At 42.2% G+C, this 71885-nt stretch overlaps 2 protein-coding genes across 5 annotated transcripts; one reads left to right on the plus strand and one right to left on the minus strand.

Moving 5' to 3' along the window:
• Window positions 1-1816: 1816 nt before the first annotated feature.
• On the minus strand, window positions 1817-31128 carry GPALPP1 (GPALPP motifs containing 1). 4 transcript variants are annotated; one of them, XM_030565562.1, is made up of 8 exons: window positions 30937-31128; window positions 24714-24846; window positions 22216-22311; window positions 11509-11617; window positions 4947-5078; window positions 4612-4776; window positions 4113-4211; window positions 1817-2149 (listed from the first exon to the last, which is right to left on the minus strand). In XM_030565562.1, the coding sequence occupies exons 1-8, from the start codon at window positions 31019-31021 to the stop codon at window positions 1934-1936; spliced, it is 1035 nt and encodes a 344-aa protein (XP_030421422.1). In that variant the 5' UTR covers window positions 31022-31128; the 3' UTR covers window positions 1817-1933. The 4 variants fall into 4 exon arrangements, with proteins under 4 accessions (XP_030421422.1, XP_030421414.1, XP_030421433.1 ...); XM_030565554.1 differs by having other exon boundaries at window positions 24714-24852; window positions 30937-31126; XM_030565573.1 differs by having other exon boundaries at window positions 24710-24846; window positions 30937-31123.
• Window positions 31129-31208: 80 nt separating this feature from the next.
• Window positions 31209-58488, plus strand: NUFIP1 (nuclear FMR1 interacting protein 1). Its single transcript, XM_030565540.1, has 10 exons — window positions 31209-31500; window positions 32297-32385; window positions 34639-34743; window positions 37362-37424; window positions 37756-37832; window positions 45452-45544; window positions 49135-49400; window positions 51121-51255; window positions 52934-53175; window positions 56360-58488. The coding sequence occupies exons 1-10, from the start codon at window positions 31323-31325 to the stop codon at window positions 56693-56695; spliced, it is 1584 nt and encodes a 527-aa protein (XP_030421400.1). The 5' UTR covers window positions 31209-31322; the 3' UTR covers window positions 56696-58488.
• Window positions 58489-71885: the final 13397 nt, after the last annotated feature.

The following is a 71885-nucleotide window of genomic DNA, read 5'->3' on the forward strand; positions in this document are numbered from 1 at the left end:
AGGCCCAGCAGTTTGGGGCTGGAGAGCTGAATGACAGGAGTAGAGCTGGGAGGCAGTCTGGGATGGTGTGTAAGAAGGTAACAGAAGAAGCCAATGCAAGAAGGGTAGGCTTTGGGGTAGGGGGAGCCCTGAGTTAGAGTATTCGAGGTAAAAAAGGCTGGCAGGGGTAGAGCACCTGTTTGTTGTAGTTGGACTCCCAGCAGGGGGAAAGCCAGGGGAGCTGGAACTCCGACAAGAGTGAGGAAAAAATACTGAGTTGAGCCCAGGTTAGGTGAAGGACCTTTTGTTTGCCAACTGGGACTCTGAGTATTCAGAAGGGGTTTGAACTGTGGGCTTGGCTGGATGGCTGAGCCATGGAAGACCCAGGCAGCCTGCAGGTGGTGGTGGAGCTGAGGATACTGGTGATTGACATTGAGGCAATGGGGCACTCCAAGGATGTGTGCCCTATAACATCCTGATTCAAAACCAACTGACATCAATGGGAGCCTTTCCTTGGACTTCAGATCAGACCCAGTATCTCAGAAACCAGCAGGAGGGGGAAAAAAAAAAAAAAAAGGAACTTTCAACACTGTTGTAAGGCCAGTTTTAAATCAGCATTTAGGTAATATAACTGACCCTAGGAACACCTCCGTGCCAGATGGCATGGAGCTCCCTAGTATGGAGCAATGAATCTCAGCTAGTCTGGCCAGCTCAGTGCACCTCACACACTAAATCCAATGGGGGCATTTCATGTCATCAGAAAACTAAGAACTCACTGGTCAATGTTCTGATGTATGTACAATTAACCTGCAAAGAATTATACTAATGTGCTGGAAATATGTAACTAAAAATGTCTACACTGCGCATATCAGGGGAAGTTGATACAGAGGTTTTTCCAGACAAAGGAAAGGGGCGGACACCTCAAACCAAGTGTGGCAACGGCAAGTGGGCCAGCCATTTGGATCGTAGACTGCAAGAAGATTATGTGCATTGTAAAAGTCACAGATTGGGGATGAGCCAGCAGAGGAAAGAAACTATCTGGGGATATATATTTCAAATATTTACTGGACTATATCCTTCACCACAGGAGACAAAGAAAATCAAGCACTTCAAGGTATGTAATTGATCCTCAGCCAGGACTAGCCAGCCATGCTGGAAGAATGACTATAGGGAGAACTGTTTTGAACAAAAAGGCTATAGTTTGTTGCATTTCAGTCTTGGAAGCGCATTTTTGCAACCATTTCTATCACTTAAACCTATGTCTAAGTTAATGAACTTTAAAATTTTCTATAAATCAACTCAGGGCTATGGTTGAAGGGAAGAGTGAGAGAAGCCCAGGTAAGTTAACCAGCTGCTGTGTACTGCCTTGTTAAAGGAGCAGCAAAATTGACAGTTTTGCAAGTGCTACAATAAGAGGGGACTGAGCACTGCAGAAAGATGTCTCTGGGGAGAACTTGGGTCTGAAAGGGCTGAGGAGGTCCCTCTGCAATGAGTCACTGGGTGGTGGACGCGCTGGGTGAGACCTACATGCTTGTAGGCTGGCTGTTGCTGTCTGGGCTGTGAGCCACAGCAACACAACACTCAACAAATCCAGAGTTGCAGGGCAGGTGGTCACTGAATGCTTTACTGGCCAGGGTAAATCCTAAAGGGTCACAATAACCACTTTTAAATTTATCCTTTTTGAAATATAGGTTGATCTAAAAATGTGGTTAACCAACTTATCCTGCAACAATTTTGAACTAAAAATCTTTTCTGATTTTTATACATTAGATTGTATAATTTTTTGTGCACATTTCCTAAATATTATATTTACATAAGAAATAATATCACATCAACATTCCTTTTTAAACAAAGAAATTTATTTTTCACACAAGTATTTACAGAACAATGTACTTTTTTTGGAAGTTGCTGAAGTTTAATAGATTTCTCCTGAAAGAAAAGTCATATCTTTGCATTATAAAAACATATTGCCTTTGCTATGTGAAAACCTGGTGTTTAACTCTCTGGATTTCTTTATTAGGGCTTTCTTTTGAACTTCATCAAATCGATTGACTTGGAGGTCCTGGTCTCGGTCAAATGGCCTTCTCTCTTGGGGTTTCTTATCTTCAGTTGCTTTGCTCTTTAAGTTTTTATGATGCATATCCATGAGAGATTCTGATCTTTTTGAGTCCTGGAAATAGGGGAAGAAGGAGGGTGAATATTGCAGAATGATGGTGAAATATGGCAAAAACAAACATGACTTAACCATCCTGACTCTTGACAGTTTATGAGGAATTCCAGAAAAACAAGTTGTTACTGGGCAACATGAAAGTAAATTAAATTCAAAGTAGATGAGTGCAGGGTAACTCAAATTAGAAACACTTTTATACACTCTTTTTTAAAATGGGGTTCTTACCTCTGAAACTGTCACTGTAGACTGATGAGTATGAAGTTACACGAAAAAAGGACTAAAGATTGGTTTTAATTCAGCAAAGTACTTTAGCATTTGATTAGTCCTATTGACTTCAGTGGACTAGTCACATGCTTGAAGTTAAGTACAGGCTTCGGTGCTTTGCTGAATTAGGGTCTTATGATTTTTCAAAACCTGATGCTGCTGTCATACAAGTCAATGGTAAAACTCCCATTGATTTTTAAACAGGAGCAACATCAGTCCCAAATAGGGGATGCAGCTCCATCTTCTGAAAGCAAAGTATATATGTCCTGCTATGGCTAGGCAGTTCTTGGACTCCCATCCCATTGCAAACCTGTGAAAAGGCCTGACACGAACTGGTCTAAGCAAATCTGCTTCTATCTTTAGTAGTATTAATGACATCTACATGAAGACAAGCTCTTCGTTAAATTCTATTTTCCTTATGCTTATTCCCCACTTGTAGTCACCGTCTTCTGTGATATCAAACTGTTGCTGTGGAAAATCATTAAATCACAGGCCAGATTAATTCCTGGTGTAATTCCACTGCCTTTAATAGAGTTACACCAGAGGATTGATAGTGCCAACTTATCACTGCAGATGCTAAAAAGAAACCATTTTAAGATATAAAGTACTTTCCAGGCAAGTGTCCTTGGTAGGAAATCAATGGGAGAAAGAAAAAGGAAGAAAAGCCACTTGAAAATGACCTAAGACTTGTGTCTATGCAGAACATTTTTCAAAACCTTTTAAGAGGCATCAGCTAACCTTGCATATACTATTACTGTGTAAGTTTCTCTCTGATAGAGGGGATAACAGAATGTAACTTAAAAGAACTGCATTTATGTAATGTCCACAACTGAACAAGGAGCAAGAAATACAGAGAAAATTCAAGACTGTAGACTAATAGCTCTGGATCTGCAAGCCCTATAAATCTAAAAAGATACATTACCTAATGAACTGCAAATAAATTATCAAGAGTGCCCCATAAACTCAATTCTTCTAATATAAACCAAGGTTGCTGTTCTTAGTTAATTGTTTTCTCTTAGGCGATTTTACTGTCTTCCAGCTGATGGTTGTAAACAAGGGAGAAAAGGAAGGGGCAGCTGTAGGACAGACAATAGCCCATGCTGTGAGACAGCAGTGGGTGGGGGAGGGAAGTGATTGTGAAGCTATGAGGCTCAGATTTTTAATTACCAATATTTGTCCATGAAAACCACAACTGCTTTTGCAGAAACTAAGGAATATTTCGGAATAAAAATGTTGCCCGAAAGGTAGACAATTATGGTATTGATCTCTTAGGCACATTAAGCCTCCTTTGGATGGTTCTGTATTTTAACCTTTCAATTAAACCTGTAATGCTGTTTTCTTCCAGGGATGCCTGTAATTCAGTGAAGTCTTTTACTGTTTGACTTGAAACTGTCTATTCCCAGCAACAGAAGTTCTACCATAGGAATTGTTTAAGTAAAACACAAACTGAAACTCATCTAAGAAAATGCATTTAAAAACCTACATACACTCTGACACTATTTTTCAGCAGCAGCAGGAGGGCCCAATCTTGCTCTTGTTGAAGTCAATAACAAATTCTCTAATGGCTGCAGGTTTGGGCCCCAGAAGAGAAGAATGTAGTGATATCACCATGGAAACCAACTGTGCTAGGTTTGAGAAACCAAAAGAGGTAAGAGTTAAAGGAAACCTAGAAGAAAAAGGATTTTGTGCTTATACTTACATTGTATGAAGACAGCTGCTCAGCCAGTCTCTTGTCTCTTGCAGATAATACAATTTCTTCATCACCTTTACTGGCTGACTTCTTTGCTTCTTGCATTTCCTGATGAATGGAAGCAGACTGCAATTATTAGCAGGCAGCATACTTGAAGTAAGGGACAAAGTCTATATTTATCTTGCTTAAATATTAGAGGAGCAGGTCAAGATAGAGCCTTTGTACCTCTTCCCCTCAACAATTTTTGTTCTGCTTGATAAGAAACAGCCTGGCCACACTGTAACCGGCTGTTCGTTAAATTGATACAGAACAATAGACTTCCCAGGCCATTGCAGACAGATGTAATGTTTAATGTAAGAAGGAAAATAACTACTTTAGATATGAAATTTCTGTGTTTGGGAACATGAGCACTTTTATTAGATTATCCCTGAATGGCAGAGGTGAACTCCTGAGAAGACTGATAACATATAGACTGTCTTCACGTTTATACGAATGAATAAATGCTCACTTGGGCTTTCCTCTCTCTGTCAGCTGGAGTATCTGTCCAAATTGACTTATCTCCTGATTTCTCATCTGTTCTTCTCTTGAAAGTTCTTGGGCCCAATCCAAAGCCTTTCAATTCTGGTGGAAGCTCAGTCATCCAAGACTCCCTTGAAACTTGCTTGGACCCATCCTTGAAGAAAAAAAATCATAGTGGGAAAGTTAATTGTGGATTCTTCTAGATAACGTTTTATTAAGTGCTACAGTCATTTAGCATCTTCAATACATACAGGTGAGCTTGCTAAAATTCATACAAATCTTTTTAGGCCAAGAAAACATGCACAGTCAAAATTATTAACTTACATCATCTGAAGAAGTAAGTTTTTCTTTCATTCGCTGAGCTCTGCGTTCAAAGTCTCTAGTTACACTGGATTCTACTGGTCCTTTTGCAGGCATTGGACCTATGACAGCGTCGTCTTCCTCGCTATCTGTTGCCTTCCAAAAATAAAATAAGACCTCTATCAACCATAACAGGTCACTATAGAAATATTCTTAGCTATAAACCCAACTGTCTTCTCAAATAGGCCTATGACCAATAATTTCTTTGAATTCATATTAAGGAACAGTTATATTATTCAAGCTTTTAAAAGCTGTCCAGTCCCAGCTCTAACTCCCATTGTCTTTAGAAATAATTTGGTTTCTGTTAATCTCTACACTTATGAAAATGTCATCAGTGGTGGTCAATAGAATTCTTGCCAGAGGCACTTAATAATGCACTTTTCTTGTTTAAGATGTGTAGAATAATCAGCATCAAGATATCTTTTGATATTTTACTCACTCTTGTCACTCCAGTGACAAACGATTAACATCAGAAACAAGTGAAGTGTACATGTACAACTCTGATATCACGGGCACCAATATATCCTCCATTACTGCCATCAACATTCTGAATGTATTGCCACAGATGTGGATAGCATTTTACATAGCAAGAAAAGAGCTTAGAATCTAAACTGATCATAGCAAGACTGGATGTTGGGAGGAGGACAACAGGAAAGGTGGGGGTGGAAAGAAGGAAGGAATAAACAGAATATAGTTATGGAACTGCTTCACTGGTACAGCACATGCTGTGCTAGTTCCTAGTTAAGGTTTGGTTTGTGTGTGGTGGTTTTTTTTTGTTAATTTCCTTTCAACATTGTTTAAAATCAAATTTATATTGAAGGAGTGTTGGGAAAGTCAGATCTGAAGAAGGCTGGATGGAGTACAGAATAAAAGGAGACATTCCAGGTGTAGAGTGCTGAATAGAGAAGGCACAAAAGTCCATCTAAGAGAAGTGGAAATGGAAGGACAAGTTCTGCGAAAGACTGCCAAGTGACTAGCGATGAGCTGTACTAAGTGGCAGAGTTGTGCAAAGCCTTGAAAATGAGAATAAAGAGTTTTAAGTATCAGAGGGGTAGCCGTGTTAGTCTGGATCTGTAAAAGCAGATGCTATGCTATGTACGTCGGCCAAACTGGACAGTCGCTACGGAAAAGGATAAACGGACACAAATCAGATATTGGGAATGGCAATATACAAAAACCTGTACGAGAACACTTCAACCTCCCTGCCACACTATAGCAGACCTTAAGGTGGCCATCCTGCAGCAAAAAAACTTCAGGACCAGACTTCAAGGAGAAACTGCTGAGCTTCAGTTCATCTGCAAATTTGACACCATCAGCTCAGGATTAAACAAAGACTGTGAATGGCTTGCCAACTACAAAACCAATTTCTCCTCCCTTGGTTTTCACACCTCAACTGCTAGAAGAGGGCCTCATCCTCCCTGATTAAACTAACCTCTATCTCTAGCTTGCCTGCATATATATACCTGCCCCTGGAAATTTCCACTACATGCATCTGACGAAGTGGGTATTCACCCACGAAAGCTCATGCTCCAAAACGTCTGTTAGTCTATAAGGTGCCACAGGACTCTTTGCTGCTAATAAAGAGTTTGACACTGACATAAAGGTGGGGCCTGTTAAGTGGAATAGATGCATTCAAGCGCCAGAGGAGAGTGGTGGCATCTGTTGGTAACCTACAAGACAACAACAGGGCTGGCACAGCCCAGACAAGCAAGCTTGAGTGGCAAACAAGCTGATGGTGGTAGGGAAGTACCAGAGCCACTGTGGGCAAGGCCAGCTCTTCCTGGAGGCAGGGGGTCACAACAAGATCAACAGTCCTAAGTACCTTGAGAACCATTCCAACGGACAAGGGTGTCCCTCCCCTACCCCCAGTCAGTAAGAAAAAACAGGGACCCAATCTGTATTTTGTAAGGGAAGATGTGGCAGGCTTTAGACACACCCTGAATGTTGGAGGAAGGCAAGAGAGTAAGATGACAATAGGGCTGTGGGCCCACAAAACTGACAACTGTGGAATTATCTAATAGGAAGAGGAGGGATTGATTTTGGGGGTGAGATGGTTTTGGCATGCTGAGTTTAAATTGACAGGTGGGCTTCCAAACAGTAGATGAGGCCACGGCAGAAAAGAGTGGAGAGGGGGGAAAAACCACCACCAGACTTCAGTGTAAAAGAAGTTACTCACCTTGTGCAGTAAGGATGGTTCTTCGAGATGTCACTATGGGTGCTCCATTGCAGAGGTGCTTGCTTCCCTGCACTGCTGATTGGAGAACTTCAGTAGTAGTGTCGATTTAGACAACAAATGCGGGTTAACCCCCCTCAGTTCCTTCTCTACTGCTGTGTCCTAGACAAGAACCCTGGAGAACAGGGAAGGAGGGTGGTTTGCGGAGCACCCATGGGGAACACACACTGAAGAACCATAATTACTGCACAAAATGAGTAACTTCTTTGATTAGCGTCCATATGGGTGCTCCACTGCAGGTAACTCCCGAGCACTCTCTTTATGGGCAGCTTGGGACTTCAAGGTCAGGTCAGTTACAGATGACTCTTCTGTGGAGCTGAAGATGGCATAGGAGGTGGAGTCTCTAGTGATCGCATAGTGTTCTGTGAAAGTGTGGACTGCTCATGTTGCTGCTCTATAGATGTCTAAGATAGAATATTCTTGAAGAAGGTGATGGCTGAGGAGATTGACCTTGTGGAGGGTGTGCAAATAGTATCTGGAGAGGTCATATTACAAGGTTGATAACTGTCTAATCCAGTTTGACATCCATGTGGAAAGTCTCTGGGCTGAGATAGTGGAGCCCTTGGATCTCTCTGCAACAGCAAGAAAAAGTCTAGAAGACATCCTGAAAACCTTCGTACTATCCAGGTAGAAGGCTAGGGCTCTTCTGAGGTCTAGCGTGTGTAATATAGCCTCCCTGTTATATCGGTGAGGTTTGGTATAAAAGGTTGGAAGTGGAATCAGTTGTTTCATGTGAAATGTGGAGGCTAACTCATATCAAAAAAATTAACTGTGATTAAAAAAATTAATTGCAATTAATCACACTATTAAGCAACAGAATACCAAGTGAAATTTATTAAATATTTTTGGCTGTTTTTCTAAATTTTCAAATATTGATTTTTATTACAACACAATACAGAGTGTACAGTATCAGAGGGGTAGCCGTGTTAGTCTATAAGGTGCCACAGGATTCTTTGCTGCTTTTACAGATCCAGACTAACAGACATTTTGGAGCATGAGCTTTCTGCATCTGACGAAGTGGGTATTCACCCACAAAAACTCATGCTCCAATATATCTGTTAGTCTATAAGGTGCCACAGGATTCTTTGCTGCTTTTAAAGTGTACAGTGTTCACTTTATTTTTGATTACTAATATTTTTACTCTAAAATGATAAATTTCAATTCACACCATACAACTACTGTAGTGCAATCTCTTAATTATGAAAGTGCAACTTACAAATATAGGTTTCAGAGTAGCAGCCGTGTTAGTCTGTATCCGCAAAAAGAACAGGAGTACTTGTGGCACCTTAGAGACTCAAAATTTATTTTGAGCATAAGCTTTCTTGGGCTACAGCCCACTTCTTCAGATGCAAATGTATTTTTTTTTTAAGTAATCGTATTTATTTTTTAATGCTATGTAAAACTTTAGAGCCTACAGGTCCACTCAGTCCTACTTCTTGTTCGGCCAGTCGCTAAGGCAAATAAGTTTGTTTACATTTACAGGACATAATGCTGCCTGCTTATTATAGACAATGTCACCTAAGTGTGAGTGCTTGTTCTCACTTTTGTAGCTGGCACTGCAAGGTATTTAAATGCCAGATATGTTAAAAATTCATATGCCCCTTCATGCTTTGGCCACAATTCCAGAGGACATGCTTCCATGCTGATGCTCGTTTAAAAAAATAATGCATTAATTAAACTTCTGACTGACCTCCTTGGGGAGAATTGTATGTCTCCTGTTCTGTTTTATCCACATTCTGCCATATATTTCATGTTACAGCAATCTTGGATGATAATCCAGCACATGTTCGTTTTAAAAATACTTTCACAGCAGATCTGACAAAACGCTAAGAAGGTATCAATGTGAGATTTCTAAATAGCTACAGCACTCGACTCAAGATTTATGAATCTCAAGTGCCTTCACACCTCGTCCCTCTCAGATATTGGGCGAATGCTTTCAGATGTCTTAAAGGAGCAACACTCTGATGTGGAAACTACAGAATCCGAACCACCAAAAAAGACAATCAATCTTCTGCTGGTGGCATCTGACTCAGATGATAATGAACATGCGTTAGTCCGCTCTGCTTCTGATCGTTATTAAGCAGAACCTGTCATCAGCATGGACATGTCCTCTGGAATGGTGGTTGAAGCATTAAGGGACACATGAATCTTTAGCACATCTGGCATGTAAGTATCTTGCAATGCTGGCTACAATAATAACATGCAAATACCTGTTCTTGCTTTCAGGTGACAGCGTAAACAAGACATGAGCAGCATTATCTCCTGCAAAGTGTAAACAAACTTGTTTGAGCAATTGCTTGGAGGAGGACTGAGTGGACTTTTAGGTTCTAAAGTTTTACATTGTTTTTGAATGCAGTTTTTTGTATATAATTCTACATTTGTAAATTCAACTTTCATGACAGATTGCACTACAGTATTTGTATTAGGTGAATTAAAATATACTATTTCTCGTTTTTAATAGTGCAAATATTTGTAATAAATGATCATGGTACACTTGATTCTGTGTTGTAATTGAAATCAATATTTGAAAATGTAGAAAACATCCAAAAATATTTAAATAAATGGTATTCTATTAGTGCAAGTTTTTAATTGCCTGACAATCCTAGTTATAAAACTAAACACATGGTACCAATTCTGGCATATCTTACACCTTCACTACCACTATATATTACCTTAGCAGGGAACTCTACTCTAAGTTACATCCCAGCAGGAGCTGGGCAGTCAGAGGAAGTAGTGAAAGAGGAAAGACACCAAGGGCAATGGGAAGGAGTAATGAAGAGCACAATTTTGAAAGAAATCTTAAATAGGGAAGAGAGTAAAGGGAAAGAAAAATGACCATTTCCCATCCTAAAGCGCACCATGATCTGACACAATTGAAGATAACATACAAAGGAGGAGGGGGGAGTGCTTGTGCCCAATTTTTAGTTCCTTATGATGGATAAAGGAAGCATGTAAAGGTAAGAGTGTCGTTTATTTTGTTTTTTTTTAAACATACAGTTCAGGCCTCATCTACCCTCCAAGACTACACCACTTGAAGAACCACTGTCAATCACAAAAGACAAGCAACTGAGAAAATGAGATTTTTAGACATTCTTTTTAAAACTCTGGGGTTGAAGTGTAATACAAAACGAACATTTTGGAGAAACTGTCATTGTTAAATATTCAACACCCCTGCTCCTTCAAAATAAGTGTGAGATCTCATACCAACTAGCCTAACAACTCTTTATATCCAGTATGAGACTCTTCTGAGCTCAGCACTAACTTACTTTTAGGATTTCTCTCCAGCCACCGCAGGAGTGCTGGGCTAGATGGTAGCTTGGGAAGCACCCCCAGATTACTGCCTCTGTTCCCAGTACAAGAGTGAAGGTCCCAGGTATGGGGTGGTTGGGAATTCACTATACCCCTCACTACGCAACTGTCGATGGGCATTGCCCGAGGCTTCCAGTAATGTTGTTTAGAATCCATCAAGACATGCTGACCATCTGACTGTCTCTTTCCCAAAGACAGGGAAGTGAATACCATCTACTTGGGATTTGTTGGCATTTTGAGTCCTGGGAAGGGAAGCTTGTTTGAACTCCACCACAGTACCCTCTATGGGAGAGGCTATCACACCAATAAAAAAGGGAGAAAGTGAGGGGACACTTGTTTGACTACAAGTCCATAGGCCAGACTTTTATTTAATTCAGTCTACACCCATCCTCCAGCAAAACCAAGAGAGAGCAGACTTTGTGGCAAAGAATAACAAGTTTGCCACAGTTACTTTAGAACACCTGCTGCTCGCACCCTCACCCCTCCTTTTCCCCGCACCTCACAACATTTCCTCTGCTTTGTCCTGTTCCTTGCCCACTCCCCATCTTCATGTTTGCTCCCAACTCACTTGTTAGATCATTAAACTTAGATTGTAAAATCTACAGGGCAGAGATTATTTCTTTTCTAAATTCCCTGAGGGGCCGAGCATGCTCAAGCACAATATAAATGAAAAGGTGGGCAGAGAAACTTACTTCTCTGCTGCATAACCCCTTTTCAGACAGAATTCTGCAGTTGCAGTTCAGAAGCTACTTGATTAGCACTGATTATTTATACTGCAGTGGCACCCAAAATGAGCTGGACACTTTCCACCTACAGAGCATGACAAATCCCTGCCCTATAGAGTTTACGGTCCAAAACAAGATCTACTGTATTAAAAAATTATTTCTATGGGCTTTGGATCAGGCCATCAGTTTGTTAGAATCCTTCAGATGCCACTGCACTATAAATACAAGATGGATCTGTGCCATGTCAGTTTTTACAAACCTGGGTATGGAATTCTGAAGAAATAGAAGATCCTATGGAACAGCTGTTATCTTCAGTATACTGTGTAGGTTTCCTAAAACCAGGGGGTAAAGCAGGACCTATAACAGGCCTCAAAGAAAAAGAAGAATTCTTATTTCCATTCCCTAATTTAAAAAAGAATCAGCATGAAAAGCACATTTAAGTAACAACTTTTTATTGTTTGCAGCAAGAATCAATATTTGAACAGTTCAATGAAGTGGTAAGGTTGAAAGTGTATTCTCTTGTAAGTCACATTTTCATTAATATTCATACATTTTCATCTTTTAATGCATTACATTTACAAAGGGGATATCATCAACTTGAAAAATCACACTTTCATCTCCACATTCCAGAAGATTTTTAAAATTATCACTTAAAAAAACCCAAACCACAAGTAGACACTGTCTCTATTAAATATGTTCCACCTGTTTATCAATATGATCTGCACATTTTGTGCAATCAAAAATACCTCATTAAAGTTTAAGACCAGAAGGTACCAGCAGAACACCAAGTCTGACCACCTGTATATTCACAGGCCAACAACATTACCCAGCACCACACACTAAACCCAACAACCCAAATTAGACCAGAGAATCATTAGACTATTATGTGCCACAGGCAGAGACTAGGAGGAACTGAGGTGCACCACTGCTTGAGGCCCCTTTTATGGCAGGGAAATGATTAAATGAGATATACCCAGATAATCCTATCAAGTGACTCATACCCACACTCTGCAAGGGAAGGCGAAAACCCCCAAGGTCACTGACAGTCTGACCTGGGGAAAATTCCTTCCTGACCCTGCATATGATGATCCGTTAAACCACAGGTGCTGACTTTTGTTTTTGCCCGAGGGGCTTCTGAAGGAAGAGAGAGAGAGAGAGAGAGAGAGAGAGAGAGAGAGTGTGTGTGTGTGTGTGGGGGGGCACTCTACCAGTTTCAGGGGGAGGCTATTTTCAGCATATTTATACATTTCTTTCATATTCTAGTTATTGAATGTGTCTATCATTGGTATCTTTACTATCTGAATGATTCAATTATTATGAACTACATAATTACATTATCATGAATTACAGTATATTAAGATGATTGCAATCACCTACAAGTCGTTTTCACTAACGTCCCAGTTTAAAGACATGTCTCACTGTAGCTTTCTGGATGAAACTGTCAGCAATCTTATTTACATCTAGGTTCCCAGGTATTATTGAGATGCACATTAAGGACAGTTACATTATTCAGTTATGTCTGTCCCACTGATGACTGGAGATAATTTTTAAGTCTTCTGAAGCAGGAGAATGAGCATTCCACAGTTCAGAATGATACAGGCACAGTGAGGAGGATTCTTATGAATTAGCAGTAATCTGGAAACAGTCATAACTTTATTCCCAGATCTGGACCTTAGCGTCCAAAATATGGGGGTTAGCATGAAAACCTCCAAGCTTAGCTACCAGCTTGGACCTGGTACTTGCTGCCACCACCCAAAAAATTAGAGTGTTTTGGGGCACTCTGGTCCCCCTGAAAAACCTTCCCTGGGGACCCCAAGACCCAAATCCCTTGAGTCTCACAACAAAGGGAAATAATCCTTTTTCCCTTCCCCCCTCCAGGTGCTCCTGGAGAGATACACAGACACAAGCTCTGTGAATCCAAACAGAGTGACTCCCCCTCTCTGTTCCCAGTCCTGGAACAAAAAGGACTTTCCTCTTCACCCAGAGGGAATGCAAAATCAGGCTAGCCACTTCAACACACACAGATCTCCCCTGATTTCTTCCTCCCACCAATTCCCTGGTGAGTACAGACTCAATTTCCCTGAAGTAAAGAAAAACTCCAACAGGTCTTAAAAGAAAGCTTTATATAAAAAAGAAAGAAAAAAATACAAATGGTCTCTCTGTATTAAGATGACGAATACAGGGTCAATTGCTTAAAAGAATATTGAATAAACAGCCTTATTCAAAAAGAATACAAATCAAAGCACTCCAGCACTTATATTCATGCAAATACCAAAGAAAAGAAACCATAGAACTTACTATCTGATCTCTTTGTCCTTACACTTAGAAACAAAAGATTAGAAAGCAGAACTACTTCTCCAAAGCTCAGAGAAAGCAGGCAGCCAGAAAACAAAGACCTCAGACACACAATTCCCTCCACCCAAAGTTGAAAAAATCCGGTTTCCTGATTGGTCCTCTGGTCAGGTGCTCCAGGTGAAAGAGACATTAACCCTTAGCTATCAGTTTATGACACAGGCACAGTGAGGAGGATTCTTATGAATTAGCAGTAATCTGGAAACACAGCGCTTCCAGAGTACAGCAAATGACTCCAAGATCTCTTTCTTGATTTAGGCACCATCATTTTGTATCTATTGTTGGGTTTCTATTTTGCTATGTGCATTACTTTGCATTTAACATTGAATTTCATCTGCCATTTTGTTACCAAATCACCCAGTTTTGTGAGATCCATTGTAACTCTTTGCAGTCTGTTTTGGACTTAATTATCTTGAATAATTTTGTATCATCTGCAAACTTTGCCACCTCACTGTTTACCCCATTTTGCAGATCATTTATAAATATGTTGAACAGCAGTGATCCCAGCCCAGCAAAAGCCCCTTGGGGGACACTACTATTTACTTCTCTCCATTCTGAAAATGGACCATTTATTCCCACCCTTTGTTTCCTATCTTTTAACTGGAGTGCCTGGGAATGCTTTCAGGATCATCTAACGATCCTTAATGACAAGCCTTTTGTTATCTTAATCACCCTGCCTCTGTTTATAAACAAACTGTCTGCCAAGGGCAGAAGTTATCAGCAGCACAGAACTCATCACATTCCACACTCAAGCTCTGACTCCTGGGTACTAAGCACCCACTATTTTTTCCGTAGGTGCTTGAGACCCTCAGAACCAGCCAGCCAAGCACGCGCGAGAGAGAAAATGCTCAGTGACACTTCAGAGTCCTGGCTCTTCCACATCCAATGTCCCATCTCCAGTTGTGGCCATGCCTGATGTTTCAAAGGAGATTAAAAAAATAATAAAAATAATACTTTAAAAAAAAAAAGCAAGCCAGAATACACTGGGGGAAAAATAATACCTTCCTGACTCCTGAAGACGGCTGGCTGAAACCCTGAATGAGAGATTTCAGGAACAGAGAAAATGAGCCCCAGGGCCACTGAATTATGCTCTTATTAAATCTGGTATAATCTAATCAATCAAGCCTTTCAGTAGTGATGCTATTGCCAAGACTTCAAGCAAAACAAACAAAATCTTACCAGACTCCAATAGTCAGAGGATTACACCTACTGACAAAAAGGAGACAGAACAAGGGGCATGTGTGTAAACAGGGGGCACCTGCAAGTTTCAGGGGCAATCCTCCCCCGAGAAACCAGTCTGCTGTAGCACGAGTGCCAGGAAGGGAATTCTACTGCGGTGCTGCCCCTAGCCAGAGAGCTCATCTTTCATTGCAGCCTCTGGCTTACAAGTGTCTGCTAAATGTGAAGCTCCACCCCCATCTAGCTGCTGGAAGAGAGAAGCAGCTTTTTGTCTTCTCTTCTGCTAAGTAAGTTAAGGCAGTGGCCACACAGGAAGGCCAGTAGCGCAGCTAGGGAGGGGAGCTGCGGCGCTTTTACTCACCAGGCAGTGCTCCGGGTGAGTAAAAGCACTGCAGCAAGTGGAGCCTTTTTTTAATTGCTCCACCTGGCTACGCTCCTGAGGAAGGCTATTTGGTATCACTGAAGTGTGAATTTAAAACAAATACATTTATACTGGTGGAAGAGTGCCTTTGTCAGTTATGCTTATGTTGCATGGGAAGGGGTGTACACCAAACAAAAGAAAGTCACTCTGGCTATGACACTGCAGCTGGAGTGTCAGTGTGGGTAGACAGACCTGTGCTTGCGCTGCCTAAGCTAGCATGCTAAATAGTGTGGATGTCGCCACACTGGCAGCGGCTTGGGCTAGCTGCCTGAGTCCGAGCCCGCCGAAGTCCTTAGTCCAAGCTTGGGTGGTTAGCCCTAGCTGCTGCCCACGCTACAGTGCCTGCACTGCAATTTTTAGCATGCTAGCTGAGGCAGAATTAGCATGCGTCTGTCTACCTGTGCTGGGAATCACACCCCAGCTGCAGTGGAGACGTTCCCTCATAGTCCAGAGTAGAGTATCTATGCTGGGGGTTATACCTGTATAACCCATAAAACTTCCCTACATAGACAAAGCCTAAGAGAGGGGCAAGCCTCAGCTACTCTACCCCCTCCCACCTTGTAGGCTGTTCCAAGGAGGGGGTAGGAAAATGGTTTTCAATACTCTACGTCTCACAGCCTCCATTTCTGTGGTGTCTTCTGCATGAATAACTCCACTGCTGCTCAGGACTTTCCTCAGCAGCACAGAACTGACAGGATTTTTGCTGGCTGCCCAGAAGATCTCTGAACAGCAAGTGTGAATCTGAGTGAAATCTTGTTAATATGCTCTCCTGTTTGGCACAGCTCTGATGTTTTTCTACGGACTGAGGCAGAAAACAGGGCTGCTGTTTACTTTTGGCACATATGCAGAAGATTATTTTTAGAAACATATGGGCAAGAAACAATATTTTTTAAAATGAAATTTTAAGTTACACAAAAAACGATGCACCGAGGACCCCATACTTGCCTGAGAGTTTCCCATTAGCCACTGGATTTTTCAAGCCATAACTAGTATTAGAGTTGAAAATGAACTCCCCCAATCCTATTTTTCTGAGGCTTAATTTCTTCAAAATTTGTACATTTGCGGCTAAAACATCTTGTTTGTTCTCAACTCTGATTTTAGGTTTTTCCAAAAATATTCACAAGTTGAATTTCTATATTAGAATATTGTCAGAGTGATACTATTTTCAAAACTGGTTTCAAAAGGTTCATCTATATTTTGTACTTGACTAACTCAAAAAAGGTGTTTTAAAAGCTGAAAATTGTCACATATACAGTGCTCAATTAAGAATATATGTTTTGACAAATTTGAAAGATGTGTCTGAGAAATAAAGATGTTTGAAAGGAGTGGGGATATATTATACAAGGCATAAACAGTATATCCTCACATACTTATGAGCCATTCATACACTGGGCTACCCATGCACTGAAATCAACATGAATCATTTTGTTTCAGTAATTATGGACTAGACTGAGCAGATTGTAATCTGACCAGAATACGGGGCACTGTGTTATTTTGTTGCCCCTGGAACAGCTCAGGAGGGAGACACTAATTAGGCATCACAATCTTCTTCCCACTCATCTGGGGTGGGAGTAAATGGCATCAGGTCTATACCAGTAACATCATGTGTTCCCCAATGTGCCAGCATAGTTACACTGGAGAGCGGTAGAAGAGAGACAAGGCTCTGCGTGGTCCCCGCCCTTTTCACACATTTGCTCAAGAAGGGGAGAGGGTAGCTCTGTAAAGCCTGTTTCTCTCGAAGTGCAAGGGGATCCCTTAATGCTCCTTTTCTCCCTTGTGCCAGCACACAAGCTGGGGCACAATCTGACCCCATATGTTCAGTTAATGCATGTTAGCCCTAACTGTGCTTTGTTTGACCCTTTAAGCAGAAAAAAATCCAGGAGGGGAGTGGATCAAAAGACTTTAAGACACTCCTAATACAGTATATCCCGCTTAATAGCAATCCTGATACTAGCAACTTTTGGTTACTAGAGACATTTTGCTGATAACCAATCCCATCCCATTAACATCAATGTTAATGGAATTTGAATATTTGCAACAGCATGGCGCTTATTAGTAACATTTTTTATTTTAAAGAAAGATTCTAACTGCACACAGGTTTGTAGGGCTGCAGTCAGGGAAGGAACTGCTGGGATGTGCTGTGCACACAGGCTTGTGGGGCTTGAACATGCTTCCCTGGCTGCAGGCCTGGAAAACTGTCTGTAGCTGGTGCTCAGTCCATCCCGGTACTTCCTTGTGGGACAGCAGCCTGGCAAATCAGCCTGTGCACAGGGACACACAGGAGGTAAGTGGCTGCGGGCTGGCACAGGAGGCTGTGGTCAGGGGAACAGTGGAGAGGGGAAATGCAGCACAGGTGTCGGAGCTGCATGGTCCCGCTCCCTGCACTCTCCAGGCTGTGCCCTGCTGGGGGTCTGCACTGTTGAAGGAAGGAAGTGCTGGGACATGCTGAGCCCCAACCCCTGGAGAGTGCAGGGAGAGGTATGGTGCAGCCCCATGGGTCCCCAGCATCTCGGATCCCCAGAGAAAGCCCCAGCATCCAGACTGCTGCTTCTGTCCCTGCTGCTGCCCTGCCTGCAGCCAGGCTTACAGGACTGCAGCCAGGAAAGGCATGTCCAAGCGCTTCTTTCCCTGGGTACTACCTTGAAAACCTGCCTTTCGCTTATTAGCACCTGACAGTAATACAGTACCAACCTTTTGCAGGCAACCGAGGGATTGCTAATAAGCGGAATTTACTCTATGTCAGAAAGTAGAAGTGAAAGGTGCACAGTTCTTTGCTCTCTAGTTCACCTTTAAATGGCTGCCTTTCCCCCCGTGGGCCCAATCCTGCTAGCCATGTTCACACGAGTAGTCTCGTCAACATCAAGAGGACCTACTGTGTAAAGCTTTCAGGATCTGACACTTTGGCTGTTTCATTAGAGATAATATTTGTATATGGCTGAAAGAATGTCTCCTGTCCAATGAAAAAAGTTTTCAGTATTATTTGTGCTGTGACAGTACCCCACCGTGCAGGGTGCTGGTTCACATTTACTTGAATCTGTACAATAAGAACTGGGAAAGGAAGTCACATTGAGTTATTGATGTGCACAACTAGATGGTCCTAAATAATCTAAAGATTTAAAAAACCCAAATTAATACATAATAAAATCAGCTTTCCCCAGCTGCTGCCCCACCTAGCCATTGTCTGGCTGACTTCCTTTATGTGTGACAGCACAAATCATTCTTTGAGGAGGGACATGAAGGATGAGAGGTGTCATAAATATAAAGGGAAGGGTAACAACCTTTATGTATGCTGTAACATAAATCCCTCCTGGCCAGAGGTATAGAATCACTTACCTGTAAGGGGTTAATCAGTTCAATTAACCTAGTTGGCACCTGACCAGAAGGACCAAAGGGGAAAGAAGTTACTTGTAAATGGGGGTGGGGGGGAGAGAGAAAAGGTTTTGTTTGTGCCCTCTTTGTTGGTTGATACAAAGAGAGAGACCAGGCAGGTAACCCAGCTCCTAAAAAGATCCTGAACTGATGCATCTAAAAATTACAGAAATTGTAATAACAAGGGAATGCATTAGATTATCCTCTGTTTTAGCTTGTGAATTTTCCCTATGCTAAGAGGGAGGTTTATTCCTGTTTTTGTTACTTTGAAGATGAGCCTAGAAGGCAATCCTTTGTGTTTTAAATCTTGTTATTTACTCTGTAAAGTTTTCTTCCATCCTGATTTTGGAGATGTGATTCTTTTACTTTTTTATTTAAATAAAATTATTTTAAGAACCTGATTGATTTTCAGTGTCCTAAAAATCAGGGATTTGATCTGTGCTCACTTTGTTAACCTACCAGTTGGTATATTATTCTCAAGCCCCTCCCTCCCCCCCCCCCAGAAAAGGGGGTGAAGTGGCTTGGGGGGGGATATTTTGGGGGCGATAGGGCTCCAAGTGACCCCTCTCTGAATGTTTGTGTAAATCACTTGGTGGTGGCAGCAATACCGTCCAAGGACAGGGAAAGGAATTTGCGCCTTGGGAAAGTTTTTAACCTAAGCTGGTGGAATATAAGCTTAGGGGGTCTTTCATGCGGGTCCCCAGACCTGTACCCCAGAATTCAGAGTGGGGAGGGAACCCTGACAGCAGCTAATGGCCTTTATAATGAAAGCAAGGTGCTGAGATACCATATGTTATCCTGAAATAATTATACCAGCTATTTATACTACTTTTAACTACACATTTGGAGAAGTTTTATTGCATTAAAGATGTGGCAGCTCTGGTATAACTGCCTGTCGGACACTCACCAAGCTGCTGTTTTGAGCCTATGTGCTTTTAAGCTTCCTGAGTCTAAGCAGAGTGCAGGTTCTGCCTTTGTGTCACTGGCCACATTCTGGATGTGCAGATCTTCCAGCTTACACCCCCTTCTGAAAGTTCAATTGCCTACGCCCTGTGTTTCGTGCTAGCTCCCCCAGTTTCTCCAGTATCATAAGCACAGCCTTTCCCAGAGTGCCAAATTTGTGGGAAATCTAGTTTATATTCACCTCTCTAGGGACATGATAGTTGAAGCACACAATGCGCAGGCTTTGAAAAAGTTCCCAAATCCGCCACTCTATACTACAGACAGACAAGACATATACATATCTAGACAAAACAATATAACACCCGCACACCATCCCTGCCTCAGTTTCCTCACCTCTCGAGCATTCTTTAGGATTTGGCTTAGTGTTTGTTTATGGAGTTTGGGATCCTTCCTCTCTCCCTGCTTTCCTGCACATGGCTTCTCCTCTGGAACATGGAATCTTTCTGGTCTCTTCTCCCTCTCTTTCCCCCAGCCAGCCTCCTTTGACCTTGGCTGGTCCCACAGTTAAAGGTCCCCTTTGCTACAAAAACAAGTTCTGTTTGTTCCCCTCTCCTGCTCAAGCTTCTCCTTGTGTCTGAATACCACCTGGTTTCTTTGGTTTCCTGTTAAGGGATTTTTCCACTCTTCAAACCTAGGCAGAGTTAGTTCTCACAGCTCAGATGCTGTCAGGTGCCACAGGTCTCAAAGCCAGGGCTGCCAAGCAGCAGCCTTATCTTCTGCGCCATTGAGCTACAAGAGTGGACAACAGAACTGCTGCTAATACTTCATCACAGAAGCTACACTCACTGACTCAGCATGGTGAGATGACTAACAGCTGACAGCCGACTGGACACCACCGCGTACAAGACTTCCTGTCCCAGGCCTCATCTGAGCAACTAGTCATTAGGCCTGTTGATGCCCAGACCTCTGAGACCAGGTCCCTGCTTCCTCACCTGGTTCCTGCTATCTACCATGCGTTGTTCCTGTTGTCAGCTTCCTTGCCCTGACCCAGTTGCAGACTCTGACTTTGACCCTTGGGGTGGCTTTTGACCGGTGGTGTGACCACAACCCTGACTCTGCTGCTAGCTCCAACCACTAGGTCACACAGCTCATGTTTTGGGCTCTGCCAAGCACCATCCTTAGCATACCCATTGTTCAGCCAGAGTTCAGTTGTTAAAGTTAATGATTTATTTTATTTGTTGTGCAATTTCTTCCAGACCTGTGTATTTCTGTGAATGAGAGAGATGTCATGGATCCTGGCAGCTCATGGTAGAACTACTACACATTGCAGCACTAAATGATACAATCTCATAACATTAACCAGAATTTATACACTGTACACTGCCAGAGCCCTGGGGTAGTGGCGGCAGGGCTCCAGCGGTGATTTAAAGAGCTCCGGGCTCCGACTGCTGCGGGGAGCCTGGACCCTTTAAATCGCTGGTCAAGCCCCACTGCCGCAGCTCCAAGGTAGCAGTGGCAGGGCTCCAGTGGTGATTTAAAGGGTCCGGGGCTCCCCACAGCAGCTGGAGCCCTGGGCCCTTTAAAGTGCGGCCCAAGCCCCGCTGCAGGAGCCCCGGTGTTACTGCGCTATATGCGAACCCGTTTTATATTGGGTCATGTTATATCAGGGTAGAGGTGTATACAGAAGTTCTCGCTCAATAAAAATTCTCAGATTTGAGACACACTTTCAACTACGGAATTCCTTGAAGACAATAATGCTACAATCAGAACTGTTCAGCAACAGACTGGCTCATCTTCCTAACAATGACATTATTTCTGACAGTTAAATATTGGATCATTCTATCTACTGACTCTTTACAGCACTGAGGAAGCAAACAGCACAGATGTCAAAAGCAAATCTGCAGGAAGTTTCTGCTGAACATTTTATCTACTAACATTCTCTTGAAAGTAGTGATTTTCATACAGAATATCATTTTGAATTACACTGAAAAGAGCTGAGATTGATGTGAAGATTAGGAGGCTGTCAGATGCAGTTAAATTCTGAACGGAAAATTAACAACTAGCTTTCTCCAATAGGTATTTTACAATTGTGTGTGGTTGAATGGGCTTTGTTTCTGACAAAGAGGCTATAAACAATGCTGATTTAATAAAATATGATTTTAACAAACATACTCCATTCAGCATTGTTTACATGAAGAAAACTAATGATCCCAACGTATTAACAGAACAACCACCGCATTAATATATGTCATATTATATTACATAGAAACAAATTAATGTCTCAGCCCTGCAATGAGTTCCATGCAGGTGGGCCCCTGCACCTGAGGAGTTCATAGAGTTTGGGCCTAAGGTAGTTATAGATATTAGACAATACCTATAAAATCTTCAGAATAAATATTGAAAAAACACAAGCGTATTCCAGACAACAGTTTGCCTGTCTAACACGCATACTCTTTTTGAGCTTTATCTTAGAAGGTGGGAGAAATTTGATATTCAGAATATGTTTAGACAGTTCATATACCAGTTTTCTCTTCTCTCCGACTTTCCAGAGGAATTCTGTACTCAAATTACAAAGGAACACTGCTATGTGGAAGAAGGAATTCTAATCACATAAAACTTAAGTATAACTAAGGTGTTCACTGATAAAACAATTATTTTCATTAAAATATTTAAAATATTTTTAAAATAAAATATTTTGTGGCTCTAATGAGAGGAGCCTGAACACTATTCTGCTTTAATTACCTCTCTGGAGAATCATCTTGCTTTTTAAATCCAGGAGGAAGAGCAGGTCCAAAAAAGCCATCATCATCGTCATCTTCCTGAGCTCTTTTCTGTTTTCTACAAATACAGTGATTTAGCTTAATAATTACTCTGACATAGATGGCAATTATCTGCATTTTAAAGGAAAAAAAATCAAAATGATTTCCAAAAGTCTTACATTATGTACTATCTTGCTGTTACCACGGAAACACAGCAAAAGAATCTGAAATAATTTGGAGCAATTAAATATTTATTAGCATAAGCCTCATTCTTACACTGCAGTGACATTTAAAAAAAATGTTATTGGTGCAGAAAGAGAAAATCAAATAGTACAACACAGTAATGCTTGTTTTGCATGCATAAAGTAATTTTAACATCAGCATATTTCCTGCTGCATTTCTACCATCATTCTATACATTTTGACTAGTACTTCTCCAAACTGAATTTTAGACTAACAATCAGTAAGTAAAACCATGGGGGAACAGTGAGGAGTATTTACACTAACGATCATTACATGGAAATAGTATTAATGCCCTCTAAGACGCCAATCCTGCAAACACTTACATGTTTTTAAACTTTTCACATTTGACTATTCCCATTAAATCTGAGAATGTGCAGTTCGCTGAGATTTGCTATTTAAAAAAAGAATACTTCTGCCCTTCAAATCAAAATAATCATATACCCACACTTATTAAGGGCTTGATCACGCACAGGAATCTTTACACTGACTTCAATGGGAGTCAGACTGGTCCCTACATACAGTATTATTTTACAGCTTTACTCTGCGCTGGTTAGGCCTCAACTGGAGTTTCCGCTTTACTCTGCGCTGGTTAGGCCTCAATTGGAGTATTGTGTCCAGTTCTGGGCACTGCATTTCAAGAAAGATGTGGAGAAATTGGAGAGGGTCCAGAGAAGAGCAACAAGAATGATTAAAGGTCTTGAGAACATGACCTATGAAGGAAGGCTGAAGGAATTGGGTTTGTTTAGTTTGGAAAAGAGAAGACTGAGAGGGGACATGATAGCAGTTTTCAGGTATCTAAAAGGGTGTCATCAGGAGGAGGAAGAAAACTTGTTCACCTTAGCCTCCAATGATAGAACAAGAAGCAATGGTCTTAAACTGCAGCAAGGGAGATTTAGGTTGGACATTAGGAAAAAGTTCCTAACTGTCAGGGTAGTTAAACACTGGAATAGATTGCCTAGGGAAGTTGTGGAATCTCCATCTCTGGAGATATATAAAAGAGTAGGTTAGATAAATGTCTATTAGGGATAGTCTAGACAGTATTTGGTCATGCCATGAGGGCAGGGGACTGGACTCAATGACCTCTCGAGGTCCCTTCCAGTCCTAGAGTCTATGAGTCTATTATGATGATAGGCATGTTACAAATACCTAAGTTAAATAGATAATCTAAAAAGGAGATAACTCTATTATCTGTTTATCTTAAACATTTTTAACATGAACGCTGTATCTAGGAGCCCAAACTAGTTCCCACTGAAGTCAGTAGAAAGACTCCTATTAACATGTCAGAGAATCAGAGTTGGAATGAGGCTTATGCTAACAAATTGTTCACTATGTCACTGGTAAGCTAATTTTCCCTGCGATCAACCACTTGATCTATAACTTTGATGTTATGACAATCTGAGTATTCTTACCATATACCTGTTCCTAAAACAGGTGCAGTATCTCCCATTACAGTAGTACGTTTATATTCATGTAGAGTCAAAGGCCACATTTTTCAAGACTTTATGCCTAAAGTTAGAAGTTTGGTTTAATTTTCAAAGATCCTAAGCACCTCTAGCTATTAACTTCAATAAGATTTGTGGGTGCTTAGAACTTCTAAAATTGAGCCACTTCTATTTAAATTCCTAAATATGGATATAGGAGTCTAAGTTTGAAAATTTTGGCCTTTTTCTTTTTTTAACCTCAAAATTTCATTTCTACCTCCAATATGCTTCTTAATATACATTTATATTAGGAAACACTAATTTCAAAATTCACAGTCCACCCAAAGTCTACTATAGATCCATTGCTTATTGCTAGTAAAGATATAGTTTACCAAAATACACTTCCATGAACAGGCCCACCACAGCAACTTTAATATAGTTATACTAACAAGTTGCCTATTATTTTCTGCAGGGAAACTTGCTGTACACACACAAATTAAAAGTACAGTCTAAAAGTTAAGTGACACGTCAACCTAGATACAAAATTAAAATGAAATGAACAATTTAGATTGCACTGAACAAGCCAGTCACAATCTAAAGGGAGACACAGATTAGACAGCCACTATTACCCTGGAAAGGATGAGAAGACAATGTTAGCAGACTTTATCTTGGTGTGGCATTTGCTTTCTTTAGTTCCATAGTATAGCCCCTTTCCAATTCTGCATCTGGGCTAATTCAGTCAACTCATTCTATGAAGTGGTCCAATTTCTCCTTATTTTACAAGTGTAAATACATGAATGACACACAAACAGACTGACTTGGGTACTGGATCAGAGTCCTGCTCCTCTTCAGAATCTCTATTTGCTTCTCTGAGCAGAGGAGGAGACTTGGAGCCTTCATCACTGTCATGCATTTCTGAGCTTTTTTTGTAGCCAGGAGGCAATACTGGACCTGCAACTAAACATCAAGATTTAGTGTGGATATTTTATTAAACACTTTAGAAGAACATTACCACTTTTAGTATCATCAAAATATTTCTCACTGGATTTAACTTTATTCAAACAGTCCTGTCTCTACATAAGAGTTAACAATGATTTAACAAAGGTCCTGACACAGCCGAGCACATAAGAATGATTTGCTGAATAAAGACTGATTTAAGCATGTGTTTTAAATGCTTTGTTGAATTATAGCTTAAATGAATAATTGATATCACAGGGTTGAATGACTCCGACACTACTGGGCTTTTTATAATTTCACAGTGCATTCCGAGGCATAAACTCCACAAGGCCTTTTGAAATTTCAAACACTGACTTTAAGGCAGACAGGAAGGGAAACTTATTTGGCTGGGAAGAGGTACAGTGAACTTTTACTACAGCCAAAGAACTAGAACAAAAAGAGAATCAGGTACAATGATGTCATATAAACGAAGGCTGGGAGAAAATTACATCTACAATTAAAGAGCTGTGATCTTTTAAATTATGCAAAATAAACCAGATCCATCTAGAAGCTCGACTTTTAGTAGGCAAATCTTAGACAAGAATGAGAAAGATTAATGGGGACATTACACAACTCATCATTTCTTCACATAACTAAAACACAAAACAAGAACAACATACAATTTACAAAGCAACCACTGATCTGCCTCTCATTTCAGCTTCTTGTTTACATGGAAAGGAAATGAACCAAGACAACAGACCTATGAATCCATTTCAATACTAGATATTTCTGGTGACTGCTGTCAGAGTTGCCCTCCCCCTCTCCCTCCCCCCCCCCAAAGTTATAAGAAATGATTTTGGAAGACACAGGAAAGAGGCCAAGGATTAATAAGCAATATATTATATTGACTACTGTCAATATGTTACCCATTTTGGTTTGTTTGATCAGTGTAACTGAATGCATGCCCATTTTTGATCGGTTATTTAAAAAAATATATATATATATAAGACCCTGATCCTGAAAGCACCTATGCACATTCTCAACTTTTCACAACTTAAATTCAGCAGCATTACACACGTGTAAAGTTAAATTTATGTATAAATGTTTGCAGGATCAGAACCTAAATGAGTAAAGTATCCTGCAGATGTGACAGGCAATTATAAATGGGGCTGCTAATGCTACTTATTATTAAGGGTGCCCAAAAGTTCCTATTATAAGACCCTGTTTTCAGAGACTTAACACTTTACCAAATATTAACCACTTGGGCTGAAGTTTTCCATGCCTGGTGTCTGTCTTGGGTTGAAATATTTGGAAAATTTCAGCCAAAATGGTTCAGCATTTTCTAAGAACAGGGCTAAGGAAAAATACATTGGCAGAATTTTTTAACATGGGAAAAACAATCTTTTCTTTTAACAGATCCTTTGAAGCAGGGACTTAATTTGGCAGGGATATGAACTTTGTGTCTATAAAAGGAACTTTACTTCTAGCATCTCCTAACTTTTGAATGCTTGACACTGAAACCTTAATAGTGCCCTTTTAATGTAGTTGTTTTGTGTATGTTACATGCAAAAGGAATAAGCAGGCATAATGAAGCCAAAAGAAAGGATTATTAAATATTTGCTGACATACTGCCTTATGAAAATTACACATAACCAAACTCTGCATGTGAAGTAGCAATTCCTATTCATGAATGTTGACACTAATATATGGTTGTCTTCACTCTTCTGATTTAAGGTATCAAATTAACCTTTTCTGATGGAATTACAAGCTTGAAAGTGCACAATTTTGTACGTCATTTTCTCTAAAGAAGGTAGATGCTAAAAAAGATGTCTAGAAATGAAAATGTCCGAGGAAAGGTGAAGGACAAGCTCACACATAAATTCAACTACCAAACAAGTAAAAAAAAAAAAAAAACATATTTGAAGAGTTGTTCAGATCAAGTCAAAAGAAAAGAAACATCAAGTATCAGTCAGACAAGAGCAAGGCCCAAGAAGGAACAGCTGGGAAGTGGTGGCAGCAGCGGCAGGGGTGGAATGCAGACATCCTTATCCCCTAGCAAGTTGCACCAGTTCCCCCATCAAATATCCTCCCATGCACCACAGAAGTCTCAGCAACTGCAGCCTCCACACAATCTCTCCGCTTACCCCAGTAATCCCAGCATGCACCAGCTTCCTGCCCCAACATCTTAATCCATCTTAGACACTTTCCAGCAACCCCACTTTCCTCCCCCACACCCCTCTGGGTATAGCTCCATGTCCTACTGTCACCACTGCTCAGGGAAGAGTGTGCTGGTCAGAAGCAGAACTCTGTTTACATAATAATTATTTGTAAATGTGCAAATTATTTAGATCATTTGTATGAAATGTCACAAAGCTACACAGAACTGGGCAGCCATGCTACATCTGCGGGAGAATTGTGTTAATAACAACTGAGTTTTAACATAGTTGAAAATATTAATGTTAATGAATGAAACTAGGTCCAACCTAGGCTTGAGAACTATTTTTAACAGGATGGATTGATTTCAATCAAGGTGCTTCAAATCATGCAATTAAATCATGATTTAAATAACCAAGTGGAAAGTCTCTATTTAAATCAGCAATTTTAATCAACTTTTCCAGTTGTACTTCAGTTATTTTCTAAAAAAAATAATTCACATTGGCTGATGTGACAATTAAAACATGTTGATTTACAACTAGATAGAACCTTTACATTTGGTAATTTTTTTTTTTGCTACCTAGGCAGGTACACTATAATTATATACATTATATACAGTAGCTTAATATTTTCAGATTCTTATTAATTGTACATTTTTAGTATATTAGAAAATAGTGTATGATATCTTGGTTATTTACTAGATAATTAACTTGCTCATGATTTGCTTGCTGCTGCATTAGGATATTAACTAGAATTTAATTAAACACACAAAACAGCATATCAAATGTATTTTTATTAAACAAAATAAGTCTAAAGTACAGTATATAACTTTTTGTGCCATATTATTAAATTTAACTTCAGAAGTTGGCTGTTCTCCCTCCTGATTATTTCTGTATATAGAAAAGCAACCTTTAACTCAAAAGATTTTGATAGAGGCTCATGGATTAAGCATACCATATATACAGTAACTCCTCACTTAACAAACTCCCACTTAATGTTGTTTTGAAGTTACATCACTGCTCCATTAGGGAACATACTCATTTAAAGTTGTGCAATGCTTCCTTATAACGTCGTTTGGCTGACTTAACAAGGGAGCACTGCACAAGTTCCTCTTCTCCGCCTCCTTCCCCTCCCTTTCAGCGCTTCTCCTCCCCCCCCCCCGCCAAACAGCTGTTTGGTGGCACTCAGGACTTTCTGGGAGAGACAGTGAGCGGGGAAGTTGCCCCCCCACCAGGTAAGGCCACCCAAAACGCAGGGGCTTTAGGGGCTGCAGGGCCCTGGGCTAAGGGGGCCCCAGGGCCCTGGCCTGCAGTTCTAAAGCCCCTTTCAGAATGCAGCCCTGCGAGCACCGGTTGGAGGACTCAGGAGGAGCAAGGGCAGCCACGCAGCCAGCGTCCAGAGAGAAGCGATGCTTTCTCCTTTAAAGCACCACTTCTCTCCGGTCAGCTTTGAAGGGGAAAGCACCGCTTCTCTCCGGATGCTGGTTGCGCAGCTGCCCCTGCTCCTCCTGAGTCCTTCAGCCCGTGGAGCAGGGACGGCCGGAGAGAAGCAGTATTATATACAGTACATAATGGCTTTTATCTGCCCCAAAAACATTTCCTTGGAACCTAACCCCCTGCATTTACATTAAATCTTATGGGTAAATTGGATTCGTTTAACATTATTTCACTTAAAGTTGCATTTTTCAGGAACATAACTTCAAAGTTAAGTGAGGAGTTACTGTACTTGATCATAAATAAGCCAATTCATTCATATGCCAACACCCTGATGGATAAGTAAAAATAGAAAATTTTTATGACTCATTCATAAACTGACCCTATAATTCAGGACTTGGCAAACTTTGGCTCCCAGGCCATCAGGATAAGCCGCTGGTGGGCTGAGATGGTTTGTTTACCTTGAGCGTCCACAGGCATGGAGGTAAACCTAAGTAAACAAAGTATCCTGGCGCACCAGCTGCTTACCCTGACGGGGCCAGGACAGCAACTGGTGGGGAAGGTGTTCTGGGGGAGGGGAGGAGAAACTGGGGGGTCAGGGGACTAACACCTGTGACCAACCCCCACGTGGCCCCACCTCTAGTCTGGGACCCCCACACTGTTGCCACTCCATCCCTTCCCACCTTATCTGGGGAGGGCCAGGGGAGGATGTCTCTGGCCTGGCTGGAGCTGCTGGGGCAGGCTGGGCAGCATGGCGGCAGCCTGCTTCAGGGGGACAAATCGGGCGGCATGGCCGGAGCATGTCCCAGCAGGCTGGGCTGGGTGGCACAGCCACACCGTGCTCCGGCCAGGGGCAGCTCTAGGCATTTTGCCGTCCCAAGCATGGCAAGCGGGCTGCCTTCAGCGGCTTGCCCGCGGGAGGTCTGCCGAAGCTGCAGGACCAGCGGATCCTCTGCAGACAAACTGCTGAAGGCAGCCTGCTTGCTGCCCTCGCAGCGACCGGCAGAGCGCCCCCAGTGGCTTGCCGCCCCAAGCACATGCTTGGCATGCTGGTGCCTGGAGTTGCCCCTGGCTCTGGCAGGCCGGTGTGACAACACAAAAAGCTCCCTCTCCCAATTCCCTACTTTGGGTGCACTGAGCATGCTCACCCGAACTCAGCATGCCCAGTAACCTTCGTTTTTGCATGGCGGAAACTGCAGCTAGTTGCAAAAGTGGAGGGTCGCTGTTTGTGCTGCTACACCAGGTGGCACAGCCACAGCCTGCTCTGGGAGGTGGGGCAGAGCAGCACGGCTGCAGCCTGCCAGCCCCGGAGCTGCAGCTGCTTCGGAGACTGGCGGAAAGCAGCGTGGCCAGAAGCAGAGAGACTCTGGCCCCACCTCTTCCCTTCTGTCTCTGCTGGCTGTGCTGCCTCTCCTTGCTCCCTATGTTGGGGGGAGGAGCTGTGTCCCACTTCTCCTTCTATATATCTGTTCATAAGCCGAACTCCTTCTCTGGTGCTTCCCTTTTTCACTAAAAAAAATTCAGCATATGAATGAGTACATACAGTATTTATATTTTATTTAAAATGTTTTAGATCAGGGATCGGCAACCTTTGGCATGCAGCCCATCAGGGAAATCCACTGATGGGCCGGGACGGTTTGTTTACCTGCAGCGTCTGCAGGTTCGGCCGATCCAGGCTCCCACTGGTCGCAGTTCACCATTCCAGATCTGGGCTAACAGGAGCTACGGGAACCGGCGTGGGCCAAGGGATGTGCTGGCCGCCACTTCCCACAGCCCCATTCGCCTGGAACAGCAAACTGCATCCAGTGGGAGCTGCGATTGGCTGAACCTGCGGATGCTGCAGGTAAACAAACTGTCCTGGCCCATCAGCGGATTTCCCTGATGGGCTACGTGCCAAAGGTTTCCAATCTCTGTTTCAGACACAGTAATAAGTTTAGGCCTTAACATATTTTCAACCGATTTTCAGTGGCACTGCCCGGGTCCTGGCCATCACTCTCGGGGGGGCGGGGGGAGCTCTCAGCATTTTAATTTAATTTTAAATGAAGCTTCTTAAATATTTAAAAAAACTTATTTACTTTACATATAACAATAGTTTATTATATATTATAGACATATAGAAAGAGACCTTCTAAAAACGTTAAAATGTATTACTGGTACACGAAACCTTAAATTAGAGCTTGTCTCGGCCTTAATGACAGCAGGGCCATAGCAGGGAAGAGAGAGGTCACTCTGCAGCACGGCGGTGGGTTTCAACCTTTCCTCATGTGCGGACCCCAAGAATATGTCGCATGGAGGTGCAGACCCCCCGGAAATCCCCTGAAAACCGCCGCAGCGCAGTACGTGCCACCCAGCCTGCGCGGGGGCTGCGGACGGGTCCCGCCGGCCCGGACACGCTCCGGCGGGCGCGGTGCCGGGGCTACACACAGCCCTGGGCTGGGACGGGACGGAATCGCCTCGCGGGCCGCGCCGCGGTGCTGCTCACACCCAGGCCAAACCCTGTCCTCTATCGCGTCCTCACCCTGGCTGAAGTCCTCATCCGGGTCCGCCTCGGCGCAGCTGGCAAACCCCGGGGGCAGCGCCGGCCCCATCAGCTCTCGGGCCATGGCACAACAACCCGCTGCCGCCGCTATGGCGGGCGCATGCGTATGGCGTAGCGACCCTGGCGGCCCAGACAAACCCGCCAGCGCACAGGTGGCTGACGCTCCCCACAGCAATCCGGCGCTGTGCGATGACGTTACACGCTAGTGTGGGCGGCAGGGTTCCACACCCCGGCTTTGGGGCGCGGTGTTTACGGCAGTGCCGGAAGTGACGTATAATGCAGCGGCCGCCGGTGTCCCCCATGTGGAAGCGGGCGCCGCGGGCAATAGCAGCACGGGTGGCTGGAAGGGTCTTTTCGCGCCTGACATGAATCCGTTCGCCTGGTACCCGCCGCCGCCTCCCATGTTCAGGCCTCCTGTGTTCTGCCCGCCCCCCGCCTGGGACCCCGGCTTCTGGGCGCCGCCGCCTGGGGATTATCCGCCGCCCGGCGCATGGTACCAGCCCTCACCGGCGTACGGGGAGCTGCCGGGAGCCCCGCACCCAGGTAGGGGAGACCCCGCGGGGGCCAGAGGGAGGGGTTCTGCACCCGGGCCTGTTCTCCCAATGTAACCTCCCCGCTGGGGGGCTCCTGCCCCGTTCCCCACGTATCCATCCTGCGGGGCGCGCAGGGTTTCTCCCCGCCCGCATCTCGGGGTGGCGGGGGTGAGGAGGAGTAGTCCTGGGTGCGACAGCCCTGCTTCTCACGTGCACTCTGGCTTGTGGCTCTGTTAGGTGGTTATTGTTTTCCTCCAGTGCTGGCTACGTTTTAGGACTAAAAGAAGGATGAGGTCGTTCCCACGCTCTTTTCCGTTTCCCAACCCTGAAACCTAAAACCAGGTTTTTGTCTTTATTTGTCAAAGATTTGGTGATGATATAATATACCTCCAAGGAGGCTGTGTCCCTTTGGGGTTTCCCATGTTGATGATGTCATTGAAAAAACAAACCAAAAAATCTGTGTTTTCTGCACTATTAATAATAAATTAGTATTTTTGATTTTTTTTTAAGTGGTAGCACTAATTTTCAGGCAGTTATTTAGAATGAGGGAGATCCTGAGAGGTCTTAGCAATGACGTATAGGACACCAAGGAGTATAAGATAACAAGTAGTGTAATATTGTGATTACACAGATAAGGTAAAGAATATCAAATGGATCAAAAAACTTCCATATTTGTGTTTTTCTTTAAAAGATTTTTTTGTAAGGTTATGTGGAGTGCACTGCCTTTTTTTCAAACACAATATTGAAGAAAGTATTGTAACAGCTATGCATAATTTCATTTTTCTTGTAATTTTTTTTTATTGAAGGTGGAAATTGCCATTTCACCCAAGAATGGCAAGTTGAACCAACACCTGCATTTTTTAAACATTCTCCAGGTGGAAACTTCAAGCAAAAGGTACTTATTATATCTATTATGTGGAGTTCAGTAACTCAGTTGTACTTCTGGGATACAGTAGTCTTAATCCTACCACACTAATGAGGATTATGTTATAACCATATGTTGTAACATGTGTTAACCCAGGGGTGGGCAAACTTTTCCGCCTGAGGGCCACATCGGAGTTCCGAAACTGTATGGAGGGCTGGGTAGGGAAGACTGTGCCTCCCCAAACAGCCTGGCCCCCCCACCCCTGACTGCCTCCCTCAGAACCCCTGACCCATCCAACCCCCCCTGCTTCTTGTCCCCTGACCACCCCCTCCCGGAACCGCTCCCAATGGAACCGCACTCTATCCAACTCCCCTGTCCCCTGACTGCCTTGACTCCATTCCACACCCCTGCCCCCTGACAGGCCCCCTGGGACTTCCACGCCTATCCAACTGCCTCTGGGACCGCCTGCCCCTTATCCAATCTCCCCGCCCCTTACCATGCTGCTCAGAGCACCAGAACTGGCAGCTGTGTTGCTTGGCAGGAGCTCGCAGCCCCATCGCCCAGAGCACTGGTGGCAGGTGAGCTGAGGCTGCAGGGGAGGTGGGACAGCAGGAGAGGGGCCAGGGGCTAGCCTCCGGGGCCACGGGCTAGCCTCTGGGGCTAGGGGCTCAGGGGCCAGGTAGGACAGTCTAGCCCGTGGGCCATAGTTTGCCGACCTCTGTGTTAAATATTATGTTATAAATAAGAGCATTTCATGATGAAACAAGTCTGCAAGTTCTGGATGCATGAAAGGAGGGATGCTCTAATCAACTTACTTAAATTGTACGTTGCGCACATGATTTTATTGTTGAGACATACTAACCTTGCAAGAACTTTTATTTCTGGTGATGAAGCCACTTTGGCATTTTGGTTATGTTAGTAGTGGTGACACTTAGTAAAAAGATATTACTTGTAAACTGAGCACATTTGAGTTGGAAACTGCGAGATATGGAACACAATAATTAGATTTTTTTTTTTTAGTAATTTTTCAGTCTAGAGCAGGGGTCAGCAACCTGTGGCGCGCGTGCCAAAGGTGGCACACAGGCTGATTTTTACTGGCACACTGCTGCCAGCCGGGGTTCCGGCTGCCGATCCTGCTCAGCCCGCTGCCTGCCTGGGTGAACAGAACCCCTGGCCAGCATGGGCTGAGCGAGGCCAGCAGCCGGGAACCTGGCTGGTAGGAGCCGGTGGACAGAACCCCAGACCGGCAGCAGGCTGAGCTGCTCAGCCCGCCGCCGGTCTGGGGTTCTGTCTGCCACCCTGCTCAGCCTGCTGACGATCTGGAGTTTCGGCTGCCTGTCCCTTACCATCTGGGGTCCCGGCTGCCAGCTCCACTCTGCCCGCTGCTGGCCTGGGTGAACGGAATCCCCAGCCAGCAGCGGGCTGAGCAGGGCCGGCAGCCGGGAACCCGGCTGGCAGGAGCTGGCAGAACCCCAGACTGGCAGCAGATGAGCCGCTGCTAGTCTGGGGTTCTGTCTGCCATCACGCTCAGCCCACCGATGGTCTGGGGTTCTGGCCCCTGGCTCCACTCAGCCCGCTGCTGGTCTGGGTGAATGGAACCCGCTGCCATCAGTGGGCTGAGCAGGGCCGGCGGCTGGGACCCCGGCTGTCAGGAGCTGGCAGAACCACAGACCAGCAGTGGATGAGCCGCTGCTGGTCTGGGGTTCTGTCTGTTACACCGCTCAGCCTGCTGATGGTCTGGGGTTCGGGCCTCTGGCCCCTTGCTAGCTGAGGTCTGCTCCTGGCCTGGGCCCAGCGCTCTGCAGCCATCTCCAGCTTCTAATGAAATTTTGCATGTCTCATACCCCCAGGAAGGGCATCTTGCACTCCCTCGGGGTTGCGTGCACCCCAAGTTAAGAACCACTGCATTAAATTGATCTGCATTTTAATTTAATTTTAAATGAAGCTTCTTAAACACTTTAAAAACCATGTTTACTTTACATACAACAATAGTTTAGTTATATATTACAGATTTACAGAGAGAGACCTTCTAAAAACATTGAAATGTATTACTGGCACGCAAAACCTTAAATTAGAGTGAATAAATGAAGACTTGGCACATCACTTCTGAAAGGTTGCAAACCCCAGGTCTAGATTATGTATGAAATGTTTTGACTATTGAAAGACCAACTAAAATAATTTTAATATCATCATGTAAGCATGTTCCGGCATATTGGCTTCTATTTAAAATAAAGTGTAACTTACTTTTTGAAGAAATGATAACAGTGTCACTCTTTTTAACAGAACAAAAGAAAAAAAGAACCAGTTTTCTCTCATTACTGTGATACTTGTGATCGTGGCTATAAAAACCAAGAAAAATATGATGAACATGTTGCACAGCATACACAGGTTAGTTTAAGCTGCTTTATAAGACAAACTTTCCTGCAAATTTATTTTTACAATTTATAGTTATACCATTTTGGCCTGTGATTTCATAAGCTAAGCAGGTTTTGGTCTCAGACAGTGCTCGAATGGGAGATCAACAATGGAAAGTCATGTGCTACAGGAGGTGTTGCTAGGTGGCACTTTCTTTGGAGTTGTCATCTTCACTGACTCCAAATAGTGCAAGGCATAGGTGCTGACTCCATGGGTGCTCTGGGGCTGGGGCACCCACAGAAAAAAATTCATGGATGCTTAGCACCCACCGGGGAGAGCAACAGCTATTTAGCATGCGCAGCAGCCCTCATCAGCTCTTTGGCTGGCTGCAGCCAATCAGTTGCTTGGCGGGAAGTCCCCGCCTATCAGCTGTTTCCCCTGCAGCTGCTGAAGCTCCCAGTGGGCTTGCACCTCCCACTGCAGGCAAATGTGAGTCCTTTCAATTTTTAGGGCAGAGGGAGCTGGGCTAGAGGAGACAAGCAGCCAGGGCATGGCAGCTTCTGGGCTCGCTGCGGAGGGGAGGGGGAGATGGGGTGGGCAGCCTCTCGGCAGGGGGTTGTGGGAGACGGGTGGCCAGCTTCTCGGCTGGCCCTATGGGGCTACTGGGGGGAATATGGGAGGGGAGTTTCTCGAGGACCGAGCCAGCTATTCTCAACCCACACTGGTGTCTCCCACAGGACCTGTGCCCCTCCCTCCAGCCAGGAGAAACCAGCTGTGAACCCCCTTAGTGCTGGCAGGGGAACAAACCAAAGGGCATGGCTTCTTTAAGAAAAGTTTGCCCTTTGCCAGGCATGAGAGCAGGCACAAGTAGTGCCCAGCTCAAAGGTGTCCCCCACACCCAGATCAAGCCTCTCTGAGGAGCTTTTCTTCCCAGAGATAATCTTCATCTCTGTCTCTCCTGCCCCCCTCCAGTGTCCCCTCCTCCCTGTGTCAGGAAGGCCCGCAGATTCCAGGGAATCCCTTCCATTGCAACCACCCCCCCATCAGCTTCAAATCAGGAGACACTGCTTTGCTTTACCCTGGGACATCTGAGCTCGTCTTGCTTCAGGATGCTGGGCTGCTGCAGCCCAGTGGAGGAAGCAACTCTCCCCCCAGCTTATGGCCATGGTCCCACCAGGGGCTCCCCTCCCACAAAAGTTGCAGTGTGTGTGAGGGAGTCAGGAGCGAGCTTCAAAGCAAGGGTGAGTTGCAGCCCCAGAGGCTGAAGCGACACAGCAGGATAAATGAATGGGCCATTTCTATGCTGGGCTGTTGAATTAAATTTCTCTCTGTCTCAAGGAGGACAAATTTCTGGGCTGGCGGCAGAGGGTGGGGTTGGGGGGAGACAGCTGCTATAAGTGCGTGGGTGGAAGCAGGTGATAACAGAGCCACTGGGAGGTGGAGAGCAGAGAGAGAGAGAGATGAGGAAAGGGACACAAGTGGAGAGCAAGAACTGGTAAACATCAGGAAGGGGAGATACCAGTGATAGACACACTTTCAATAACTAGAATGAAAGTGTATAAATATGCTGAAAATGGCCTCCTCTCAAAACTGGCAGAGCACCCCTCCAGCACATGCACTTTGCCCTTAAGGCAGGAGGGGGCAGAAAGGAGTGAGCGAGAGGCACTTAGGGGAGGGAGTTATCAAGAAGGAGACATTCAGGGAGGTCTAGGGGGATGGGGCAGGAAGAGGTGGAGTGGGGGTGGGGCCTTGGAGAAGGGGTCGGAGCCAGAATAAGGGACCCACTGGCAAAACGTGAAGTCAGCACCTATTGTGCAAGGAGTCACTGTGTTGTCGCAGGTGTTCTTTTTTGATTACGATTGAAAATGGAGGCCCTAACTGAGTACATAGGTTCTTCCTGTACTTATAAGCATGTTGGTCATGTAGGTTTTTGATTCATAATGGTAAATATAAAATTGGTAATCAGTAGTTGAAATTATCCATGATATGTGAAAAGTCATATAATTTTGCGTGAATTACTGAAGTCTTCAGGGATGACACTGCAAGAGGGATTTTTGCCTTGTTTTGGCCACCTATAGGTATCCAGTACAGCATGAACCTAAGAGATGTTGACAATGTGCTTGTGCTGTTTGCATCCAATCTGAAATGCTGACGGTCTCCTGCCCTAGAACAGGGATGACTACAGTGTGTGTACAGTTTTGGCAAGTCCTCTATAATGGGGCTCAGACTAATTCTTGGATGCCAGCTGCTCCAATTCCTGCATGAAATGATGGAAGATCTGCACTGTTATAAATTGTTGAGTGCATTCTGAATCCTAAGATGTCATCATAAATGGGTACTGTGGAGAATAAATATTGTAAAAATGTGACCATAATGTATTACTCTTAGGCCACTTAGTAATTGAATGTCTTTTTATTAAATTTAATTGTTAATGCTGTAGTACTGGTACTTAGCCTTTTACATCTTCAGGGCTCTGTGCGAGTAACTGAGACTATGTTGGCAGTTTATTTTGTTTCACCATTCAAGAAAGTGATCTAATATGCAGTGGTATGCAATGTAGTTGAAAATAAGTGGGCTACATCTTGACTCTTCTTGTGTGTATAATTCCATTCAAATAGTGTTGGAGTATTTTTTTTTTTCTTCTTTTGCAGTGTGCAGAAGATGGTTGCAGTTTCAGTGCACATGAGAAGTTGGTTCAGATTCACTGGAAGAATGTAGGTACCCCAAACTGCTTCAAAAATGGAGTCCATGAAAATTGTAGAATTGATTATTACATTCTTCTCTGGTTGTCTTTACGCATTTTTATATTTCTGCAGAATGACAAAGTCCAGTCCCAGCTTTAAAAGTGACCCTCAAACTTATATTAAACATGAAAAGCATGTAAAAGACAACATAATAGAAACAAAAATTACCATGTATCATTTTTAGTCTTCTCATTTTCTATATGCTACACCCAACTTAATCAGTGTCTGGGTTTTTAAAGTTGCAGAATTTTGTGTAATTGAGTCACATTTTGTAATGCTTTTGAAAATTTGTCCTCCCTAGATGCATGCTCCTGGTGCTAAAAGAATACAATTAGATACTCCAGAGGAGATTGCTAAATGGAGAGAGGAAAGAAAAAGGTGAGTGAGTTTCCGAGACTGTATATTTTAAGTTGTAAGAGGCTTTCAGTTCCAAAACTTCTCATCACTCCTGTGCACTCCTGTGCACTCCTGTCCCTTGGGGTTCCTAGCCCTTAACTTAATAATCTTTTTTAATGCTTAGGGGGGAAAAGATTCAAACTCTCAAGTTACGCCAGCAAGAAAAATGTATGCCTCAGTCTTTAAGATGCATTATTTTGTCTTTAGATAACTCATACTGTTTGTACATGTCATGTTTAAAGCTCAGATTCCTGAAATGAGGAATGTGTGCTGGATGATATTGGAAATAGTTGGGTCTGAAATAATGAAGATGTGAACATCTGAAAATGGTGTACTCACCACCTCTATAGTATACTTCATTGAGTGCAGACTTCCAGAAATTGACAAGTAATTTCTGTAGACTTCAAATTTGTACCTAACAACATTCTTTCTAACCTGTATCTCTTGATTATCATTCAGCAAGCTCTGCTAATTCATATACAGGGACGTGTGCAGGAATTTAAATATCACCACTTTTGGAAGGCCACATTAAACACACACTAATAAAAGGTTCCTGTGCTCTTCCTCCCCCCCCCCCCACTACATTTCTCTGGATGCCTCTGGCAGGACGCTTCTGGTGAGGATGCCAAGCAGCGAGGAGGCAGCCGCTCCCTCTGTCAGCAGCACTTTGTCCCTGCAGCCTGAGGGTGGAGGAAGCAGTAGGGCTGCTGGCTGCAGGCTGAGCTCCTCCGCTCCCCACCTATGCAGCTGCTGCTGCTTCTTCCCTGCTGCTGGAGTCCCAGCACTGCTGTCTGCTTTGCAGTCCACCTTTTGAGGCGAGCCGGGGTTGGAGGCAGCAGAGAAGGCGAATCAACAGCTGCCATGGGGGAGGGAGAAGGAGCTCAGGCAGCTGCCCTGCTACTTCGTCCCCCAGGCTGCAGGGACACATGGAGATTTTGGGGGGGGTGAAACCGTTGCTTTCCCCCCCCCTTATGTATGTCCCTGTTCATAGAGAGCATTTATTCAAGGATAAGTACTACTTGGTACCTCTTTCTTCTACAAAAACCATTTCCTGTTTGTAATAGTGTAAAGCACTTTAAATCAAAAGGTATAAGAGATTAAACTGATTAAACTTATTCTGTGGTTAATGCACTTATAGGAATGACCAGTTCCTCATCTGTGAAATGGAGATAATGCCTACACTCACAGATAAGATGAAAGAAAAACAGCTGGATATTTGAAAATAGACATTGTACTGGTCTGGATCTGATCCTACTGAATTTTCAAAGATAAGCAGGTTGCACCTGATTAATAATTCAGGTTGTCGTAGATGTTCTAGATTTTGTTTCTCTGGCTGCAGTTGTGGGTTATGAACATTTTTATATTAATATAGGTGTGTAATGTCTCTCTCTTCCTTACTTTTATTTTATTCATTATTTATATGTATGAGAGAGAGAAAATTAGTGGTAGTGCTGTATAGCATTATATTAGAGAGGTGGATTTTATTACTGGGCGTCTCTTTGTAATGGCTTCAGAAACAAAACTGGCTCCAGCTTGCAGTCACATTGCAGTGGTCTATGATATTACTAGATTGCATAAGAATAGGCCTGGCCATTGCTTGAATGGGACATACCCCAGAAAGTCCGTGGAAGACATCTCTTGGCACATAACTGTAGCTCTTTCATGTTCTACAGAACATCCTGTATGTCCAGAAAAGCTTCTCCTCTTCCTACTCTGTAATATTCACACCTGAGGACTTTTTTATTCAGATTTACTGACATTAAAATTCTGCAAGAAAACAAAGTAAGCATGAATAGACTTTCTGTGTGGAATGGGTCAGTGGATTTGGTGTAGGACGAAAGAGGTACTGTGGAACTGGGGAGATAAAGTGGGCATTGGGATACTGGGCTGGGAACTAGTGGGTAGGCTGACTGGGAGGTGCAGGGAAACCCACTGCTCTGACCATGTGCCTTCTGTTCTCCCACATGGCTCTCTGATTTCTCCTTCTGGAGACATACTAAGCATTGCCTGCACACTCTCTTAATAAACCTGCCATGGTCTATCAGTTTGGGACTCACCCGTAGTGAATCAAGAAGTTTGCCAGATGGAGGAGATCTTGCCTTCTCTGTGGTAGATCTGCAAGCTCTACTTGTCAGGATACCACCTCCAAGCCTCCCTCTCCCACCATGTCTCAGTCTTAACAGTGGCAAGGAGGGGGCAGGGAGAGAGAGAGGCTCAGTGACAAGTTTGTCTGACAAAGGGGACTCTGCTACAAAGAGAGATTTTCCTAGAAAAATTGCTGTGGTCTGACAGACTTTGGCAGGTAAGATGATGGGAAGTCATGCTGGCAAGCTTTGGAGTTTCTGAAAAGCTAGGGGTGACCCCAAGCCTCTCCTGTTCAGTCAGGCACATCTGCTCCTGTCCCCACATCCCTCATCCCCATGGGTTTCTGCAGTCTCTGTCCCCAGGCTCAACACTGTTGCCCCACTAGCTTCTGAGCCCATGCCTGCTTGCCCTCCCACCCCACCCCCAGCCCTTCTGAACCCCAGTCTGTGACACCCCCCCCTGCAGCTCTGTGTGCTCCACCCTGTCCTAACCTGGCTGGGCAGGAAGGATGCTGTGATGGACTCTGCTCCTGGGGGAATTCAGCAACACTGGGCATAGAAATTTTTATTTTCCTGCATAAAAAACATTTGCCTAATTGCTGCAGTTCCACCTTTTACCCACCTGAGGCTGCTGTGATGCCAGAACAGAGGCATGAATTCAGCTGCTTTTTCTGCTACCACAGTGGCCTCTGGTGGGCAAAAGGCGGAACTGCAGCACTGCTTAGGCAAAATGTTTGGTTTTTGTGCATGAAAATACAATATGCAAGACGGATGTGGGTGCACAGAATTCCCCCAGGAGTAATAGTTAATGGGGGAAAAAACAAGCTTGACTTCTGTCTGATAAATTCAGTGACTATTAGCTGCTGTGGGTACCAAAGCTGCTTCTGTATCCTAAAGCAATTCAAAAGGAATTCTTGGCTCACTTTCATGTTATCTGGAATTTGGTGTCATAGCAAACTGGCTTTCTTTTTCAGCAAAGCTTCTAGAACCCTCCTCCTCCCGCATTATGTAAATACAATAAGTGTTGCAGAGTTCATTAAATAAATGTAATCTATGATATCGGTAACCCATGGCTAATTTTTTTGGCACTAGGATAGCTCCAAGTGAAAATTTAGTATTTTGAAAATTGAAAATTAATAAATAAAAAAATTAATAGTGGATTTTTCACATGCAACTCCTTTCATCACTTGGATACAAGAAGTCTCCTTTTTGGGGAATATCTGTGGGCAGATTTCCAACTTGTGCTGATGTCAGTTCACTTTGCTTGTACAGTAAGACTCCCATTTTGTTTGTTGTCATACTTCATCTTCTGTAACATTGCCCTTGGGAAGGTCAGATAGCAAAACTGAAAGTGTTAACACCTATATTAAGAAGTACATTGAAACATTCATTTATGTAATGGATTTTAAGCTGTTCAGACATGAAGACATGGCTACTGTTTGGCCTATACTTAAAAATGCAGCTTGGGTTTGGTTTTTTGTTTTTTGTTTTTGGTTTAGGATTTTATTTCAAAAAACTTGTAGCACATGAGATGTGTTTTGTACATCAGACTAAGTACCTCTACGTCAGTTCAGAAATTAAAGACTATTTAATTTTCAGTAAAAGAACAGGAAGTTAACTTATAAGGTTCTATCTTGTTGATGACTGGAGCGTGACTAACAGAATGCCCAAGTAAATATTAAATGCTTCTAAATAATATAGTAGAACTTTACTAGTCTGCACCTTAGATTTGGTTTTGAATCAGGTGATCCCAAGAATCAACTTTTAAAGTCTTCTGTACGTTGAAGTAGTGACTGCTGAGTTTGTCGTGTTTCGAGAGAAAACTACAGTGGTGTGCTCAGTGTGTGATGATCTTCTATGGTACACCTCTCCCTCGATATAACGCTGTCCTCGGGAGCCAAAAAATCTTACTGCATTATAGGTGAAACCGCGTTATATCGAACTTGATTTGATCTGCTGGAGCGCACAGCCCCGCCTCCCGGAGCGCTGCTTTACTGCTTTATATCCGAATTCATGTTATATCGGGTGGCGTTATGTCAGGGTAGAGGTATATTTTAAAAAAAATAGTTATAGCAGTGATATTACTTTATTGTATTCCCTCAGAATGAAGGCTTCTCTTTTCCAGCTTCTGAAGTTGGAGATGAAAGTGTAACAGTGAGTCTTTCAGATTGTAAACTGTTTGAGGCAGGGACTGTCACTATGTTTGTACAATGCTAGGCATAATGGGGCCCTTACCTGGTTGGCTTATAGGTGCTATTGCAACATTAAGGTCGTACTTTTTTCTCTTGTGCTTTACCTTTCAAAAAACAAGTTAAAATAGATTTTTTTCATGAAGTAGTAATTAATAAATTCTGTGAAAAGGATATTAAGCCTCATGTTTTAGAGATTAAGACAATCTCTTTCTATTAGAGATTAGAATGAGATCTAGTTGTGTAGGGGGCGGGCAGATTATCACACCTCTGCTTAGTGGTTACACCTTTCTCTGAAGCGTCTGGTGTTGGCCACTGGAGATGGGATACTGGTCTAAATAGACCTCAGGTTTGATCTTGTATGGCACTTTCTATGTTTCTAAACAGCCCTCTGTTGAGGTATGCAGGTAAAGCCAAACACCTGTTGCCAGGCCCTCAATTTGCATGTTCTAGTTGGCTGCCTAGTCCCTGGAAAAGTTCTAGGTTTATGTGTGTATAAACATTCTGTACTAGACACTAACAGATGAGGAAAATAGTATGAGCTGGATTGAGTACAGGTATTGGCAAATGAAGGACATAAATCCACACTGTGTAGAGGGTGAGAGCTTTACAGCAAACTTGTAGGTACCCTACAAAAACTATTCACTTTATAAAAAGTAAAACTGTATGATTTTCTTGTTGAATTTGAGTCAACTATAAAGGTGTCTACAGTTAATTCTAAGTAAACTTTTACTGGTGAAATATTTTATACCTGAATTGTGTAAAGACTCAAATTTTTCTGCTCAGTATGTGAAGTGCAGATGCTCTTAATGTCATATTGCAAGTAAGTTACTGTAGAAACTTTTGTACAAAATTGCCTGAGAAAAATACTTTGGAAATGGGCTTGTTGCTTATCTATAAGGAATAGGAATAATAAGGCTGTGTAACTCGGAACTTGTTCTAAAACAAGTCCACTAGGTGGTATAGTTCTGTGGTTTATTTCTGTGCTTTCATTGCCTGTGTGGGCATCTTGTTTATAATAAATAAGTGCAACAAAATGACTGCCTTGGTGGCTTCTGATACTCTTTTTGTAAAATGAGGATGCTCTATTAATACTCTGAAAAACTGTAGCTTTTGTGAAGCAGTAATTGGGCCTCCAGTAAAGTAAGAATTTAGGACTGAAGTTGTGCTGTTGTCACAATAATGAAAAGGGAGCACCAGAGGGAATGTGAGCTGTTATGCAGTTTGAATTTGTGGTACTAGAAAAACAACTTTCTTCTTTCTGAAAGTTCCTGTGGTTACTCAGGAGAGAGTTTTTTTTTTTTAAGGTAATCATTGGTGATCTCATAAATAGACAACAGTTGTGTTCATTTCTGTGCTAAGACTCGTAAGGGATCTTTTTAATTCCTCTCCTGTTGCTGGTTTTTTTTTCCAACTATGAATAGTTACTTTGCAGGATCAGAATATTTTATTTTTTATAGTAGTTGCTCCGTCTTCCAAGAATGTGTGTTCTACTAAAACCTGTTGGTGAGAATACCTACACCAAGGATGCATACCCACCTGCAATAGGAAAACTGACACTTTCCTCTCTTCTTAGTCTGCCCAAACAGAACTTTTTTAATCTAGGAAATGTCACCTTAATTGCGGTGGTGACTATGGACTTTGCACTTGCTGTTCCATTGAAAGTCCTGAAGCTGTTTGGGTAGTCTTGGGGCCTGGTAAGCCCCTCTTCAGCCTCAGAAACCTAAAGTTAGGCTGGTGTGGTGAGGTGCTTTTTGAGGCCTCTATGCTCACAGGCAACACAGGCAGCCAATAGGGGGCTCTGATGTCAACTTTACTGATAACACTAAATCTCATTTGTGTATTTCCCTCCAGCATGTGGAAAAGTCTCTTGACGTGTTGTTTGGGCAGTTTTATATGCAGGCAGAGAGGAAAGGTAATATCATGATCTCTCTGCCAACAAAGAAGCTAATTGTGACCGTAGTTTTTGAAATGTGGTCATCTTCCCACTTAACTAATGTTGCCTACTTTGCATATATACTCTACTGAATAGCCATCATATTGTGACTTCTGGTGACTAGTAATCTAGGCTGCATTTGAACTGGTGACCTGAAGGTAACAGGCTTCATGTCCTATTACCAATCAATACTTTGAAAGATTTTTTAAAAATCATCTCCTCATAATAAAATAAATGGCACGGTGAATGTGTTTTGAATGGCTCATCAATCTAGCAAAGGTATAACAAGGTCCAGTGGGTGGAAGTTGAATCTGAATAAGTTCAGACTGACAATAAGATGTACATGAGTGAGAGTAATTAACACTAGAACAGCTTACCAAGGATTTTGGTGATTCTCCATCACTGGCAACTTCTTAAATCAAGACTCAATGCTTCTCTGAAAGTTTTTAGTTCTAAGAGGGATTATTTGGAGGAGTTCTCTGGCCTGTGTTATAGAGGAAATTAGACTGGATGATCACAATGGTCCCTTTTGGCCTTGGAATCGATGAAAAAATGAATCTAAGCATGATCTGTGAAAACCTCCTAATACCAGAATTTCTGTTCAAGGCAGGGTTTTCAGAAACCACTTATGCTTTTTCCATCTTTGTCCTTCAGCTTGTCTTGCATCAGTGTGACTTTTTAGCACTTAACTTTTGCTGTTAGAAAATAATAGAAAGTTGAATGTGACAAGACTAAATATGTGGATCCGAAGACTGTTGATAATATATATATGTATAGCTGTTCCAGGCTTCTCACTCTTCCATATTAATAGACTTATAAAATGTTAATAACCTGAATTACTCTCCTAAAGAACAGAATCGAGTTAGATTATTGTGTATAGCCTTTTTGCCTCAAAGTGCTTTACAGAGCAATGACATCTAGGTACTGAAAGTGTTGTGGCTGAATATGCATCCAGAGACTGTTTTTGTGTGAAACACTTTAGTTTTTTATTTCATTTCAAAACCCAACATCAGTGAGACTGATAAGCAGAAACTCTTTCACATGGAGGATGAGACTATCTTGATAAACATATATTGTACCTTTAAGACAATTAAAACTAGATTGGATGAAGCACTTAAAATAAAAAATTGTAGGGCATAATCCTATGCTGTCATAAAGGGCGTGTGTGTAAAAAGATTCTGTACTTCAAGGTCCATCTTCATCTACGTATGTAGGGTAGAGGTATATGTATTTTTCTTACCAAACCCTGCTTCAGGAGGAAATAATTTGATTTTAATATTTCATTTTTTTGTGGGCGCAACTAAATCTTTCCTGTGCTGTTCATAATGCAAATGTGAGTTAGAGCAAGGGTGTGTAAAACATTCTAAAAACATATATATTTATTTGCTCTAGAAATTTTCCTACCTTGGCAAACATTGAAAAGAAGAAAGCATTACAGATAGAAAAAGAGGAGAGAGGAGACGTGCTGACAACTGCACAGTTTGGGTAAGCTTTCTCTGATGATTCTCAGAGCAATAATAACAAACTTAAGAAGGAATTACCTATTTGAGTTTCTAAGCTATCTAATTGTCACTGTAAACTGCTTTGGTAGCTGAAAGTACCTGCAATACTCTTATTTTCATCTCTTTCACCCTGCCTTATCTTGATTTCTCTGAGGCTCTTTTTTTGTTCCTCTTGGATTTTATTTGTTCACTCCCCTCATGCACTCTGATCTGTTTTTCCTTCCCTCCATATGTGTAGTCTCTGCTCTTTTCCTCCCCCCACCCCACCTTTCTGCATGCTGTCTGCCTCATGTCAAGCTTCATCAGTGGCTTTACTTGAATATTGCTGTAGGGAGGGATTTTTTTAAAGGCGTTATAATCTCCCAAACCTCCAGGGTCTGGTTTAATGGACCAGAGGATCTGAGTGGAGGCAGCAAGATTGTTCCCAGGTTGTTATGTCAGACTCCTTCCAGCTTCTTTGTGGACCTTTCTTTCTGCTGTGGGAAAGTGGGCTTGGGCCTTGAAGTTGTCTGCACTTAAAAAATCTTGCACTAGTGTAACTACATTGATTTTAGTTATGCCAGTGCAAATCCTTCAGATAGATGGGCTGCACAAATGCTAAGTGGATTTATACCAATGTAACCTAATTTGGTAATGTCAACGGTTGCAAATATTCTTAATGTAGACCAGAGTCAGCAACCTTTCAGAATTGGTGTGTTGAGTCTTCATTTATTCACTCTGATTTGAGTTTTTGTGTGCTAGTAATACATTTTAATGTTTTTAGAAAGACTTATAGAAAGAGACCATAATATATAACTAAACTATTGTTGTATGTAAAGTAAATAAGGTTTTTAAAATGTTTAAGAAGCTTCATTTAAAATAAAATTAAAATGCAGAGCCCCCCAGACCAGTGGTCAGGACCCGGGCAGTGTGAGTGCCACTGAAAATCACCTCGCGTGCCGCCTTTGGCACGCATGCCATAGGTTGCCTACTCTTGATGTAGACGAAGCTTCAGAAGCCACTTCTGTCACTTATATCTCTGGTAGCATCTCAGATTGCCTTTACGCATCTCTTCTGGCCCATAGTAAAGCCTGCTGCTTTTAAAGAAAAAATATGGGATTCTCCTTGCATGGGGAGGAGGGGTTTGTAATTGCAGGGGCACTTCAACAAGTGTTTGATTCTCAGTACTAGTTGTGAATTTAAAGCGTTGAATGCATGAAAGCAGACATTAAGAGACTCTCCTGCTTGTTTAGTAACTAAAGTTAAAAGTGAATCTGGCTTGTCAAAGTAACAAAATCAGTGGTATTTAATAATTTTTGTTTTAACACATGTGGCTTCACTAGTGAGCAGCCCTTAGGTGTCACTCAGCAATTATACTTAAATCTCTTACTTCTGGTCAGAAGAGTGATCAGAAAAATGATGTAAACTGTTTCCTGTTTGTTCTCACTAACTGATCTCTATAACCCTGGCTTTCTTAAAGCGCCTCTTTTTCCTAACTGTTAGTGCTATAAACTCAATCTGCTGCCCAAAAAGTTGTAATTTTTTATATGAATGTCAACAATAAAAATCTGGAACTAGGTGCTTAATCTTGCAAATTTACTGTTGTGTGAAACAGAAGAGAATTCAACTTGCTCTCTGGAAGCTTTCCTATTGAGGCAAATAGCTAAGTAAGATTTTTTTTCAAAAGCATTTCATACTTCTATACCCCCTTTGAATTCTGGCCCTCTGAAGTGCTTTGCAAATATTAATTCTCAACATCCCTATGGAGTAGATTAAAGATACAGAAGGACCACTTCACCTGTCACTTAAATGTAGCTACCTGCAGGGTAGAATGTAGCAGCTGGTTAATACTGCACAGTTATGCTGTAGTTCGGAACAGGAAGTGAAGAATGCATTTGCTGATAGAAGCAGCAGATGAGGGCAGAAGGCAGTTTCCAAATTGGAATTTGACTGGGACATCTAATTCTGGTTCTTGAGAAGTGCCCTGGGTTTTTAGTGACCGCAAGTGGTCAGGGCCTTGGTTTTATGGCACCTCCCGTATCACAGCCTCCCTTAACCCGTGAAACATTGGTTAAGTGTTGCTATTTGTTAGAGCAGTGCCTAGACACCCCAAACTGAGTTCATGACCCTATTCTGCCAGGCACTGTACAAACACGTAGTAAAAGACAGTTCCTGCCCCAATGAGTTTACAGTCTAAATAAAGGCAAAATGTGAGAGAAAGTGTTACCTCCATTTAGTGGATGGGGAACTGGTGCGCAAAGAGGTGAAATGACTTGCCTAAGGTCAAAGGAAGAATGTGGCACAGCTGGAGTTGATCTTAAATTGCCTGAATCAGCTGGTTTTAGGGAGAAATTTTTGCCCTTTGTATGGTATTTCAAAATTTGTCAGGTATTAGAAAGCTTCCTCTAATGTGCTCTGTGGATTCAACTGTTGGAGCGTTGATAGTGAATAAAATGAACCATTTGGTCCACTCTGGTATGGGAATTCTTGTGTTAATATAATAGTCTGGAGGTGCAGTTAAGCTTCTGTCAAAGCACTAAGTAAATTATCACTTAGAAGACCCATTCTCGGCAGGCGTGGATTAACATTTTTATAGGAGCTCTTCTCACTGTAACCATGGTCTAAACACATTTCCAGCATTTTGCCATAATCTCAAATATGTAGATTTGAGGCTCATTTTGTGATTTGTAGAATTAGCATACTATAGCTCTCTATCTTTAACGTACTTGTATTAAAAACACAGTTCCATGTTTCCCTGATATAACTTGAAATATCCTGCTCTAAAGGAAGAAAATTGATGTCCCCTTCCCTCACTAGCAGTCCATTCTACCTCTGCCCCCTTCCCCTCCCTTACCCATATGTGTAAGCAGTCATTGCAATTGGAGTGATAGGTTGGTCTGATGTGTCTGAGGCTTCAGTATTCTGCAAAGTACTGTAACAGTATATGCTAAAACTAAGGTGACTTCAATAATGGTCATATGCTGATGACAGATTCTTTCCTTTCTGTTTTTCTGCCTTTGAATGGCCTTATTTCTCTGAATGAAGAGAGTGTTGACTTTGTAATGTGAAATGAAAAAATCTAGGACTGTTTCAACCACTGGGTTGGGAATTAAGGAGCTTGCCTAGTTTTGTTCCTATCTCATCAAGGTCATACCTTGTCCCATCCCCATTATCATGTGTGTTTCTCCATTTCTCTGTCTTGCTTTCTTTGTAGTCTTTTTTTTTTTTTTTTCCTCATGTTTGTGTCCGGCATAGCTTCCTCTTCCTTCTGTCATGTCTCAGTTCATTGTGCCAATAGCCAAATGAGACTTATTAACCCCAAATAAAGCACTTGTAGATGGGTGTTCTAGTAAACAGCATTTGGCTACTAATATGCTGAAACTGGTGGATTAAAACATTGAAGGCAGGGCAGAGCAATGTAACACAGGGAAACCTGAAAAATGTTGTATTGAAGGATAAATATTCCTCTAATCTCTTGGCTGCTATAGTGCGCAGGGTTTTTAAATTTTGTTTGGGGGGTGTTTACCTTGATTAGTTTCATTTTCTTTATGTGGTGTTATTTGTGTAAGAATTTTACATTTTTCTTTCCTCTAGCAAAATGAAGGGAATGTGGAAAGCTCCACAAGATGAAGAGATTTCTGGGTGGCAAGGAAGACAGAAGAAAAAGCAGAAGCGTCAATTCTGGAAGAAGTTTAAGAAAGGTGATGGAAATGATGCATCTCTGCTGAAAGCGCAAAATGCAGCTAGTGGACCAGAAAATCATACGTTTGTTAAGAAACCTGAAAAACAATCTGTTTCAGATGCGCAGACCTGTATGAAGGATGTGGATCCACTTGGCATTCTGGCAAATAGTGATGCTGGTAAGATGAGGGGAGGAGCTTGGAGAAAACTTTTACTTTAGGGGGAATTAATGTTACGTAGGTAACAGCTTTTTAGGAGAGCTGGTAACTTGATAAGAGCTTGTCTTTTCAAAGACTTTACACTTGGTTTGGAAAATGCCACTGATAAGTGCTCTCTCATACTTGACAACTCTTCTATCTGCCACTTAAAACATTGTTAGGACTTTCTTGCACTACAGCCAAGGCAATTCAATGGTTAGTTAGTCGTAGATTTGTTGCTGCCAGCTTCACTAAAGACCCTTGTACCCAGATTTTCATTAGAACTTCCTTTTGAATGGAAATTTCTGCTAAGAACATAAAATGTTGATAGAAGAACCCTGAAACTTTTTTCTCCTGGTCAGTGATTTGGAAATCCTGCCACGGAGAAGTTTGTGTACAGTATTACGTGTTCTACAATAAATAGATTAAAGGGACAGTCTTAACGTAAATTTGGTCCAGAATTAATTGTTGTAAAAACAAACTTTGATTTAAAAACAAAGGAGTAGAAATGTTTCCACCCAAAAAAATTGCTTTAAAAAAAAATGCAGGTCCCTTTATGTTTGAAACAAAATTATGCTGTTCTGAGAACCTAAAAGTGAAACTGACTTCATTGTCTTAGGATGAATGAAATGTAAAAAGTAAAACAAAAATAGTGACAAACTGTTTGGTTTTTTTTGTAAATTTTCATGTTTAATAATCTAATGTGGGGCTAATACATGGACAATACAATTGTAACAAAATCCTGATTTCAGGTAGTGGTTCTTTAATTCTTGTAATTGAACCAGGCATTCACAAAAACTTTTAACAGACACCTTTCTAATAATGTTATCAATAGGGTTTTGCATGTGTTTTCCCCCCCAAAAAAATTTCCATGTAGGTTCCATGCAAAAGAACTGACATGTATTAGCCTTCTGGTTAAATGCCAACATTTGAGTATATCTGTGATGCCTCCAAAGGAAATGGTGTGTCATGGTACATATAGCTTTGCATCCCATTAAATCTGTCTGTGATCTTAACTGTTTACTTTGCGATGCTTTTAGTAGATTTTTCCCTTTTGCCCACTAGCAGCTATTCATAAGTCATTATCCTGTATCTTAGCCCCCTGGTATTCTGTGTTATCGTGAACAACTTGGATTATACTCACTAAAGCAGCATGCGTATAGATGGCACTAAATACATATTTTTAAGTAATCAAGTTCCTCAAGATCTCATTGCCATAGTCTTATAAGCTTGATTTGAATGTCCTTTAGAGTGATGTCACAATCTCAAAATTTCTTCCCCTTGGCAATTCTGATTTTAAATGTAATTAATTCTCCCCCTGTGAAAGATTAATTTCTGTACATATTTATCACCTGACTACGTCCAGGAAATCTAAACAAGTTTCTCCCTCTCTGCTATTTGCAGTTAATAGCAAAGACTGTAATTAAATTCACTATATGAAGATGGAGCCAAAAGCTCAAGTCCTTGTTCAGAGAAATCAAACTGTTTTTTCCCCTACGGCCTTTGTCAGGGCCATAAATTGGTGTTTAGACAACTTCTACCCCTGAATGCTAATGGAAAGGAAGTAACATGCATTTTATCAAGCAATGGTGTTGAATAACCTTGTCCAGTATCGGATGCATATTCTCCAGGAGAAGATCTAGTGACAAAGCTGGCTGTCAACATACGGGAGCATTGAAAGGTCTTGGTACTCTCTTTACAGAGTCAGACAAGGATGGAGCAGCTGCAGAGGATGGAAAGTTGGGACTGACTGTCATTCCGAAGCAGGTAACCTCTGCCCTGAGTTCACTGGTGACCAACTATGGCAGCACATCAGATAGCGAGAGCGAACCAGAGGGTGAGTTGGGGTCTAACAAGCTTCCCCCCCCCCCCCAATGAACCGCAGAAGCATTCAAAGTGTAGCAGAAAAGGCACTTCCCCTCCATATAAACATCAATCTGAGAAGGAGGGTGGCATGCAGTCTGGGCACCTTGCCTCTCCTGCCACCCATCTTCCCGTAGTCTTGTCCTCATTTATGAATATGTAAATTTGCAGCTTTTTATATTCAGAGACTTATATTCTTAGATCTAACCAAAGATATAAACACAATATTTACTGTCTCTACTTCAGGGTGTTCATGAGTAGGAAAGCATCCTCATTCCTGGCACCTCTAGCTGCTGGTGGAGTAATTGAGAGCAGCCTTGGATCTGCCACTCTAGCTTGTTAGGCAGTGAGGGAACATTGTGTTATAGGTAGAATGTTTTGTATCTCAAGGGGGAAGGTTTTCTGCTGTTATGCTTGCAGCGCTCTCTGCTTTCAGTGTACTTCATACGAACACAGACACAAATGGAGAATGGAAAAAGGTAACATGGGATGAATGGAAGGATGGAAAAACCCAGTAGACTGCACTGAGGCTACTCTAAGAGCAACTGTTGCTCCCTGGGGGAGAGACCGCTCATTATTTATATTGCAGTAGCAACCACAATGTACCTTTTTTGTATACCCGGGATTCACTGAGTGTAGAACATTAGAGTTGCCTACAAGATCTGACCTCTGATTTATCTAGTTCATAGCCTGTCTATTAATAACCATTCTCTTTTTTTATACTACATTCCAGAGTTTCCTCAAAGGGTGACAGGTTCACAATGTTGTTTTTCTTGTTTTTGTTTCTTCCCCCCTATGTTACGTGTCCTGTCCTACCACCTTGTTCTGAGATAAAGGTGGAGATGCATCCTGTCCAAAACGAGCATTGATAACTTTTGGAGAAATGTATGTGAGGGGAAAAAACAGCCTTAAAATCCTTACCCTAAAATTGTATTTGGTGAAGAGAGCCAGGAATGTGCTGTCACTCACCCTGTGAGCTAATATCCAAGCTTCTAGTACTTTCTACGTAAGTGCGCTACCACTAGAGATTCTTGTAGTGCTTGAAGACTGAGTGCACATTCTGATTTAATGCAGAGCTCATTCCTTCCTGGTCCCCATTACAGTAATATCTGAGCACATCACAATCTTCAATGTAGTTATCCTCACAACACCCCGGCGAGGGAGGTAAGTGCTATGACCACCCATTTTACATACCAGGAACTGAGACACAGAGACTGAGTGACTTGCCCATGGTCATAGAGGAAGTCTGTGGCAGAGCAGGGAATTGAATTTGGATCTTGCAGGTCACAGGCTAGCACCTAACCACGGAGCCTTCTTGTCCATATATTTCACTGTAAACTGGGTTATAAAGTGAAAGCAGTGTTCTCTGATGTATGGAGCATGGGACTAATTGCAAGATAGAGACCCGAGTTCTGATCCAGACTCTCTACTGACTCTCTGATATTGGGCAAGTCACGTAATTTCTGTGTTTGTTTTCTATTATGGGAATGAGGATAAGATCCCCTCCTCTGTAGAAATCCATGATCATTAAAACAGTACATGCTAGTACCAGTAGTGGTAACTAGGTGAGCTGTCAGTACAGAGATGTGTGATTGTTATTTAGGACTTTGAGAGTTTACAGTTTTGTTCTTTCTTCTTTTTTTTTTTTTTAGAAGTTCCTGCCAAGATTGTAGCAAAAGCTCTTAAGGAAAATCAGACTATCCTCCGAAATATCCCTCAAGCTTCAAATATCCCTCAAAGTCCAAATAGCATAAATCGCAAGGAACGTGCAGAATTTGCAAGTGCAACGTTGGCGAGCTCAAATGCAAACAAAGGGCATTGCAGAGGTTCTGACAGACGGAGGAAGAAGTCGCTCCCTGTACTGCCCAAACGTCGTCCAACACTGCTGGAAATGGTAAAGGACCTCTCTCTCTCTCTCTCTCTCTCTCTCTCTCTCAAATAATGGCTGCCTGCCACACAGGGGTCTTACTATAATTGTGCATGAGTCATATTACAGTATAAAGCTGTCTATATTAACAGCAGCTCTTTTTAATGTGGTGGCTGGATGAACATGCAGTTCAGCAAAAATGTTACACAAATATGTAAACAGATTACTGCATGGTATTATTCAGATTATGGCTTGCTTTGGTGAGCCAGAATTGAAAATTTAATCACATAGTTAGGAAGCTACACTAAGGGCAAAATTACTTATTTATTCATTTTTTTTTCCCCCTCTAAAGATTCACATTATAAATCATGCTTGCTTTTATGTGGTTCAGTCATTATTCGGATTCCCTTCTCCCCTCCCTCTGCCCCCTTGATGGGGCACAAGGCCACCATCCAGTCTGTCTCAACCAGAAGCGTGGTACTCACATCCTCAGTCAGTGTAGGGCCTCATATCAACACCTATCTCTAATCAGCTAGAATGGTTGTCAGGGAACATCAGGCATCCTGTCCAACCCTCTTCTCTCCTTCTTCCTCATTTGGACATTAGAAAAAACTTTCTGACTGTCAGGGTGGTTAAGCACTGGAATAAATTTCCTAGGGGGGTTGTGGAATCTCTGTCATTGGAGGCTTTTAAGAGCAGATTAGACAACACCTGTCAGGGATGGTCTGGATAATACTTAGTCCTGCTATGAGGGTAGGGGACTGGACTACATGGCCTCTCAAGGTCCCATCCAGTCCTTTGATTCTATGGTCCCCCTCCTGCATACACAGGCGTATTCTATGTAGAAATATAATTTTCACTGGTTTGCAGACTGGCCTGTATATCACTGGTGTTCTGAAGATTTAGGTGAAGCCTCCTTGACCAAAACAGGCAGTCTTCATGTTGCAGCTTTTCTTTCTAGCTGAGGATGAGTCGGGTATGCAGAGGCTATTCTGACAAACTAAACTTAAGCAAAAAAAACCCACAACGACTTTCATCCAGCACATTTGCTCTTTACATTTCTCTGGCAGATTCAGCTGTCATGTCATAGAGTTTAAGGCCAGAAGGGACCATTATATCATCTAGTCTGTCCTCCTGTGTAGTACAGGTACTAAATTGTTGTGTGCCAGAGGCAGAGAGAGAAACAGGCGAGACTGAGGTGCCACCAATGCCCCAGGCCTCTGCAATGACAGGGAATAGATTAGGTAAGATAGGATCATCTGGACATAACAGACGATCATTACTCCATGCGGCAGAGGAAGGTTGGAAAAAAAGCAACCCTGGTTCCTTTCAAGCAATACTGAAATTGGAGGTGTGGCAGTGCTAAGGATGGAACCAATCTATAAAGCAACTTGGGGATCAGAACAGCAAGAACTGTGCCTAAAGGAGGACTGGCTACTAATGTCAAGTTCTGCCACCAGAGAGAAGGAATAAACTGCATAGATATAATATGTGGGCTGGGGATCTTAGGTGGATGGAACAGATGTTTAATTGTAAAGCATATTTATTTTTGTCTTCTCACTTTCATATTGTCCTAACGTTACTTGTTCCTGTGTTAATCACTATGGTTGTAGTAGGAAAAATGTAGATTGGAGTGGGTGTTTGTGATAAGAGGCATCCAGAAGATGATTGCCACTGTAGAAAGTGGTCTGTGGTGTGAAAATTCTGAGAAACCAAGTCAGAAAGTCTGTCGAAAACCTGTCCATCCCCCTTCCTCCCTCTGAAGGGATTTGCTTATTGAAAGAACATGCTGTGTGTGAAATGATGTGCTTTTTTTTAAAAGCAGATCTTGTAGTGGTGCTGCAGAGCTTTCTGTTGGCATTCATTAAATCAGCTTCAGTACGCCCAGCATGTTTATCATAGTCCCATGTATGCATACAGACTGACTGAGAATAACAAAATCTATACGTCCTATTTCTTCCAATATTTGTCAATACATACAGCAGGATAAAAAGGTGTTTGTGCATCTACTTGCTCATATGGTTGAAATATAATGAGGCAGATGGCCAGTTAACAAACTTTTTTAAAGGACGATTGTGCATCCCATCTGCTTCTTCATGCCACCACTTGGGAATTCTGCAGTTACCCCAACTACAGCAACAAGAATGTTGTTGCACTGTCCTCAGTGTGTGTGTGTGTGTGATGATTACAATAAGCTCCACTATCTGAACTGACTTCAATCATATCAAGAATTTGATGTATAGGGAAATACCAAAAAGTGTAACTAGTTCATTTTATGGACTAACTACTTGCAACTCTTTTTTTTTAAAAAGCTAGTCTGGATAGTAAACACCCTTTTAAATAGCTAAATAGACTTCTTTGTTGGAAATAAATTTATAACAAATTGCTTCCCATCAGATCTTGTATGCCAAGTTCAGCTGAGTGCAACTTTTTACACTAGTTCCTTTGTAAATGATCACATAGTCACAGATTTAACCCCCTACTTTATACTCACATCTTACTCAGCAAAGTCCACTTACTCTTAGTGTTCACGATGCCAAAAACATCCTACAGTCTTCCAACTGTTGTATAAATACTAGTTTAACTTTCTTGCAGCATTAGTAGGAGTTCAAAGAAAATAGTGCCTTTAGCAGTCTGGTGAAGAAACATGTATTTTATTTTTTTTTTGAAAAAATTAATGGCATTTTGGATATATTAATTTTTCTGCCAGGTAGTTTAAACTGGGAATGACAGCTTATTCAAAAGGATTTTGTCAGATTCAACCAGCTCTAACGCAGTGATAAAACTATACCCCCCTGATTCAGCAAAGTGATAAAGCATGTGAGTTATCCAATTTGAAGTCAATGAGACAAAGGTGCCTTACTGAATCTGGGTCATAATGTTCACATACTAATTAAAACTTCACATCTTCCAAAGCAGTGTTACAAGTCTTGCAGCATCCCTGGAAAATAATCCCATTTTACAGATGAGACTCTGATTTTTGCCAACACCCCACAGTAAATCAGTGGTGGAGCTGAGATTGGCTCCAAGTCCTGAATTCAACATAATAGGGTAATTTCTCCTGCCTCTTTACTTCCAAATCTTGCTTGCAAACCTATTATATACATTTGCAAACACATCTAAATTAACGGGATCACCATACCTTATTTACTTGGCATCTGTTACTGACTAGGAGAAAGAAACCTGAATCATTTTCTCTTTTTCATTCCAGTTATTAGCCCAGGACATACGACACGAAAGGAATGTGATTCTGCAGTGTGTTCGATACGTCATCCGAAATGATATGTTTGGACTTCACTTAAAGACAGAACCAGTAGCTGAAACTGACAGTGGACAGGCTTCTAGAGCTGCAGCGGAGTTTTTGACAGACAGACCTGATGAATCTAATGTTTCTTGTAGCTCTGACCTTCAATTAGCAGAAGGAGAACAAGATGCATTATTTATAGCTCAAAGTGAAAAAGCAGTTATAGGTCAGGCGTCACAGATGATTCACTATATAGATGAGGAGACATGGGAAACCCCAGCAAGGCAATGTGAAGAAAACTGACATTATGGTATGCCTGTGTCATGGAGGGTAAACCAAAGGCTCAACTTTTTGTATTTCACTGAAATATTTTTTGACAATAGAATAGAAAAAAATAAATCTTATCTTTTTGTATTTTAAGAACCATTAAAACCACTTTTCAGAACACTCTGCCAGAAGTGACCCTTTCCTTGTGGAAATTGCATCCATTTCAGACGGCTCGTTGCCTTCTACTTGAAAAGCTCAGTGTAGTGGAGCATAGTTAATCTTTCTTCAGTAGCGGTGTTTGTTTGCCCATGGGATTGAATTGAGGACTCTTCATTACAGAATATGTCAGTGTTTTAAAACCATAATCACAGCAAAATGATGCTGTTGATAATGGTGCTCTCTAACTTGCTCAGACAACCAGTTGTCACTGGAGGGTTAGTGGGCCTCTGAAGGTTTTGGAATAAATTTTTTAATACATCTCTCAGCTGTTGTTAGTTTAAAATAAAAAATTTACAGAATAGTTGGTTTGGGTCTAAAACTTTCACACTGAAATCTACCACTAGTGCAATAAATGAGTTGAGCAGAGAGAATGGAAGCACAGTTAAGGTGGTGGCAGCTTTAGATGGGGAGTTAAATAGAGAGTAGAAAGTTGTTTGTTTGAAATTATTCATTAAGTGACAAACCAGTAGCTACTGCTACCTTTTATGCATCCTTTAATAACTGCCTGTAACTTTAGACATAGCTTCACCTCAAGCCTTAACTGCTGTGGCTGGTCATTGCTTGGCTGAACTAGCTCTTGAAATGGATCCTTATTTCTTGTAGGAATGAGTGCTATATTTTACTCTGTATTTAAATTATAACTTGGAGTTAAGGAAACTTCCTAGGATGAGTTTCTGTTTATCTCCCCTAGTTAATATAAAATTAAGACTGTTATCTGGCATTCTATAACCTGTTTTTTCTGATTCATTTTTAAAATGCCGGTGACACATCCCGTGGATTTCCTTGGAATTGTGCTATTAATGTCACTCGTACAAAATGTTCATTCCTCTCCGTGGTTCCTGAAGTTATAAATCTCATACAAGCTTTTATGAGCTTTAAAGTTACATTAGTTGAGGATTTAAAAATAAATTCACCACCTTTTGGTTAAATTGTGTAGACATTTGTCAGGTACCGTCTTCTGAAGTTCAGCTGTCAGTTTGTCTCACTCCCAGTGGAAATATGGAAGTGACTTAGTCTGCTTAAAAATAGTTCCCCACATTCTGTATTTTAGCCACAATTATTACATATCGTAGGCTCAGTTTCTAAATTAAATTGCCTTCTCAGGAAATACATTGATCTTTCTTTGTTTTACTCATTCTGGTACAAGTACACCCCTCTATGTAACCTGCGGAATATTAAGGACCATAGGCTTTTTTTGTATTATCCAATAGCTGTATGTATTAAGTTATCTTGTTCAGTTTTTAAAACCCTTGCCAGTTTTGTGGAAATAAATCTTGTTCATGGAGTACAGGAGGCAGGGAATAGCTGAAAAATCCATCTTTACTGCTCTACTATATATAGCTACGCTGTATACTATGTTTGTAAGATAGTGTTTACATTTATGGAATTTATATAAATATTGGCACTCATGTAGGAGGGTGGTGAGTCCTAGGAATGTGTATATGTAACAGATTATTAAATACAGCAATCATCAACTTGTTATATATGTACTTGCAAGCCAGATGTCTGATCGTTCCCATGGTGGTCCCACATACCGTCACTTCATTTTATTACCTTGAGTGTGGCTCTTACACAGTTTACTGCAGTGAAAAATAAACAGTGAAAATTTAGCTAAGGAGATTGGAACCTTTACAGAATTTGGTTTCTGGATACACTTATATTCAGTCTGGGTGTGGGGGTTGGGGGGAAGGGGCATCAAATCAACAGTTGCATTGGTGTAGTGAACAAAAATGAGCAAGTTAGGATTACTACAGAATTGCACTTTTTTTTTTGTAACTAATCCACTCCTTAAGGTCCTGCTCTTGTTCCTATTGAAACTTGTGGCAAATCTCCCTTTGCAAAGGGAGATCCTATGTGAGGAAGGCTCTGCTATGAATTGCTTGTACCTCTGTTCCCTGATTTAAGATTATTAAAATTCTAAGTATTTCTCCTCTCTTCCCTCCGCCGCCGCCGGTTGTGGTGGGCTTAGGGGCCTTTCTGGGAAAAAACATTTAACATAGAAGGACTTCCTGTCTTAAATCAATAATTCATTTTGCTTTTGTGATGTTTGTACTGCATATATTTAAAACTGCCTTTTGTGCTCCAGGAATGAGCTGCTTCTGCTTAATCTAAGGGGAGATATGTAAGTTGCATTAAACCAGGAATAGCAGCCTTGGTCTGCATACAGAAAACCTGACTTTTTCACTTTGGTTCCTTTTGTAGGTCAATAGGGAGTTTCACCTGACATTCCAGAATTAGCTTTCCTAATTCCTTTTATCTAGCCTTCACATTAATGCTGTAATTTCCTGTCTGGTTTATGTCAAGCAGCTTCAGTTTTGCTTCTGTGGCTTTGCCTTTTCTTTTTGTATCAGAGTAGGACTATGAGTTTTTTCCTCTCATTTGCATTATGATACCTGTCTGTGGCTGTGTAAGAAATAACCAGTTGCATTTTGAATCTGCAGCAGTTGATTTCTTATACTATGCATAGCCTTTAATTGTTTCATTATTGATTTTGGTTGGATTATGGCATTACTGTTTGAAAAATGGAGCTTTCAGCCTTTGTGACTTGCATTGGATAAAAATACTCAGCATTTCACTGTCTTCCCTGCCCTCCCCCCCAGCTTTGGTAACTTAGCTACAGAAGATGTCTGATTTAAATTCATGACCCTTCTTTTAAAATTCCATGTTTCACTTATTAATCCAGAAAAACTGAAGTCCGTTTTTATAGCTGTCTAAACCTTAGTCAAGTGTGTGAATGGTGAGGTGACTTAACAGACAACTGTCTTGTTTAAACAATGCTTCTCATTTATGGGATGGCTTCTGTCTGGGAAGAGAATAAAGAAATGAACTTTGTGGCCTTATATTACTGAACTGTAAGCATCTCCTTGTGATTTTGTGTTTACATGAAGGTTCTTGCAGCTCATCTGTACTTGTGTTGTAACGGTTCTAAAGTCTCAGACTTCAGATAAAAAATGGTACGGAACCATGTGATGGGGTATACCAACCCTGCACTCAGTCAACGGTGATGGACCAATCATTGTGGGCCCAGGAGGCCATGCCCCCTTTACCCTGCTGCGCATGCTCCATGTGGAAAAGCCAGAAAAAAGGAAGCAGCCCAGCTCAGTTGGGGCTGGCTGCTGAGGAGGAAGGATGTGTGCTGCAGGCTCCTCCAGAGGTGCTGAGGATGCTCCAAGCAGCAGAGCTCGTGGACCCAGACTATAGTGCAGATGTCTAACTGACTGCAGAGACTGACGGGGACACCAGGCCACCACCAGCGAAGGAGATGCCTGGTGCAATTTTTGATAGGAAGTGACGCAGGGGAAGCTGATGCCTAAATCCTTTGCGAGGAAGTCCCCGGCTTCCTAGGGCCCTGGGTCAGAACCCAGTAAAGCTGGAGAGGCTGGGTTCCCTTACCACATCCATGGGCCACTAGGTGTGGCTGCTGTTTGCTCTTGCCCCACCACTGCGTTGTTTATCCACAACAATGCAAATGTGCTCACCTCTGTTCATCATCTAAATCCCATTATCCACAAGATGTCCATCGAATTTACAGATATAAAATCTTTTATGGACAAAAATGCAGGTCTTGTAATCTTTTTTTTAGAACTAGTGTAGAATATGTTGGTGATTCGTCCTGTTACACATGTAGCAACCCAGCCTTCATTGGGTTTTACACACACACAACTAATAGCAGTATCTAAGTGGGTTACCCAGGATGGGCTACATTGGCTACTATCGGCTGAAGTGTGCCTGCCATTTATTTTTAAAGATGGATATTTTTTAGGGTAGAAGCATGTTTTGTAGTTCTTTGCAAGTTCCAGTTCCTCTTGGAACATTTTAAATGGCATGAGGGAAGGATGGAGAATGTCCTAGGACTCCATGATTACCCAAGCAAAGCTAAGATCAGGTACTGCAGCTGATCTTGGAGAACCAAAGAGAGGAGAACACTAAAGAAGCTAAATGTTTAAAATTCCATATCTACACGTTTTTGGAAGAGATGGCAGTGGGATCCCAACTCTGGAGTTAAAGAGCCAGGTTCATTACCAGCTCTTTGACTGTGTATCACCTTGGGGAATTGATTTAACCTTGCTGCCACAGTGTCCCTATCTGTAAAGCAAGGGGAATGCTTAACTACCCTTGTAATTTTGAGAGAGATGGATGAAAAGTACCTACGTGTTAAGCATTGTTCCTTGGAAGGGCACTGGGACCAGTGAACCAGGGTGGTATCAGTCTTCAATATTCCTGTATCAATACAATCTAGAAGCATTTAATAACTTGTAAATATTCCCTCACTTCCCTGCTTTTTTTTGCTTGGGTGATTTGCCCTGTCCCATCTGCTGTTCCAGTGACTGTCCTTAAATGGGTTCTTCAGGCAGAATCTCCTGTCTGTAACTGATAGGATGTGGTGGTTCTTGGCAGAGTACACTTTTTCCATCTCTTCTCTATTGTGCATGCTATATAGACTTTTATACAGTCTGTCTGTAGAGGTTCCTGTCATTTAAAACAAATACCAGCCCAGTAAAACAAAAGTAACATCCAGGAGAATGTGACATGCTGAAAGATGTTCCAAAGCTCAGTAGTAGGTTTAAAAATTTTTTTTTTTTACTTTAGATTTCATCAGGAAAAACTGTTCCTGTTGAGACTGATTAATTTGTAAGAGTCTGAACTATTAAGGACTCCTCACTGAGAAGGGAGACCGAAGAATCAAAAGCAATGTAAGATCACAAAAAAAAAAAAAAATAAAAGATGAATGTACAACTAACAATTAACTCCATTAGCCATAGTGTATCTTGGAACTGTGCTCCCAGTCCGTAAGATTAAGTGTCTGACTCTCTTTGAAAATGCATATATAGTTATTTGGTATGTGCACAGTTGTGATTTCTGTATGCAAATTGAGTATTTATATAGCTCTGAATTTAACTGGCCACTTGTGGCATAGTTGTTATACATGCAGACCTAGTTTGCAGTTGCTTATGCTCCTTAAGCAATATGGACTAATGTTTAGATTAAAAGGAGCTTGGGGGGAGGTGGGGTTGCCTCTCAGGTAGTGAGAATATTACTTCTGTCATAAAAAGAGCTCACAGAAACAGTTCTCTCTACATTGGTGATGGGACTGTTACCTTCCTGTTATCATAAAAGAATATGCGCTTTGCATGTATCAGGCTGTTGAAACCTCTTTCAAGTGTGCCCCACTGGTCTATCTGAATTGGGTAAGTTAAGAGCCTGGTTTTGGACAGGAGCATAATGTATTTAGCTATCAATGTCAGCATTTACTCACTGTTACTGGAGGACAACCCCTTTGCCCTATATGTGTGTTAGGTGTATTTTTAACTCTGCTTCCTACGCCAACTCAATGTGGGGAAATAAAGAGCTCTCCCATTAAAAAGACTTGCAGAATGAACTGTGATTTGGTAGCATGAGTAGTCAGAAGACCAAATGAAATGGGGGGAAGGCTTACGATGTGAAAGGGAGGATGGTAGTACATTGTCCAAGGCAATCCTGTAGTTAAGGTTATTTCGTAATGTTGAGTCACAAATATGACACAATTGCTCAGTACCACATTTAGGAGCCTTTTTGGTCTCCCAAACTGTGTGCCTCGCTTTTCAGTTAAGGGTAATTGGAAAAAAAAAATTTAGAATTAATCACTAGGTAGGTATTGTCTCTCTAGATCTCCTCAAAACGGGTCCTGAAATTTGCCTGCCTTATATTGTGAAGACATGGTAAATATTAGGGTTTTTAAAAAAACCCTATTTTTCACTCGTTTTTGCTGTCACCTATTTAATTTCAGTTTCTAATTCATATTTTTGAGAGACACCATGTCTGTAAGATTTTTGCAGTGCTATTTACCCATTTAGTTAAGGTGTGAGAGCTCCTAATCCATGCCTGAGACTGCTTTGGCATTGTCTAGCAAAGTGAAGGAAGACCAGAATTGACACTTCTGTTTCTTTCTGAAGTAAAAAAATACCTTAACTTAGGTGGGAAGGGGCTGGAGCAGCAACATTTTGGGCTTTCTTTTTGAAGAAAGAATATAAACTCAGTTTCAAAAAAATCTTTGCTTTTTGCATAGAATTGAATAAATAAATGTAATGGTGTCATAAAGGTGTGGTACCTGATATTTATGGGACCAATTAAAGTAGAAACTTGGCATTTCATTATGCTGTAATTTGGTGTATGGAATAGGGGAGCAGGCTAAGCACCTATCTCAGCTTTAAGGGCGAAGGGCTTTGTTTTAAATTCCTAGTTTTAATGAGAGATTGTTGAGGCAAAGTTGGTGGGCCAAATTTATCCTTGGGGGTTGTTGCTGGGAAAAGTATAAACGGGTTTTTCTGGCGGGTCAGAGGGATTGTTAGGGAGCTTCCCCCAGGCAGACCCTGGTTGACCCATGGCCTCTCCACCCCCACTCAGACACACGCTCCCCAATCCCCATATGGCCCTGCATCCCTCCCCGCTTCCCATGTGTCTCTGTGCCCCCACCCAGCCACTCTCTTGTCTCTGTTCCCCCGCCCCATCCCCATGTGTCTCTGTGCCCCCACCCAGCCACCTGCTGTCCCTATGTAGCTCTGCACTCCCTCCCCCTGTAGCCCTGCACCTCCACTCCCATTCAGCCCCTGCCGCAGTCTGTCCCTCCCATTAGCCCTGAGCCCCAGTCTGACAATCCCCCCAGCACCACACTGTCAGTCTCCTCATAGCCTCTGTCTCCTGACATTGCCCAATTGGCGCTCTGAAGCAGTTCTTCCCTAACTGGCTGGGAGCTGCTGTTGTGTTCTGTTGCCACAGTGCCCCCTGGTCAAAAGGCAGACCTGCAGCAACTTTTCAGCCGAAGTTTTTTCTGTGCAAAAAATTAAAAATATGCATGGTTCATTAATTATGCACACATGCAGTGTCGCAGAATTCCCCCAGGAGTAATGCCTGCATAAAAGGGTCTGTAAAAATGCCTTTAGAGGAGACTGAGCCCATAGCCTAGTGTTAATTCTCAACCTTGCCAGGTAAGAGTCTTGGTTGCATTGTTTGAATCTGGACCGAAGGGCTAAGTACACTTTCAATTGGGGGTGCCTTGTTGCAATTGAGAAATAATGGTCTTGTGCTTAAGGCACTAGACTGGGACTTAGATCTGGGTTCAAACCCTGACTTTGCCACAGACTTCCTGTTTGATTATGGGCAAGTCACTTAATTTTTGCCTGAGTTCCCCATGCAGATACTAATTCCTGATCTCCTGGGGATGTTTGTTTGCAAGGCCTTCAAGTGAAGGCCATGGAAGGACTTCAATAAATGGAACCTCTTTCTGAGGAATTAAGGCCATTCTAATAGCCTTTGAAGGAAGTCAAGTACACTTTCTGTCAGTAAGTTGGACGGTGTCTGTGACTTGGAAGGGCAATCAAAATTTGGCTGTACATGAAGATCATTGTAATTCTTGTGGTGATATATCCAATAATGCTTTATAGGAATATGACATAACCAGAGTATGTTTTATGCTACATGTGCCATGTAACATATCTCTGTAAAGGTTATGGTCTACTGAATCTATTCATCCTATTTGTACACATATATATCATTTTTGTACTTGAAGTTGAGTATTGGCTGTATACTTGCTTGATTTCTAAGTAAGCTTTGTAAGGAATTTGGTCAGCTTCTTTAGAAAGGAATTTGCAAAGTTAAGTGCCCAATCAAGAAGCGCTTAAGGAACAACGGATCTTGGAATGCTCCAATCCACAAAAGAAGTCTGTTTGAGGACGTTCAAGGTAGCATGTGAACAGTGGCTGCTACCCGTAGTTCTGAGTCATGCATGGACATGTGGCTTGCTCCTATGACTCCAAAACTCCATCTTGGAGCTGGACTTTGCATAGGAGAGAGGAGGGGGTCTTCACTCATAAGAGAGTGTCTATTTAAACCTGTTGGAGATCCCTCCATTTTGTCTTTAGCTGGCTAAAGAGAGAGCCTCTTCACCCCAATGATATCTGAAAGAAACTGGAACAAAGGATAGTCACCACAGGGGTGTGTGAGTGATTGCTGGACCCAGACTAGCAGGAGACTAGTCTGTAAAAGGAAGCTTACTGGAACTGGTGAGATCTTATCTGTATTCCATTTCTTACTGTGTTAGACATAGACTTGCCTGTTTTATTTTATTTTGCTTGGTAATTCACTTTATTCTCTCTGTTACTACTTGGAGCCACTTAAATCCTACTTTCTGTATTTAATAAAATTACTTATTAACCTAAAATATATATTAATACTGGGGGAGGGGCAGCAAACAGCTGTGCACATCTCTCTGTCAATGTTATAGAGGGCGAACAATTTGAGTTTACCCTGTATAAGCTTTATACAGGGTAAAATGGATTTATTTGGGTTTAGACTCCACTGGGAGTTGGGCATCTATGTGTTAAAGATGGGAACACTTCTGTGACCTGCTTTCAGTGAAACCTACAGTTGTTAGAGGACGTGGTTCAGACCTGGGTCTGGGTTTGCAGCAGGCTAACGAGTCAGGCTCAAACTGGGCGGGACACCGAAGTCCTAAACTGACAGGGCAGGACAGCAGGGGCAGAAATAGACTTGGCAGGGGGTTGTGTGATCCAAACTGTCACAATTCTGATGTGTAAATCCCCACAGGGAAACCCCAAATATAACCATTTTAATAAAGCTTGTTGCAATGTGGCACATCATGAGAAAATTGGTAATAAAAGGTTGTATCATTCTATTTTAAACATTTGAATCATTGTCTTTTTCAATATTAGTGTATAGATGAACGACACATTGTTCCCGACATGGGATTAGTAAATTCAGTTGGGACTTCAGTAAGGAAATACACTTAGGATTTCCTTCTTAAAACTAATGCTTAAGCAGCAGTTGCTTTCTGTGTTAAAAGCTAGAGTCACAAGCTAGTGTGTCATCCGTTTAAATGACTCACTCTTCCCCCAACCCCCTGGAGCTACTTTTTATTTGAAATGTTCAGTCAACAGTGGTGTTGACTCTTGTATTTCTTCAATGTGTGTCTTCACTCTTTGTAAAGCAATTGCACGTGGGGGGAGGGATAGCTCAGTGGTTTGAGCACTGGCCTGTTGAACCCAGGGTTGAGATCTCAGTCCTTGAGGGGGCCACTTAGGGATGTGGGGCAAAAATCAGTACTTGGTCCTGCTAGTGAAGGCAGGGGCCTGGATTCAATGACCATTCAGGATCCCTTCCAGCTCTATGAGATAGGTATATTATTATGACTCTAATTTGGCAATATGGCCTATTGCTGCCTTCATTATTAACATGGAGAGACATCTCACTGCAGGACCATAGCCAGACAAGGTGGGTGAGGTAATATCTTTTATTGGACCAACTTCTGTTGGTGAGAGAAACAAGCTTTTGAGCCACAGAGCACTCTGCATACTACAGGGCTTAGCATTCTGTGCTCCATCTTGAAATGAGCAACCTTGGATCTGTAGTCTCTGGGCCAGAGCTCCATAAACATCAGGGTTGCTTCAGTTTCTTCATTTGTGCAAAATGAATACAGACCTAGAGTACATCTGTACTGCATTGTCAACCTGGGCTAAGATTCAGGTTGGAGCTCAACCCCCACTACCATCCACATACACCTTTGTGACTCAGGTCAGCAAGCACTCAGAACCCAAGTCAAAGCTCAAGTCTCACTGAAACTCCAGTCCAAAATGTCACTCTCCAGTGCGGATGGCGCTCAAGCCACAGTTCTGAGTCAGAAGATTTGCATAGTCCAATATGACTGTATTAGCACAGTTGTGAGCCCTAGGTTCAGGTTTACAATGTAGTATGGACGCTCAAGCAGGGGCTCAGAAACAGAGTCCACACGTGTAGGTTCCACAGACCTGACTTTACAATGCAGTGTAGCCCTACCCTTAGAGATGCTGTCAAGCTGGGTTTGTGGTACTTGGTTGATCTAGTTTTTTGGCAACCTTGTCATTGTGACCATAAAGAAAACCAGACAAAAAGGAATAGAAGAGGAGCCTACAACATACAGTAATGCTTTAAACTGCAATGCAGATGTGCCCTGAAATGTTTAACAAAGACCAAGACGTGTATCCACACAGTTAATGAGTTTCTCGCTCTTTCTTATCAAACCTGAGTATGCTCAGACTTCTGGAAACTTCTAGTTTTGCACTGGACATGCTCCGAAGCTTAATGCAGGCAGTAACAAAGTCACTTCCGTATTAACACCTCATCTTACTTGTGTGTTCTTTGCAGTTATAATAACTAACCTTATATACCCCTCCAAGAAATTCCATAGTTGACTAATATCTCTTCCTCACTGCATTGATCTGGCCGGCTGAAATATTAAAGATAAATGGAGAAAAACAAAAGCAGGTTGTCTAGGGAAGTGTAAATGTAGGGAGTTGCTACCCACCACGTGTCCCTCTAACACACAAACAGTGAGCGCTTTCTACTGCATGTATTTAGGGGAGAATGTAGTTTTTCAGTCTGGCTGCATTAAACTAACTAAAAGGCCAAGACCATTAACACAAGCTGAGCCATGAGACCGAAGAGACATTTGTTTGATCCAGTTTGAGTTCACTTAGATTCGTCTTTTTCAACCCTATAAGTAACTCATCTAAATGCAGTTCAGTGGTGATAAAAAGGACAATAAGCTTCATACATGTCGCAAAGAATACAAAGACGGAAATGCTTTTTAATTGACTGTATCACACTAACTAGGAACGAAGGAAAATTCATTCATTCAATGTGATGTACAAAAGTCAACAACCAAGTTCTCCTGTTTGTTACTAGAATAATGCAGCATGGTTCAAAGGTATGTATAATTTCATAATGGCAAAAGTGCAATGCCCTTAAATCGCATCCAGAGCTCAAAGCACCTTACATACACTAATTCATCTCTCATAAGATTACTGTGAGGTAGGGAAGTGTTATCCTGATTTCATACACAAGAAATTGAGACACAGAAATTCCTCCTAAAATACTTCCTTTCTCCTACCCTTTTTGCATATTGTCTATTTTGACTGTTAACGCCTCAGGGCAAGGACTGTCACTGTGACTTCATCGGTGCCTGGGACAATGGGTCCTGAATTCTGTTGGTGTCTGTAGATGCCGCCAAGATTTTGGAATGGAATTTCTGGCCCAGCTGAAACCCAGAAGTAGTGGAAATGCATATCATGAGTAGTATTGTGAAATTCCATGACTAAAAGGCTTTGATAAGTGATTAAATGGAATGTTGTAGTGCTTCTTCAAACAGGTTTTCAGAATACTAGCACCTATTGTGTCCTGACCCATATCAGGCATAATTGGAGGAGGAGGCGTCCCTATGCTCTGGACCTCTCCTATGCTGGAGTTTCTGTTTCATCCCTTCCCCGCTGATGTCCACACTCTAATAAAGGCTCCTGATGGTGCTTTTTGCTCCTTCCACCCTTTGTCAACTGCAGTATGTCATGGAGATCTGCTTGTTCCGCTGCCTAGTCCTGACTGTCCCCATTGCTGCCTTGTGGGAGTCTGAGAGGAGTCGTTCTTGTCAGACAACTTACTGTGGGCTTATCCCCAGTGTAGAGTCAAGGCTTCTGGAAAGAACTCTTAATACTCCACCCTCACAAAATCATAGTTTTAAAATTATACCCTTACTGGATGATTTGCTAATCCTGACCCTCAAAGGCCAAGTACAATCTGAGGATAGTCACCCATTAAGTGACTTGGATTCCCACCCACAGCTAGAATCTCTGTCTAGAGCTGGGATTTCAACTCGGTAGTTCTTGTCTCACAGAAGTCCTGTGTTCAGACCACCATGCCATGTCTGTCTCTCTGCTGTATATCGTATTGATAGATATTCAGTTATTAGCATTGATTCTAAGCCATCACTTCTGCTCAGTTATATGCAAAGCCTAACTCAGGTGTAACCAGGGCCAGTGCAAGAATATTTTGCACCCTAGGCGCAACTTCCACCTTGCACCTCCCTGTCTTCCCAGCCCTGCCCCAACTCTGCCCCCTCCGTGCCCCATTGGATCCCTCTCCAAATCCCTGCCCTGGCCCTGCCTCTTCCCCAAGTGCACGCGTTCCTCCTGCTCCCCCCTCCGTTCCAGGCTTGCCCTGCAAATCAGCTGGGAGGGAGGGGGGAGAAGAAGGATGTGGCGGCCTGCTCAGAGGAGGAGGTGGAGGTGAGCTGGGGCAGGGAGCTGCTGGAGTTGGCGCCCTAGGCGGCTGCCTAGTTTGCCTAATGGTTATACTGGCCCTGGGTGCAATTCCATGGACTTCATGGAGCTGGATGAGGAATTTGTCCCAGTGTCTTTATTACAATCTAAGGCCATGTCTACACGTACTGCACTGCAGTGGCACAGCTGTACTGACGTAGTGGCGCTTGTGCAACACGTCTGGTAAAGATGCTGTGTGTCAATGGGAGACAGCTCTCCCTCCAGCATAAAAACCCACCTCCGCAATCGGCAGAAGCTATGTCGATGGGAGATACTCTTCTGCCAACATAGCACTGTGCACACAAATACTTATGTTGGTGTAACTTACGTCACTCAGGGTGGTTTATTCACACCCCCGAGTGACATAAGTTCTGCCAAGATAGACTGTACTGTAGACATAGCCTAAGTGTTAATGAGAGAATTCAGGATATAAATGGGATGACAGATACTAAAACTGTCTAGCATTCAAAGTTGTCCTGTTCCAATCATGAGCATAACTGCAGGATCTCTGTTTATAATCTATTTCATCAGGCTGCCTGAGCCATCCAATCACCCAGCATTTCTATTTATAATTCTTGCTGATTGCTGGGTGCATTTAACTGCTGAATCACGAAGAGTCTGTTCCACCCCGTCACGATGTGAGAGTTCTTGTAATGCATGAACACACACATTCACAGGTTGTAGGCAGCCCACACCAACTCTCCCTTATGTCTAATGCATGCCTTGGTGGAAGAAATACATATGCTTCTTTTTGGGTCTGCCGAGCAGGCCTTGAAACTAGGGATGAGCCAAATGAGATCAGATGCAGCAGAGCATAACTGGATTTCTATGTGGACTCATGCATTCCGGGTGCATGAAAAATAATCAGGCTTTCACTTGGTCTGAAGGTTGTGGGTTTTTTTGTTTTGTTTTGACAGTATGCTCTAACTTGGAATATGGAAACACTGAATTCCAGCATAGTGTGTGTAAGAAAGAGCTTTGATTTCTACTTCAGTAGAACTGCTGTTTTGTCTGAAGAATTTTGCATGCATTAAAATCACTACTGTTTGATGAAGATCTGGACTTATGTCCTCTGACTTACCATATTGTTTTTGTGTCTATTTTTATATAACGTCGTCGTCTAAGTTTCTCTGTAATTAGCTATTTCAATGCGCTACTGTATTGCATCAGTGTCCAATACACAATCTACACGTGCCACTGCTGATGAATGGGAACTAGAGAACCTTGAGCATTCTGACCCTCAGTGTTTATGTGCTTTATCCTGCACCATTCAGTGAAAAATCATAATATTCTCTAGTCACTGATCCTATTCAAGTATAGGGTCCAATGGTCATTCATTTGAACTGTCCATTTGTGTTTATGGGGAATGGAATTTCTGCAGCAGGGTCATAGTTAGCAGCCTGAGCAAAAGAGAAACCAGAGGAGCTGTGATCCAGCAAACCATGTCTTGTTTGTTAGCAGCTGCATTGACAAGCAAAAAGAAGTAGGACTCTTCTCCAGCTAGCTTCTTTGCTCCTCTGGGAGCGAGGGTTACTGAGCACACCTGAAAATCAAGTCACTTCTAGTTAGGTACCTAACTATGGATTTAGAAACCTAATTCCAATCATCCAGGTTTGAAAATGTTGGCCTGTATGAAAACCTCATTTGGCATTAATCAAAAGCTATTCGGTGGCTTTTGTGTATGTGTGCTTGATGGGAAGCAAATTTTGGTTCACTGGCTCTCCCTTAATAAATTCCAGATAACCGATTTAAAGCCTAGAAAAGCAACATGTTCTGTTTTTAAAGAGATAAGTTTCAGAAGTGGTGTGGACTAGCAGCCTGTGGCTTAATCTGTGACAGAATCTGAATCTCTGCTGCCCTTTGCATAGTGCATCACTGTCAAGTTTTACTGGGGTGGGGGGGAAGTTATCCTGTTTCTCGTTCTTTAATCATTCAGTAACACCAGTTTCTGTGGAATTTAAGGAGGAAATTTTCAATGACACAATGGGCAAATAGTGCCTGCCTCCCACATGTCTTTTGACTGAGAATAATTGAGGAGGAGATTTTTGGTCTGTTTTATATTATGCAGTTGAGCTCCAATCACTTTCACGCCTTTTGGATATGTGCCGGCGTAGTCCTGGGTGTATGCTGGATTTCTTGTTGTTCTTGCAAATATGGATGAAAAGTGCTGTTTTTTAAAACACTTTGCTCAATTAACACTTCACTGTGTTGCTAGAGGACAGTGTCTCTTTCAAAGTCAATTTTAGTGAAGTGAGACATAATTTTGGACTCTCTTGCAGTATGAACTGCAACACTGGTAATTATGGCATTGGCTTCATCTTCAGATAGGGATGCATCTGGGAAGACACAAATCAGTAGGGTAACAGGGACAAAGGGACATTGTGTTTCAGACCTTTGAAGCTAAGCCAGCAGGGGCCTGAATAGTACTTAGGTGGATAATGAACCAGTACCCCTGCATAGTGACAGGAGACACTGCATTACTGTCAAGATGTAAAGCCATTGTCCTGACAACATCATTAGAGATGCTATGTTGAGTGTTAATTTTCAAATAACTAGCTCTTGATTACAGACCATCTTGTTCCTCCAGAGAGATAGAAAATCTATGTGACAAAAACATTTACTGGAAATACAGGAAGCCCTAGTATGAGAAGATATGTATAGAGAAGGAGGGTGCGTCTGGTGTGGCATCATCTTTCCATGTGGTGTGGCACATAGCCCATGCCCAATGCCATTACTTGTTGTGGTAATTATGATAGTCCTAAAATATCTCGTGGGCAGTGGTAAATGTTCCTTTGCGGCACATCAGCATTAGGAATTCAAACTGTCTCCAAAACTAAAGACCTCTCCTCCTGTCTAACATATGGGTGATGTTCTTCTGATTCTGA

The sequence above is a fragment of the Gopherus evgoodei genome, chromosome 1, assembly GCF_007399415.2.
Source record: "Gopherus evgoodei ecotype Sinaloan lineage chromosome 1, rGopEvg1_v1.p, whole genome shotgun sequence".
NCBI classification, from domain to species: Eukaryota; Metazoa; Chordata; order Testudines; family Testudinidae; genus Gopherus; species Gopherus evgoodei.

Coding starts and splice junctions, on each gene's coding strand:
- GPALPP1 (XM_030565554.1), bottom strand. CDS start 31,021: ATGGCCCGAGAGCTGATGGGGCCGGCGCTGCCCCCGGGGTTTGCCAGC. Junction 24,853..30,936: donor GGATGAGGACTTCAGCCAGG/GTGAGGACGCGA, acceptor CTTGATGTTTAG/TTGCAGGTCCAGTATTGCCT. Junction 22,312..24,713: donor GACTCTGATCCAGTACCCAA/GTCAGTCTGTTT, acceptor CTGTATTTGTAG/AAAACAGAAAAGAGCTCAGG.
- NUFIP1 (XM_030565540.1), top strand. CDS start 31,323: ATGAATCCGTTCGCCTGGTACCCGCCGCCGCCTCCCATGTTCAGGCCT. Junction 31,501..32,296: donor GCCGGGAGCCCCGCACCCAG/GTAGGGGAGACC, acceptor TTTTTATTGAAG/GTGGAAATTGCCATTTCACC. Junction 45,545..49,134: donor CTGACAACTGCACAGTTTGG/GTAAGCTTTCTC, acceptor TCTTTCCTCTAG/CAAAATGAAGGGAATGTGGA.